Below are 68,883 nucleotides of genomic sequence, written 5' to 3' on the forward strand. Positions count from 1 at the left end.
CATGTGGGATCTTCCCGGACCGGGGCACAAACCCGTGTCCCCTGCATCGGCAGGCGGACTCTCAACCACTGCGCCACCAGGGAAGCCCCTAGTATAGTATTTTTTATAAACTTATTTTTATTTATTATTTTTGGCTGTGTTGGGTCTTTGTTGCTGCACACAGGCTTTCTCTAGTTATAGCGAGCAGGGGCTACTCTTCGTTGCGGTGTGTGAGCTCCTCTTGTTGCTGAGCACAGGCTCTAGAGCGTGCGGGCTTCAGTAGATGTGGCGCATTGGCTAAGTAGTTGTGGCTCATGGGCTCTAGAGCGCAGGCTCAGTAGTTGTGGTGCACAGGCTTAGTTGCTCTGCGGCATGTGGGATCTTCCCAGAGCAGGGCTCGAACCCATGTCTCCTGCATTGGACAGCAGATTCTTAACCACTGCGCCACCAGGGAGGCCCACCAGTGGCATTTTTTATAGAACTAGAACAAAAAATCTTAAAATTTGTATGGAGACACAAAAGACCCCGAATAGCCAAAGCAGTCTTGAGGGAAAAAAACAGAGCTGGAGGAATCAGACTCCCTGACTTCAGACTATACTACAAAACTACAGTAATCAAGACAATATGGTACTGGCACAAAAACAGAAATATAGATCAATGGAACAGGATAGAAGTCCCAGAGATTAAACCCACGCACCTGTGGTCAACTAATCTGTGACAAAGAAGGCAAGGATATACAATGGGGAAAAGACAGTCTCTTCAATAAGTGGTGCTGGGAAAACTTGACAGCTACATGTAAAAGAATGAAATTAGAAAACATATATACAATGGAATATTACTCAGCCATAAAAAGGAACGAAATTGGGTCATTTGTAGAGTGAATGGATCTAGAGACTGTTATACAGAGTGAAATAAGTCAGAAAGAGAAAAATATCATATATTAATGCATGTATGTGGAATCTAGAAAAATGGTACTGATGAACTGGTTTGCAGGGCAGAAATAGAGACACAGATGTAGAGAACAGACGTATGGACACCAAGGGGGGAAATCGGTGGGGGTGGAGGGTGATGGTGTGATGAATTGGGAGATTGGGATTGACATGTATACACTAATATGCATAAAATAGATAACTAATAAGAACCTGCTGTATAAAAACTAAATAAATAAAATTCAAAAATAAATAAAATAAAGAAAGGAGAGGTGTTTGTGGGGGTGGGGGGAGCTTTCAGCTGAAAATCGTTTCTGTTCACACCCCTGCCACTGGCTTGGTGTTTGGCCTCCAACAAGCCTCTTGCCTGCTTGGCCTCGTTTTTCTCCGCTGTGGAGAAATGAGTTGGATGACAGCTTACTGAACTTCCTCTGAGTTTGTGGTGCCTCTGCGAGACCCCAGCCCCACAGGCACCTCCCTCCCACTCAGGCACCTAGTGATTTGGGGTCCTCAGCTTATACAATTTTAATAGGTTTCCATCATTTCTTGAGGGAAAAGTGGGAAGGAGGGTGGTTTGTTGCCGAGACGGATCTCTCAGCACCTGGGAGGGCAGGACGCTCATTTCCCCTTTAGCTCCGCTGATAACCCTCCGCTTTCATCAGCAGGTGAGTGAGCGTGGCTTCTTCTTTCCAAGTATGGTGTAAAATGTAGAATTTCTCCCAAAGAAATTTGACTTTAATGAGAGACTAGATCATAGGAGAGAGTAATTATTTGGATGGTATGCACATGCCAGGTCAATTTTAAATCAGCTTTTAGGTCAGTCTGTCTTAATTATTCCATTAACTGTTTTCAACTAGCAATTTCAATAATTGTATTAGCACAGTGCCTGTGTAGTATAATTGCTTTTTGGATCCTGTTCATTGTGACCTCAGAGTCAGTGCCTGGGCTGTCTCCCTGGGCTGGTGCTAGTATGAGTGTGTGTGTGAATATGAGTGTGTGCACACGCACGCTGGTGGGGGGGAGAGCTTTCTCCTTATTTTATTTCTACTGTAGGACCTTGTGTGTTTATCTATTTTATATATAGTAGTTTGTACCTGCTAATTCCAAACTCCTAATTTATCCCTCCCCACCTTTCCCCTTTGGTAACCGTAAGTTTTTTCTCTATGTCTCTGAGTCTGTTTCTTTTCATGTAGATAAGTTCATTGTATCATATTTTAGATTCCACGTATAAGTTATATCATATGGTATTTGTCTTTCTCTTTCTGACTTCCCTTAGTATGATAATCTCTAGGTTCACCCATGTTGCTGCAAATGGCATTATTTCGTTCTTTTTTTATGGCTGAGTAATATTCCTTAGTAGGTATGTACCACGTCTTCTTTATCCATGCATCTGTCGATGGACATTTAGGTTGCTTCCATGTCTTGGCTGTTGTTACTAGTGCTGCTGTGAACATTGGAGTACATGTGTCTTTTCGAATTAGAGTTTTCTCTGGATATATGCCCAGGAGTGGGATTGCTGGATCCTATGGCAACTCTATTTTTAGTTTTTTGAGGAACCTCCATATTGTTCTCCATAGTCACTGATTGATTTAAAGCCAGCTCCCCTGACTTAAAGGGCAGGGCTGACTGATTTAAAGTAGTGGGATAGTCTAGGGAGGGGTGATTGCCCTGGGAGACTTTGAGAGAGAAATACCCCCTCTGTAGGGCACTTCATTGCACTTAGCGGGAGAGGAGGTACGAAATCAGGCTGCAGGTGCCCAAGTCGCGTGCAGCCCCCATGGCTGGGGAGGGAGGTAGGAGGAAGGGCTGAAAGTTGTCATTAGAGAGGATGGCCACTAGAGGGCGCCAGAGCACCGGCAGAGCCACCCGCAGCTCCCCGACTGGACCTCCAGGCTGGGCAATAGGGTTGGAGATGGGGTTGGCGGAACCCCAAGGACGTGCCCAGAGAGGAGGGGTTGGTTACCGGGAGCTTCTGACTCTCCGGCCCAAATTGCCTCACCTCACAGAGGGAAGAGAGGTCTGCCTTCAGCATCCGATGGGGGCACTTCCAGCCTGGTCAGGTTGCCCAGTGGTTGGACAGCCTGAAAGGCTGTCTGCGGTTTGACTGCCCTTTGTTTCTCCAGAGGTGGAACTCTGGACCCAGAAATACCTGGCTTGACTCTCAGTTTTCAAGCTGCAGGCCTGTGTGGGTGTTGGCATCTGAAAAGCGGGGCTGGTGGTTGTGAACATGGAGCATGTAAAAGCGGCATTTGGGTGGGTGGGCTGTGCTCATCCCTATGCCCTTTCTCTCAAGAGTTCTCCCCAAACTTCCTTCTTCCCTTTCCATCTGAGCCTCTTCCTCCTGTCCCCACACCCCTGCTGGGGAGACCTGACCTAAAGCTGGGTCACGTGACTTAAAGGTGTCTGATTGAGTTAAAGCCAAATCATGTGACTTAAAGGGTGTGACTTTGTTTTCTTCTGATTTGAAAAGAGACTGGACCATTTTCATGGGCCCCTAAAAGTATCAGGGGCCCTGACACTGTGCCTGCTGCGATGAGTCAACCTGGCATTTCAGTTTATGTGGTGCCTCTCCTCCCCAGAGCTCTTTATCCCTCACAGGCCCCCAGCTGTGTAAGGGTGGAAGGAGCTCAGGGCTCATCAGGTCCAGCCTGACAGGTAAGAAAACTGAAGCAGAGGAGGGAAGCAACTGTCCGAGGCCACACCTTGACAGTGACAAGGACTAAGCCAACCTCTGACTACCAGGTCCCAAAACAACACAAGAAAGAAAACTAGTTTTCATGTTAAAAAAAAACAAAGACATGCATTATCACTCCCTCACTCATTCCACCACTGTCCATTGCGTATCAGCCCCGTGCCAGGCACCATGCCACTGCTGGGGACATGGCACAGAGTGAAGCTGGCAGGAGGGAGGGACCCCAGTAACCAATGACTATCTAACGACCATCCTGATCAGCGGCACAGAGGGAAAGTGCACTGTGTTACAAACACAGAAAGCAGAGGAGGAAGGAGAGGCTTCCGCTGTTTATTTGGGGACCTAGGAAAGAATAATAAGAAAAAAGATGTCTGAATTGACCCAAAAATTATTAAAGGGGGAAAAAAAGGAATAGAAGTGACAGTTGGCCTTTGTGATGCTACAAAGCCGCATAATCAAGACCTGACAGTATTAACCTAAGATTGACAAGTATCACTGGAAAAGAGAAGGGACCCCATGTGTGTGCATTTGACATTAATTCAGTGGGAAAGGATAGCTAATTTTTTTTTTTTTTTTTTTTTTTTTTGTGGTACACGGGCCTCTCCCGTTGCGGAGCACAGGCTCCGGACGCGCAGGCTCAGCGGCCGTGGCTCACGGGCCCAGCCGCTCCGCGGCATGTGGGATCCTCCCGGACCGGGGCACGAACCTGCGTCCCCTGCATTGGCAGGCGGACTCCCAACCACTGCGCCACCAAGGAAGCCCCAGGATAGCTAATTTAAGATATGATAAAACCACAACTGGCTCTCTACCTGGGAAAATCTATATTTGGACCCTCACCTCCCACCAGTCACAGAAATCAATTCCAGATAGATTAAGGCCTAATGAGTTGAACAATAGAAACCCAAATAGAAGTGGAAATAAGAAACCATATGACTGAACAAGGGTAGCAGAGACTCAACCATGACAGGAAATGCAGAGACTGTAATAAAAGTGAAGCACACATTTGACTACATTAATTTTTGCATATGTGTCAAAAGATACCATAAACAAAACTAAAAGAGGAGGGATTTCGGGGAGACACTTGCGATGCAGATGATAGATAAAATGCCTGTGATAGCTCAAGAGCATCTCTAAATTGATTTTTTTTAAGACAGAAACACCTTACCAGCAATTCACAGTGCAGCAGAATTTCTCAGCCTCAGCACTATAGACACTTTGGACCTGACAGTCCCCTGCTGTGGGCGCTTTGTAAGATGTTTAACAGCATCCCTGGCGTCTACCCCCTAGATGCCAGCAGCACCCCTCCCCCATTCACGAGTTGTGACGACCAAAAATGTCTGCAGACATTGCCACATGTCCCTGGGGAAGGAGAGAAAAACCGCTCAGTTGAGAAGCTCTGCAGTAGAGCAAATCCACCAATAAACATGTGGCACAATGCCTCAATAGTCAGGGACAGGCACAGAGAAGAATGAGATGTCACTTTCATGATAGTATCTACACCTGGCACTAATGCAAGGAAAAGGGTGCATGGAGGATGGAAATAGGAATTTAGAGCCTCCAAGGGAGATCAGTCTGGTGATACACAAAGCTATATGGTGTAAAACCCGGAGACTGCTTGATGGTGTCATGCAGGTGTCAGGGGCAAGCCTGCACAGCCAGCCAGGACTTCCAGGGACTCTGGAGACCAACTGCCAGTTTCATTTTGTACATGGTTCCCTAATCCATGGTATTTGAGACTATCAGCCTGAAAATTCAAAACTACGATTCCTGAGTCAGAGGGGTCTGTTTTCCTGTGTTTGGCCAGAGGATGACGATGGATTCCACACCCCTCTGGCTGTTCTGCCTCCATGAAAACACAAAAACTACACTGAGAGGGAAAAACCTTGAATTTTGAAGACATGATCAACCACAGATGAGGTCCTGCTCCCAGGTCCAGAGAGATGGGCAGGGGACTTCCCAAGCTGTCTCTGAAGGACCCTGAGGTCACACAACCCACAGTAGCACCTGAAACTTTGAAGCCTGTCATCTTTCTGGAGTGTAATTTGGTTTTTCTTTCATTTCTTCGTGCTCACTCCTGCCCTCACCTTTCATCCCCTTGCAGTCAGCTCCTCCAGTCCAGTGGTAAATAAAAGGGACTTCTTTAGTCTGCAAATAATAAATGCTGGAGGGCATGTGGAGAAAAGGGAACCCTCTTACACTGTTGGTGGAAATGTAAATTGGTGCAGCCACTATGGAAAACAGTATGGAGATTCCTCAAAAAACTAAAAATAGAGTTGCCATATGATTCAGCAATCCCACTCCTGGGCATATACACAGACAAAACTATAATTCAAAAAGGTATATGCACCCCAGTGTTCATAGCAGCACTAGTTACAATAGCAAAGACATGGAAGCAAACTAAATGTCCATTGACAGATGAGTGGATAAAGAAGATGTGATACACACACACACACACACACACACACACACATACACACAATGGAATATTACCCAGACATTAAAAAGAATGAAATTTGCCGAGAGGTTATCATACTAAGTGAAGAAGTAAGTCAGAAAGAGAAAGACAAATACTATATGATATCACTTATATGTGGAATCTAAAATATGACACAAATGAACATATCTATGAAACAGAAACAGACTCACAGACATAGAGAACAGATTTGTGGTTGCAAGGGTTGGGGCTGGGGGAGAAATGGATTGGGAGGGTGGGATGAGCAGATATAAACTATTATATATAGGATGGATAAACAACACTGCCCTACCTCATAGCACAGAGAACTACATTCAATATCCTGTGATAAACCATAATGGAAAAGAATGTGAAAAAGAATAGATACATGTGTATGTATAACTGAATCACTCTGCTGTACACCTGAAACTAATACAACATTGGTAATCAACTATACTTCAATATAAAATAAAAAGTTTAAAAAAATATGAAAAAGAATTTATACATGTACAACTGAGTCACTTTGCTGTACAGCAGAAATTAAACACAACATTGTAAATCAACTATACTTCAATAAAATTTTTTTTTTTAAAAAGAGACTTTTTTTGTTCCTTGCATCTTCAAAGAATATTAAGGTGAAAAGGCTTTTCCCATAGGATTTGAACCCCAGGATGGGCCAGGTTCCAAGCACTGGGTCAGCCACCAAAGTCTCCATCAAACCCAGAAGTGGGTCGAAGCCCATCACACCAAATTGCTGTTCACTGGATCAGCCACCTAGCTCGGGGCCAAATCCCCAAGCTGGGGGTCTGGGTTCCAGCTCAGCCCCTTACCAGCCAAGTCACCTCATTTAAGCCACTCATTCTCTCTGAGCCTCAATTTCCCACTCTGTGAAATGGGATAATAACTCTCCCCCACTGGGCTGTTTGGGGGGCAGTGTGCTGCAGAGGTTAGGCACCCAGGCCACATACTGTACAACCCAGCATTCCCACCCCCAAGTAAAGACCTAAGAGACATGGTGAGTGAGTGCATCCACTGAAAGACATGCATGTGAATGTCCACAGTGACTCTGTTCACAATAGAAAAGAACTGGAAACATCCCAACTCTCCATCAGCCAGAGAATGGACAGTCAAATCGTGATGTTTTCACGCAATGGAATGCTGCCTGGCAATGAACCAGAATGTACAAATGACTTCCACTCATGACACATGAATGAAGCTCAAAGATGCTGCATTGGAGGAAGAAGGCAGATATAGAAATACCATCAAGGGCTTCCCTGGTGGCGCAGTGGTTGAGAGTCCGCCTTCCGATGCAGGGGACACAGGTTCGTGCCCCGGTCCGGGAAGATCCCACATGCCGCGGAGCGGCTGGGCCCGTGAGCCATGGCCGCTGAGCCTGCGTGTCCAGGAACTGTGCTCCGCAACGGGATAGGCCACAACAGTGAGAGGCCCGCATACCGCAAAAAAAAAAAAAAAAAAAAAAAAAGGTGGTCTGCCTTCTCAGCCTGCTTCATGTTAGAATACATTTTTTTTTAAAAAGAAATACCATCAAGAATAGACAGTGCTGGTACTTCCCTGGTGGTCCAGTGGTTAAGACTTCACGCTTCCATTGCAGTGGGGACACGAGTTCAATCCCTGGTCAGGGAACTAAGATCCCGTTAAGCCACGTGGCGCGGCTAAAGGAAAAAAAAATCAGAATAGTGGTGGCCCTTGCAAGCAGAATTGACTGGAAAGAAGCACAAGGGAACTTTCTGGGGTGTTGGAAATGGTCTAAATCTTAATCTACATTATGGCTACATGGGTGTATACATACATAAAAATTAGTGGAGCTGTACACTTAAAATCTGTCCACTTGACTGTATATAAGTTACACGTCAAAAAAAAAAAAGTAAAAGTATAAACATACAACAACAACAAAAACTACCAATGATGGTGCCAGGCCAGCTGTAAACATTGAGACCTAAATGACTCTGTCTCAATTTCCACATCTCCAAAACGAGGACAATGACAAAAATAGTACCAGCCATACAGGACCATCACGAGGACCCTACGAGTTAGTCAGTTTAAAGACCAGCGTCTGGCATGCGGTGTGTGCTTTCTGAGGCAGACTGAGCTCTTGTTGGTTGAGGGGAACGCATATAAAATGCTTGGCACTGCCCAGCACACCAAGGAGCTCAACCAATGCTGGCAAGTGTTATCTAAGACTCCCCCAAGAAGTCTCCCTGACCTACTGACGGACGAGCCTAACCAGGTCTCCCCTCACCAATCAAACCAAACCTCTGGGACCAGCAGAACAGCCCGTGGCTTCTTCTCTTGGCAACAATCCACTGTATTTTCAGTTCCTTCACATCAACCATCTTTGTCTCTCAAGACTCCAGGCAGATACCACCTTACTCTCCCTGCCCCGGGGGCCTGCTCACTGGGGATTTCCAGCTTGGCTGGCTCCCAGCTTCTGGACAGATATAAACAGAGGTCCTGGCTGCTTGCCCAGGACCTGGTGCGGGGCTCGAGTGTCTCCCTGAAGAGTCAGCACTCCATCCCCCTGGCTTCCAAAGCAGGGCTGGCTCCGGGGGCTCCCCCTTCCACCCCCCACCCCCCACCAGCTGGCTCATTGCTTGGCTTCACACTTCCTTCTGTACTCACTGCATCCACCACTAGGAGGGCAGCTAGCTCCACAAGGCACACACTTCGCCAGTCTCGGTCACTGCTGTTTCTCCAGCACCTAGAGCAATGCCTGCCACATAGTGTAATAGATGCTCAGTAAATATAAATTGTCCAAATGAGTGAGATGAGCAAATCAGTGTGGGGCTGGAAAGGCCTCTAGGCATCCTGACCAACCCCCTCTGTGGACCCCCAGATGGCCCTGACCAGGTCTCTCTTCCCACAGCATCCCTTTACTCTCTTGCTCAAGAAACTAACATAACTTCTAACTATCAACTCCATCAAGTCACAACCCCTCTGTCTTGGTTTCAAGACTCCCTCAAGCTGCCCCTCACCCAATCAAAACTACTACTCACTACTCTTCACCACATCTCTGCAGTTTACTAGGTCAAGTGACCTCCAGGAGCAAAAAGAGCTGGACTCATCTTTAGCAACCAAATCAGAACCAACAGCTGGCTTGTACCTACCTATCAGGGTCCCCAGGAGGAATGTGGATGACAATGTAAAGTGCCCGGCTGGCCCCCTAAAAATGGGAGCTGTCATCATCTGATGCTGGAGGCTCTTGCTCCGATTGAGTGAGAGCTGTAGGGTCTGTGGAACATAGGTTCAAATCCCAGCTCCACCGTTTTTACTGGTGGGTGACTATGGACAAGATAATTCACCTCACAGGCCAGTTTTCACATCTGTAAGGTGGGGATAATAATAGAGCCTACATCCCAGACCTATGGAGGAATTTAATTAGACAGTATATACAATATGCCCAGCACGACACCTGGTCAAGAGTAAAAACTCAACCAACGGCCTTTGTTAGGATTATCAGCATCGTCTTTGGGGAGCCTACCTGGAAACAGACTAGCTTGTGTCTCTGCCACGAAGACTGTTGTAGCACTACCGTTGTCCTCAGTTTCTTGCATGTCACTGCCTATTCAGAGTCCCCTCCAATCCGTCACCTCATTGCTTACCCTGGTTGTCTTGGCAGATACTGCTTTTCTTGGTCATCACACTCAGTTTTATGGTCGTCACCAGCAGGGCCAGCACACACAGTTGTGTAGTGACCTGCACAAGGGCACCATCTGTGGGGAGGCCGGGGACAGTGGGGAGGCTTGGCTTGGCTTCTTCCCAAAGGAGAGGTCATTTCCATTTGCACAAAAATGCACACAGTCTAGCCCAGCCCCTGAGTTTAGGGAGGAGGAAGCTCTTTGTCCTCAAATGGTTAGTTTGGGGAATCTTCCTTCTGTTTGTTGCTTGATATGTTCCTTTCATTTTCAGGTGATGACAGCACTGTCAATACAGCGTCCAGAACATTCACTTCTAGTCCCCATTCCTCCCCACTCCACCCCGCCTCTCACCTCGCCTGCATCCATCTAACTTACTACTTCTAACATGCCATGATCTAGGACAGTGATTCTCAAACGTTTCTGACCTCAACCCGCAGTAAAAATTACATTTTGTGTCATGACCCACACAGCTATATATACATAAAGAGCCAAAACAAAGTATTCATGAAATCACTGCTACCTTTACTCTTTATGATGTGCTCTGATATATTCTATTTCTTTTCTTTTCTTTCTTTTTTTTTTTTTTGGCTGTGCCACATGGCTTGTGGGATCTTAGTTCCCCCACCAGGGATTGAACCCAGGCCCTTGGCAGTGAGAGTATGGATTCCTAACCACTGAACCCTCATTTTTTGTTATTATTTTTTAAATGGTATTTTAAAAATTATTTATTCATTTATTTATTTATTTGGCTACATCAGGTCTTAGCTATGGCATGCGAGATCTTCATTGTGGCATGAAGGATTTTTCGTTGCGGCACACGGGCTCTTCATTGCAGCACGCGGGCTTCTCTCTAGTTCTGGCATGCGTGGGCTCTAGAGGACCCATGGGCTCAGTAGTTACGGCACGCAGGCTCTCTAGTTGTGGTGCACGGGCTCCAGAGCATGTGGGCTCAGGAGTTGCGGTGCGCGGGGCTCTCTAGTTATGGAGCTTAGGCTCTAGGCACGCAGGCTTAGTTGCCCTGCAGCATGTGGGATCTTACTTCCCTAACCAGGGATCGAACCCGCGTCCCCTGCATCCCACTGGACCACCTGGGAAGTCCCTCCCTCATTTTTAAAAAATACATATCTTGACCCACCAAACTGATTTCACCTCCACAGAGAGACTGAAAATCGCTGTTGGGACAGCTGTGTAAAGTGAGATCCTCGGATGCGTTTCCAGCAGCCACAGCATCACCCAGGAGTTTATTAGAGATGCAGAATCTCAGGCCCCACCCAGACCTACTGAACCAGAATCTGCATTTCCACATAGCTCCCAGGGGATTCATGTGCACGTGAAAATTTGAGATACCCTGGTCTAAGATAACGGGAAGCCACGCTTGCCAGAATGGTATCTATTAAAATAAGTACCTGGGGACTCTGTTATCTGTGAAGGATGTGAACTTGAGCAGGGGCACAAAAAATCTGCTGGAGCTCTCCAAGGGCCCTTTCCCCTATTGTACACCACCAGGGAGTTGCCGAGAGGTGCTTTCCCCCTGCCTGTGACATCTGAAAGTCAGAGGTGGCTCTGTATGTCTTTTCCTGTGGTTTAGTCACAACTAGGAGCTTCAAAAGCCAATTTCAAGACACAAAGATGTCTCAGTCCCTCTACATCCAACAGTGGGAAGTTCACAGATTTTTCCAGGAATAAGCTCCTGGAGAATGAAGAGACTCAGGACCAAGAATTAAGAGTCCTCTAAGGTTCTCCTCAGCAGCAACACTCAGGGTCTTCAGGTCTGACCCAAAGTCCTGTTTTCCTCATCACCACAGCTTGAGCCAGGAATGGAGCCCAAATCGTACCCTCTGTGTAAGTGTTGCCAGACATCTCCTTAGAGCATTCCTGAGCCCCAAGCTACTGGTCAGTCTTGGCATTTGGACGAAATGAAGCCACAGAGTTTCCTTACAGAGCTCCCTGCCCCTCTCCCCAAATCACACTGCCGCTTCCCTCGGCTGCTCTGAGGTACCGGGGCATCCTCCACGCTCTGGGGTTCTCTCATGTCTGTGAGTCCCCACTTCCCTCTAACCCTGAAAAGATAGGCTCTGTTCCCCATTAAAAGAATGCCAGGCATTTGGGGGCAACAGTGTCATCCCAAGGCCTGTGACGTCACACACCACATTCTGCTCAGTCCTGTCAGCAGCTCAAAAAGCAGGTTGTGTCCAGGAAATCAGAAGGGTGTGAAAATATAAAACAGTGTTCCAGTCCCTGGGGCAACCAAGCAGAAAGTGACTTGGGTGCTTCACAACCCAGGTCAGACGTGCCTGTTCCTAGACCCCCACCCAGATTAAAGACCCAACTGGTGGTCAGCTGGCTGCCTGTCCTATGATTTCCACAGCTTAGGAAGTGCATGTGAAAATCTCTTAGAAGATTATCCGCAGAACCAAGGTTTGACCGTAGCATGGAAACCTGTGTGATCTTGAGCTTGTCATTTAGCTTTTCTGCCTCTCAGCTCTACCACATAAATACATTAATCTACAGCCTGCTCCATAGTTATGAGTTTCCTTGGGCAAGAGCATTACTTAGGAAAATGAAATGAAAGGTTATAGCCAATATGTTTCCTGTGGTTGTCTTTGAGTGTATTTGATTGTTCTATGTATTCTTATGCTTCTCTGTCATTTCCCTCTTCTTGACAATAAGCATGTGCTACTTTTGTAACAACAAAAATTAAATATATTATTTGGGGGCTTCCCTGGTGGCGCAGTGGTTAGGGATCTGCCTGCCAATGCAGGGGACACGAGTTCGTGCCCTGGTCCAGGAAGATCCCACATGCCGCGGAGCAACTAAGCCCGTGCGCCACAACTATTGAGCCTGCGCTCTAGATCCCGCAGGCCACAACTACTGAAGTCCACGTGCCTAGAGCCCGGGCTCCACAGCAAGAGAAGCCACCACAATGAGAAGTCTGCACACCACAAGGAAGAGTAGCCCCCCTCACTGCAACTAGAGAAAGCCCACGTGCAGCAACAAAGACCCAACTCAGCCAAAAATAAATATATTTTAAAAAAAGAATAAATTTATTTTAAAAATAAATAAATATAATCATTTGAAAGAGGGTTCTATGTACATACAACTGTTCACTGGTTAGCCCTGTCTGGCTTCCTCACTGGCAACGTCCTCAACTCTTTGTCCTTAGGCTGGAAAGGACCTAATAGCTCATCCAATCCCAATCCTCCTCTTACCAACCAGGAGACTGCCTGTCCTCAAGCTTGGCCATGTCAGCTGTATTCCCCGCAGGAGAATTCACACTGACCTCCTCTGACTTCCTCACCAAGGAAAGGTTAAAGAAAACCTAGCAAAGGGACTTCCCTGGCTGTCCAGTGGTTAGGATTCTGCACTTTCACTGCCATGGCCCCGGGTTCAATCCCTGGTCGAACTAAGATCCCACAGCTGCCTGGCGCAGCCAGAAAAAAAACAGCAAAGAAATAGCAAATGGGGACTTCCCTGGTGGCGCGGTGGTGAAGGCTCTGTGCTCACAACGCAGGGGGCCCGGGGTTCAATCCCTGGTCAGGGAACTAGATCCCACATGCATGCCACAACTAAGAGTTCGCATGCCACAACTAAGGAGCCCATGTGCCACAACTAAGGAGCTGGCAAGCTGCAACTGAGGAGCCCACCTGCCACAACTAAGACCCGACACAACCAAATAAATAAATATTTTTTTAAAAAAGAAAGAAATAGCAAATGGGGGAAGGCAGTTCCTTGGATAAGAAGTTTATGCATCACATTTACATTCTGTAAAAACATCAGCCTTTCTTCTCCCCTCTCTCACAGTCTTCTCCGCAGCTTGTAGATTTCCCCCCTCACCCAGCAGATTCACTCGAGCGTCCCATCTGGCTTGGGCCTAGGTGTCTGGGGGTGGTGTGACTGCCTCGGGATTCACAGGAGAATCAGCTCCCTCCTAGAGAGAGGGAAAACCAGGGCAGTCAAAGATGAGCATCTTGGTGAAGGCTCAGTCATCCTTAAATATATTACGAATTTTTTTCAAAGAGGAGGAGTGTCCATCTCTGTGTCTACCTTACAGGTAGGAACCACATACGTCTTCAGCTTGGTACCATCAACATCTTGTACACTAGCGGTCCCCAACCTTATCGGCACCAGGGACAGGTTTCATGGAAGACAGTTTTTCCACGGACCAGCAGGGGCGGGGTAGGATGGTTTGGGGATGACTCAAGCACATTACATTTACTGTGCACTTTATTTCTGTTATTAATACCTTGTAATATATAATGAAATAATTATACAACTCACCATCATGTAGAATCAGTGGGAGCCCTGAGCTTGTTTTCACTTGCCACTCACTGATAGGGTTTTGATATGAGTCTGAAAGCAGTTGATTTATTATGGTTTCTGTGCAGTCAACCCCCTCTGCTAATGATAGTCTGTATCTGCAGCCGCTCCCCAGCACGAGCATCACCGCCTCAGCTCCAGCTCAGATCATCAGGCATTAGATTCTCATAAGGAGCGCGCAACCTAGATCCCTCGCATGCGCAGTTCACTGTAGGGTTCGAGCTCCTCTGAGAATCTAACGCTGCCGCTGATCTGACAGGAGGCGGAGCTCAGGCGGTAATGCGAGCGATGGGGAGCGGCTGTAAACACAGATGACGCTTCGCTCACTCGACCGCTGATCACCTCCTGCTGTGCGGCCTGGTTCCTAACAGTCAATGGACTGGTACCAGTCCATGGCCCCGAGGTTGGGGACCCCTGTTTTACCCGGTGGACACTCAGTAAATTTCATCTTTCCAATTCAAGCTTTTCATGCCTCCACCTAATCCTACCAGAAGGCTCCCCTGACAATACTTGTAAGCTGGAAATCTGAGAGCCCAGGAACCTTGGTGAGGACACAGGGAACCTGAGAGACCAGGATAAAAAGACCTTCAACCAGAAACATATAAAAAAGCAAATGCTATTTTTCAAAAGAGAGAAAGAAAGGATGAACTTCTGAATCCCAAGGTCCCACCAAGGGAAGTCTTTATCTTTACAGTGTTACAGTCATCCTGGCCCCTAGAGGTGATTTGGTTCAGCCATCAGAATGAGGGGATGAAAAAGTGACAGAATTTTGTAGAAACAGGGGGCTCCTTGGGGCTCATGCCCTGCCACAGGCTGCCACATCGTGAAAAGTAAAAGTGAAACCAGGGAATTCCCTGGTGGTGCAGTGGTTAAGAAGCCGCCTGCCAAGGCAGGGCATACGGGTTCGAGCCCTGGCCCAGGAAGATCCCACATGCCGTGGAGCAACTAAGCCCATGCGCTACAACTACTGAGCCTGCGAGCCACAACTATTGAAGCCCGCACACCTAGAGCCCGTGCTCCACAACAAGAGAAGCCCCCGCTCGCCGCAACTAGAGAAAGCCCGCGTGCGGCAACGAAGACCCAACGCAGCCAAAAATTAATTAATTAATTAAAAAAAAAAAAAGAAACCAATCCCAGTAGGAGTCATTTTCTCACTCTGGGATCTCCAAGAGCATTATGTTCATCTCTTGGTGTCTGAGGAGGACAATGTGCAGTGAAAGACTGTCATCTGGAGCCAGCAAAGCAAACTCAAGAAGCCGTGGCCACAGCCGAAGAGGATTCGAAACCTTTGGGGATACTCCTCACTGCATTTCTTGTCTGCTTCCACCCCCCCCCGCCAGGCCTCACTTGGTGCTGTACCCAGGTAACCCTGCCTCAGAGGTTGCCACCTAGCAGAGGGGGCTTGCCAAGCTGGAGAAGGGGTTCAAGGCCTAGACTCACCTGGGACTTGCAGGGAGCTCCTTGTCTACTCCTCTGCCCTCTTCCAAGTGTGAGGAATGGGGAATTCCAGGCTGTGACTGCCTGGGAAATGCCATCCAGGGAGCTGCAGAGAGATAGAGCTCAAGGTTCCACACGAAGGTAAGGAAAACGTTTGACTTAAAAAAAAAAAAAAAAAAGTGGATGTGGATATGGATCTTGGAGAGAGAGAAGTGGAGAAGGGCCTTGGAGGTGGGAAGGGGGCCCAGCTCTGGGGGCTTCTGAGGCTCCTAGGGAAATATGTCCAATGGAGAGGGACTGCTAAGGAGAGGAGCCCCTGCGTAGTTGCCTCTGCCAGCTGTGAGGGTGTGGCTTGTGCAGGAACTGCATCTGATTGGTGTAGAGGTGAGAAGGAGGGAGGAGGAGCAGTATATGACACGTAGGGGTTTCGAAGGGATCGAATGAGAGGCTGGAGGTGAGTGAGGTTGGAGGAGAGTGAGAGGCGGTGAGGGATGGGATTGTGCTGGAAAGTGAGATTCCAGCCAGGCAGAAGGTCTGATAAAATGGGTATGGAAATTGAGGTGGTAGAGAAGAGGCAGAGGGCAGGTGGCTCTGTGTGCACACTGCGTGGTTCAGCTGCCAGGCTCTTACCTGCATTACAGGTGGAGGTGAGGGAGCCACCCGGCTGTCCATCGTGAGTGCACCGGTGGCTGCAGCTGCTGGACCCTAGGCCAACGCTCTCAGGCCCTCCTTCCCCAAACCCTTAACTTGGCCCCCAAAACTGGAAGGTCTCATGGGATGGAATCTCAAATAGCACTGGGTGCTGTGTGCTCAGGTTCCCCGGGCGAGCAGGGTGCTCTGGTAGTTGCTGTCCTTCCAGGAAATGAAAACGAAAGAGCGGGATCCAGCTTTCACTTGCACCCTGGTCGGCTCGGGGGAGCACAGGGGCTGGCCCCTGCGGGAGGGCAGACCAGGGTGCCGTGGGCTCGCCCACTGGGAGGCATCGGTCCTGCTCGCATCCTTTCGCAGATGGACAGCCCCTCGGGCATCCTGGCACTGGCTCCCAGGGGGACAGAGGTGGGATTCTGGGGGATCTAGAGAGCTGAGGGAATCCCTGGTCCTGGGCTCGTGACAGCGACAGACCAACTTCATGGCACCAACTTCCTGTTCATCTCTGCAGATGGATAGGAGGGGGCCTCCCATGCTGTCCGCCTGGACCAGGTGCCTCTCCCCTTACGGGTGAGTGACATTCCCAGCTCTGACCCGGCCACGGCCTGCCCTTTGGCCAGGTGGAGGCCCCACCGCCCCATGCCCGAATGCCAGCATCAGTGAGGCTATAATGCTCTTCTGACCTAGACCCAAGTACTCAGTGGATCCCAGCTGCCACCTCTTCCCAGGCCCCTGGCTGCTCCAAGTATAATACCCACCCACCCATCACCCGTGTGTACCTGCCTTAGCTCCCTCTGCCTTGAGGGGAGGCCCAGAAAGGTTGTAAGCACTAAAGCAAACCCATACACGCGGAAGAAAAGGAGGCAAAAAGCCTAATCTGAAGGTGTAGATGCTGTTGGCTTAGCATTGATAAATCATGAGCTCCTAGAAACCAGTAAGAACAAGACCAGAAACCCAATAGAAAAATGAGCAATAGGAATATGTATGTATTTGTACATATCTAAAAGGTACATGGTTATTTATTGCAGCATTGCTTATTATACCGAATGATTAGAAACAACCCAGGCATCCGTTAAGAAGGGGCTGACGAAATAAATGATGCTACATCCATTTAACAGAATTCTGTGCATCCTGTCTGACAGAGTTCTCTATGGACCGTGGCAAGCTCTCCAAGAGGTAGTACAGCACGTGGTTAAGAGCCCAGACTCTGAGAACAGCCTGCCTGGCTTGGTAACCCAGCTGTGTCACTGGCTGTGTGCGCTTGAGCAACTTAGTTACCTTCTGTACTGCCTCTCTCTACTTACTTCTGCCTCAGTTTCCTTAACAGCAAAATAGAGCTAATAATATTGATAATACCTGTATCATGATGTTCTTATGAAGAGTAAATGAGTTAACGTTTGTAAGACAAGTAGAATAGTGCGTGACCACCATGCTAAGCAAAAAAATCAAGGCACATAACAGTGTATATTACATGCTACCTTTTGTGTGTATATATATATTTACTGGTATTTGTACAAAGAAACTCTGGAAGGATATGTAACAAATTTACAAACATAATTGGGATTCAGTATAGAAAATAAGAGCAAGGGTTTTCATTGTAAACCTTTTTATACGGTTTTGATTTTTTTAACCATATGAATAAATAAATGCCTACTCAAAAGAGTTAAAAAAAATAAATAAGAAAGACGTTTTAGGATCTATTCCCTGCCAGGAAGCCAAAACCTAGGTGATGATAGGCATTGCCTGAGACAGACCTAAAAAACGAGGACATTTCCCAATGCTATATGTGATCAAACTACAAAATTATGACCCCATATGAGCAGGAACAAGTGGAATCCCTCCTTCACAAAAGAAATATGCACAGGTGTTTCATGCTCAATAAAATAACATATTTATTTCATGTTTTAAATTATTAATTTTTTAAATAACACTTTTCCTACAAAGAACTCAAAACGCATATACAGAACTTATAATTTATAACAACAAATTTTCTTAACACTTGCCATACTTCTCAAAGGGAGGGAGGAATATGAGGTAGACAGAAAGGTAAAAAGAGGACGGGGCACTGCAGGTCTGGACGTGGGCAACGAGAGTGGGGTCAACAGGCTGCTGGAGGGCCTGGTACCCAGGGGCGGGGCCAGGAGAAAGCACCCATTCCTGTGACCTCTGGTTTGGGGATGAGGTTCAATTTCCCTCATAAGAGGAAATGTTCAAGGTTTCCTTACAAGGAGCACTGGGACTATCCACAGCACTGGTGTTTCCTAAGCAGTAAGGCCTCCTGGGTTCCTAAGTTCCTTGGGCTCTACCGTGGGGCAGTCATAGACATCTCATCGCTGGTTGACCAGTGAACAGACAAATGGCCAGTGAGTCCGCAGTTCTCCAACAACCAGGCACAAAGCAACAATGGTGGGTGAAAACAGAGGAGGTAGAGACGGGTCTTCTTCCCATCTGCCCCGGTGGGATGCATATTTTCTCAGAGGGTAGAAGGAAAGCAGAACCTGACATTTACATTCCTTTTACATCACATGGTTATTCCAGAGAAAGCGCAACAACATGTGAACTCCTCCAAAGAAAACTAAGACAAAATGAGCCAGGATAGCTCTGTCTTCTTGTTGAAAATCCTGTTTAAAAAGAGAGAGAGCAAGAAAGAGGTTAAATTTGTTTTTTAAGTGATAAAATAATCCAAAGTTAGAAATTCGGTATTGATATTAATTCAATCAATGCCACAGACAAGCATCTAGGGCTGCTTCATGAAGTGTATGAGTGGAAGAATATCTTAGTCTGTTCCATAAGGTCCATACCCTCCATAGCACCTTGGGAAGTTTTCCTCTGGACGTTTTCCCATCTTCACCATCAGCAAATAGGGGCACTCTTTTCAGGGTTGATTAACCTCTTTCTCTGGCTTCCCAGAGCACTTTCTTAGTCCTTTCAAAGAAGTAAGGGAGTCTGCTTTGGGGTTGGAAGAACAGACTTAGATGGTGAAGAGGGGTGAATATGAGCAAAGTTGGAAGTGACGACCACAGCAGATTTCTGGAGCTGTAAGTAAATGCCACTGTTTTTATGGGAGTATCAGGAGAAGAAGGCTGGGGGCCAGACAGAAAGGGCTCTCCCTGGCCCTGCCCTCCTCCTGCAGTCTGTTCTCAACCCAGCAGCCTCGGGGACTGTTGCGATGCGGCCCCTCTGCTCAGTGCTCTCCAGTGGTTCGGCCGCACTCAAAAGAGCCCTTACAGTGACCTCACGGCCCTGCCACCCACCTCTCTGACCGTATCTTTACGGCTTTCTGCATTACTCAGCTTCAGCCACCCTGGCCTCCTTACTATTCTTCAAATATGCCAGACATGCCCCTGCCTCAGTCTTTGCTATTCACCTGCCTCCACTGCTCTCTCCCCAGGTCCATGGACACTCCCCTACCTCTGTCAAGGTTTTGCTCAGAAGGCACCTTCAGTGAGGCCTTCCCTTAAAACTGCAAATCCCCCAACACTCCTCATGACTATCTGATAAACTATATTCTTTGTTTGTTTATTGTTTATCTCCACGAGATCAGGGAAGTTTTCTCTTTTGATCACTGCCATATCTCCAGCACTTAAATGGAGCCTGACACATAGTAGGTGCTCAATAAATAATAGTTGACTGAATGAATGAATGCATGATAAACCATTAGCATCAGGCTAAGGAATTTAGACTTTGTCCTATCAATAACTGGAAATCATGAAAGAACTTGTTTCCTCCCTTTTATAGTTGGTATCAGTTACAAGAATTGAATGAATTTCCTTCCAGCAAGGCAGACAAGAAAATGTGTAGAGCACTGAGTCAGATGCTCGTATATTTAAATTCCAGTTTTGCCACTTAGTTGCTGAGTAACCTTGGATAGGATATCTAATCTCTCTGAACCTCAAATACCTCTCCTGAAATACCTATTCCACTAATTCATAGAGTTATTTGGAAAATTAAATGAAACACATAAGAGTATCTCAGAGTACGTGGAAGAAAATGTTTAATAAATGTTCGTTTCCTTCTTGTCTTTCTAACAAACTAAGAAATTCCTTATACGTTACTGTCAGGGTCCCAGAGAAAACAGATGGCATACTCAAATTAGGAATAATTCAGGGAAGGTCAGATAAAGACACTGTCTACAAAAGTTGGGGGAGGAGGCATAAGGGTAGGCCGGCAACAGCAGAGTTGTTGCCACTCCTAGGCCTGTAGGGACAGGGAGGGGGAAGTTTCTAGAACCCAGGAGCGAGTCCTGTGGAGAAAAATTTCAAAGACACATTTAAGATCGTAAAAGCAACAGGAAGACTATATTTTTTATATTATTTATTTGGTTGCACCAGGTCTTAGTTGCGGCTCGCGGGCTCCTTAGTTGCGACACGTGGGCTCCTTAGTCGTGGCATGCGAACTCTTAGTTGAGGCATGCGTGTGGGATCTAGTTCCCTGGCCAGGGATCGAACCCAGCCCCCTGCATTGGGAGCACGGAGTCTTAACCACTGCACCACCAGGGAAGTCCCAAGACTATTTTTAAACACACTTTGGCTTCCCTGGTGGCGCAGTGGTTGAGAGTCCACCTGCCGATGCAGGGGGCACGGGTTCTTGCCCCGGTCCGGGAAGATCCCACATGCCGCGGAGCGTCTGGGCCTGTGAGCCACGGCCGCTGAGCCTGCGCCTCTGGAGCCTGTGCTCCGCAACGGGAGAGGCCACAACAGTGAGAGGCCCGCGTACCAAAACAAAAAACAAAAAAAAACCCAAAAAAGACCAGGTCCTTGAACCAGAACCCCTCAAAACTAGATGGCAAAATAGAAGATGTTATTTTGAGAATCAAGGCCTATTTGAAAACACAGAACACTTGCTAAGTGAAAAGAATAAGAAGTCAAGCTATGTGATAGCTCAAGGACAATCAATTTGGTAGACAAAAATACACCTTGGTGAGCTCCTTGTCGGGGAGTTCCAAGAGCAAGAATAAAAGTTTCTTTAAATACATCAAAAGCAGGAAGATATCTGGAGAATCAATGTGACCACTTGATTAAACACAGTACAAAACGTGAATAAATGACTATATGAAAGAAATATACCATGCCGGATTTGAAATTCTGTTATAGTTGCTTGAGGTAAGCCTTAAAGTAGCAGAGTAAATCATGCATTTGACTGTTCAGCATTTTAGAGGCAAACTTAGGAGGAATTTTTAAAATTATTTTAAAAATACTCTGTGGTCTATTTAAAGTGTTCTAAAATGCAATTTTGCAGTACAAGACAAGATTACTTTAAAAGTCTAGGTCAAAGCTAGCTTTGTAAAATGTTGCAAGAAAAGCTAGGGCAGGCATACAGATAGACATATAGATCAATGGAATAGATTTGAGAGTCCAGAAATAAACCCCAAAATTTACAGTTAGTTGATTTTCAACAAGAGTGCCAAGGCAATTCAGTAGGAAAAAAGTCGTCTTTTCAACAGAGGGTGCTGTGACAACTGAATACCCATGTGCGAAAGAATGAAGGTGAACTTTTAATTCATACCATATACAAAAAAATTAACTCTAAATGGGTCAAAGACCTAAATTTAAGAGCTAAAAGTCAATCTCTTGAAAGAAAACATACGTATAAATCTTCATGACTTTGGATTAGGCAATGGTTTCTTAGATATGACCCCAAAAGCACTAGCAACAAAAGAAAAATAAATTGAAATTCATCAAAATTTAAAGCTTTTGCACTTCCATGAGCATCAAGAAGGTGAAAGACATAAAACGAGGTGAAAGACGAACTTCAGAATGGGAGAAAATACTTGCAAATAATATATCTGATAAGGAACTTACATCTAGAATATATAAAGAACTTCAACAACCCAATTTAAAAATGGGCCAAGAATCTGAATAGACATTTCTCCAAAGAGTTACACAGATGAGCAATACGCACATGAAAAGATGCACATTAACCATCAGGGAAGTGCAAATCAAACCCACAACGAGATTCTACTTCACACCCACCAGGCTGACTATCATCAAAAAGACAGTTAACAATACATTTTGACAAGAATGTGGAGAAACAGGAACCCTTGTACCCTGCTGGTGGGCCACAATGTAAGTAGTGCAGCCACTTTGGAAAATGGTCTGGAAGTTCCTCAAAAAGTTAAATATAAAGTTGTCATATGTATTCCATTATGTATTCCATTCCACTCCTAGGTATGTACTCAAAAGAACTGAAAACATGCCTACACAAAAACTTCTACACAAATGTTCATAGCATCATTATTTATAATAGTCAAAAAGTGGAAACAACCCAAACGTTCATCAAGTGATGAATGGATAAACAAAATGTGATATATACATACAGAAGAATATTATTCAGCAATGAAAAGAGGTGAAGTACTGATTCATGCTACAACATGGATGAACCTTGAAAAAAATATTGTGTTAAGTGAAAGAAGCCAAACATAAAGACAACATATTGTATTAGTTCCCTTATATGAAATTCCAGAATAGGCAAATCCAGAGAGACAGAACATAGATTGGTGGGGCTAGGGGGGAAAATGGGAGGAAACGAGAAGGTACTACTATTGGATTTGAGGTGTCTTTCTGGAGTGATGAAAATGTTCTAAAATTGATTGTGATGACTGGCTGTACAACTCTATGAATATACTACAAACCATTTATTGTACTGTTGAAATGGGTGAATTGTATGTTATGTGAATTTTATTTCTCAAAGTTATTATTTTTTAAAAAAAGAAAAGTGTCAATTTATTAAGTTGCAGAGGTAAATTTAAAACATAAGTAAATTACAACTTAAAAGGTAAGGGGAAAAAATCATTACCAAAAAAAAGGTAAGGGAGAGAAAGAAAAGAAAAATGGAAGAATGGAAGACGTGGTTACATGGAGAAGTGACTTCCTGATGGGGTTGAGGTAAATTTAGAAAATAGGTGGTTGTGATTTGTCCTACTCTGTTCTCCTCTTCAGAGGAAAAATTAGAAGGAACCAGGAGTATTCAGAATGTTAGCTAACAAAGAAGCAGAAAAGTTGAACTAAGGACTTGCCCAGAATTCATAAAGCACGGTCATCAGTGAAAACTATAGAAGAAGCTGGAGCATGGAAGGGAGGTGGAGAGTATCATGAGTGCCCTGTAATAAATGATACACAGCAAAGAAGTGTTCAACTCCAAATAGTGAAAGGGCAAAGGCCAGAAACAAATTAATATTTTGGCTTCAATAACATCTATTGATCATTTTCTGTGGGTCAGTCTCTATTCCAAGTGATTTACATAGATTCTCTCTCTTAATGTTCACAACAGCCTATTCTCTGCACCGTGCAGCCAGGCTTCATTCTAAACGTAAATCAGCACATGGCACTCTCCTGCTCTCCCTCCCCAGAAGCTTCCTTTATACTTGGCGCAAAACCCAAACACCTTACCCCTGTCTCTAGGACGGAGGCCAACTCCTAGACTTCAACACCCCCGACTCCAGCCAATCTGGCCTCCTTGTTGTTCCTATCCCAAGGACTTTGCCCTCCCAGTTTCCTCTGTCTGGAACACTTCCCCCCCCAGGTATTCCCATGGCTCACTCCCTCACTTCCAGTCTCTGCTCAAATATCGCCTCCCCAGAGAGGGCCTTCCCTGATGGCCCATCCAAAGTCACTCTCCATCACTCAGTATCCACTAGAGCCTAGTCATCTGCTTTACTGTTTGTCTCTCCTACATTATGAGTCCTATGACAGCAGGCTCATCTTCCATTCCTGCTCTCTGCCTGGAACTGAGTCTGGAACATAGTAGGCACTCAATAAATATTTGTTGGAGTGAAATTGGTCTATCAGTATTTTATTTGTGTTTGTTTCCTTCTTACTTTCAGTAACATTATTGCTGGGACCTTCCATTCTTGTTTTGTCTCAGGGAATGTTTTATTTGTGGGCATGGCTGAGTACTGCCACATTTGGACCAGAGCATAGAAGAGGGCCTGGCACTCCCTGAAGTCAGCATGATGGCAGCAGCAGTGATAAACAAGAAATCACCACAGGTACCTGTCCTGTGATGCATTTAAGGGGAGGAAGTTGGGCTCTGAGGGGCAGCCACCCCCTTACCACAGAGCCCCACGTGATCATTCTCTAGGTGCTGCCAACTGCAGGTTGTTCTGGAGGAAAACTAAGTGGGCTATGGATTTCATCACCCCTAAGATTTGAAACAGTAATCATTATTCTTTCCTGTTTCCCTTATATCTCTTACAATAATCAGGAAAAACAAAGAAATCAGGGGGAGTTGGGCTTAGATCATAACCTGGTTTGGTTCAAGGAGGATGACCACCATCTAAGGCAAAGGTTCTCCTCCCTGACGGAGTGTTAGATTCACCTGGACTAATCTCTCAAGGTGGAGCCCAGCATCTGTAATTCTTAAAACTTCACAGGTGAATCTAACATGCATCCTAGTTTGAGGGTATGGAGCAGTTTCTCACACTTTAATGTGCACTCAAATCTCCTAGGGTGCGTGTAAAACGGTAAATTCTGATTCTAGACTTGTGGGCTGGGGCCCGAGATTGTGCACATCTGACCAGCTGCCAAATGATGCTGATGCTGCTGGTCCATGGACCACACAGTTTGAGTAGCAAGTGTGAGATCTAATACTGGCTTTAACCCAGGTTCACAGTTTTTGGATCTAATGCTTGGTAATCCAGTCATCATTAATCTGTGTGTTCTGCTAATTCCTGGGCATCCCAGCCACTTGACAGCCATTGTTCTGTTTGTTCTTTCCTCCTCCCTGACAGGCCCTTACTGGGGAAACTGAATTCTCACCTCTTGAACCATTCTATGATCGATGCTGTCCCCGATGTTTCTCAGCTGCCTGGCCAACTTGTGGATTATTTCCTCCTGGTGATGGTTCTGGCCAATACTATTCTCCTTGGGCTGAGAAGGTGGGTTGTGATCTGCATAAGAATTCAAAGAGAAAACTCCATCAACTCTGTAAATCACTTACCACTAGTCACTTAAAACTGTCTTAGACAAGGAGAGGGATGAAATCCCAGCGTCATAATGACTATCGAAAAACAAAGCCTTGCACTGGAATAGATCAACTCTGTCCAGTAGAAATATAATTCAAGCTACATATGAATTTTAAATGTTCTACTGGTAAAATCAAGTAAAAATAATTTTAGTAATATATTTTACTTAGGACAATATATCCAAAGTATTATCACTATAACACAAAATCAATATAAAATTATTAATGATATGTTTTACACTCTTTATTATATTTAAGTTTTCAAAATCCAGTGTTTGTTTTATACTTAGAGCACATCTCAATCCAGATATCAACTAATTTCATTGGAAAACCTTGTATTTTGATTTCATGAAGTTTACAGTTAAAAAGTAAATTTGTATATCCAAGTTGTTCCAAACATACCTAAAACTTCTCCAACAATTAAGTATCAGTTTTTTAAACTTAAATTAATTAAAATTAAATAAAACTTAAAATTCAGTTCCTCAATTGCACTGGCCACATTTCAGGTGCTCTATTATTTTCCAAGTATTGAATTTTTAATATCCAGAAGGAAAAAGTATCTCAATGCTGAAAAGTTGTGTGGATATATACATATCCACACAGAGTTCTGAAAATAAAATTGTAGTCTAAATGACCTAGTGGGGAATTTGGAAAAATCTCATGGTTAATCTTTTTGAAAGAATAATTCCTTCATAAAGCAAATAATAAGCCTCAATGTATTGGAACTCTTAAAAATATTGTTGTATGTTGAGAATCCTTCAGTTGCATTTAGCAAAACTTTTAAGCAAATATGCCTCTAAGGTTTTATAAGTGCTTTTCCACTGCCAGCTATAATGTGAATATTTTATTTTCTCAAATGATGGTCATCCTTTTATAATCTTGATTTTGTTCACTAAAACTAGAGGTCTAGGGCCTTCTGGTTCAAGACTGAGCACAAGCACTGACCTCTCCCATTCTACTAGTCCTAGCCTTCCTCCAAGACCCCACCAAAATGAAAGTATAAAAAAGAGTAAAACCACAACAGTGAAGAGAATGGGAAGCAGGATCAAGAGCAGATGAGAGATCTGTGTACGTTTCTAGAAAGCAGAGAAGACAAGATATGGACAAGTGAGCCAGACAAAGTGCCAAGAACCCACGACAGAAAACCCATTTACTCCACCAAGACCCTGAAGCTGGGAAAGGGAGACATGCCATTGACTGTAATTCTGATGAGGATCAAGTGTACCACTTGGTACCCTTGACAGCCCCAGCCCACTAGACCCGCCAGATTTCAGGTAAAAAATCCAGATCACTCTTCTCTAATAGAGGAGAACAAATCTTGTGGAGAAAGCTAAAACTTCTTTATGAATGTTGGTGCCTTGGGTTAAAGGTCTCCTTGTTCTGGCATTTGAGGGACCTGGGGCCAGAAAGCCAGCTGCCCTAACTCATCACCCTAAAGCTCCCCCAACTCAGAACCCCCATTTGAGTCCCCACTCAGTGAGGAGCCCTGGAGAAGCAGTTAGGCATAGTGGTAAGATTCTGAAGCCAGATCATTTGGGTTCAAATGTAAAATCCATTACAGATAAAACTATGTAACCTGGGAAAGTTATTTAATCTCTCGATGCCTCAGTTTCTTCAACTGTAAAATGGGAATGATAATGTATTATTTTATCAATTCTAAGATTTTTTAATGCCTCCAAAACAGAATGTGTTTTATAGTCTATGGCATGTCATAGTCCAACAGCATTGTTTACCTTCTTAGCAGGAAACAAAATTATAGTACATTTTACAATTGATGGAATATTAAACTTAATGAGATACCACAGTAACTACCTTGTAGAGGTGTTATTGAGATGATTAAATGAATTAATATATTTGACTTGTGCAGGACAGCACCTGGAACATGGTGGCTACTGCTACCACCTGGGGAAACAGTCCTACTCACATAACAACAGAAAAAACCCACACCAGCTAACTGGTCAGTATTTCTTTAAAATAACAGAAGATCACCAGGCAACTGAGAAGAACCACCAAATGAAAGAGAAATGCCAGATAAACAACCAAAACAGTAACACTGAAGAAAACAGATATAATTCAAGGAACAGAAGGGAATGTTTGCAAATTGTAATGTATATGTTTAGAGAGAGTTAAGAAATTATTACATTTAGGAAACAAGAGAGAATGCTATGAAAAAAGAATAAACCTACAACAAAATCTTTCAGATTTAATAATATGATTGCTAAAATTAAAAATACAATTGATGGTCTGAAAAAATAAAGTCAAGGAAATCACTCAGAAAAAAATCAGAAAATTTAAAATATGAGAGAAAATATAGGTGATACAGAGAATTAATATGGAAAGACCAGCATCTGATTAATGAGTCACAGAGGGACTTCCCTGGTGGTCCAGTGGTTAAGAATCCGCCTTCCAATGCAGGGGACATGGGTTCGATCCCTGGTTGGGGAACTAAGATCCCACATGCCATGGGGCAACTAAGCCCACACACCACAACTACTGAGCCCGTGTGCTCTGGAGCCTGCGCACCACAACTAGAGAGAAGCCCGCATGCCACAAAAGAGCCCTCACGCCACAACTAAAGATCCCGTATGCCGCAATGAAGATCCTGTGTGCCACAACTAAGACCAGACGCAGCCACATAAATAAATATTAAAAAATAAAAATGGGAGTCACAGAAAGAGAGAAATAGAGGGGGGAAATTGTCATAAGACAACTTCCCAGAGCTAAAGGACACCAAACTTCAGATTAGAAAGTCCCACCAAAAAACAGAAAACCCCACCAAGTTCTCAGGACAACAAATGGGGAAATAAAATCCTCACCTCTGGAGCATATCGATATTTCAAAATACCAAGCATAAGGAGATGCTAAAATTCTCCAAAGAGAAACATGGATTAGTTTGATGACTGATTTCCCATCAATAATGGGTACTAGAATATAGTAGAACAATTAATGCCCTCAAGGATTTTATAAAAAATTATTTTCAACCTAGAAGTCTCTGCCTATCTAATTCTCAATAATTTGTGAGAGGTGAAGAAAGACATTTGCAGACATGCAAGGACTCAAGAAGTTGTTCTCCCATGCACAATTTCTTAGGAAGCCTCTTGAGAAAGTTTTCCAGTAAAACAGAGTATGACCAAACCAAGAAAAAGAAGATTTAGCAAAAGGTGGATCCAACGGTGTACCATACCTAGAGAGTGATGAGATTAGAGCAAAAGAACGGCTCTAAAAGGGAAGTCCCTGAGGAAAGGGAGATTTGATAGCATGGTTGAAAATTTGGGGAAACTTGAAGATATCATAACTACAAATCATATGAGGAGGGGCAGCGAGGCAATGAGAAAGTCCAGAAAACAATAAAAGGTCATACAGGAAGTTTATGGTCCAAAGTGAAGCCAATTAAAATGTGGCTTAGTTTAAACTGAAGGAATTGTTTTATAGTTTCTTCCAAAAGGGTATTCCTCTGTGTTAAACTTTACAGTACTTTACTTGCATCACTAGTGATGAAATAAAATTCATATGTTATGGCAGACAATAAAAATTTAAACGTAAAACTTTTCTTTGCCTGTTTCGGCCTCCTCCTTCCCTTTTAGTGTGTATTGTGAATCTGCAGTAACCAGACCTCCCTAGGAGATAACCTTCCTTGTTACTCTTATAAGGGGCCACCATAACCCATGACCCACTACATGTAGATCTGGGTTATGTAAATTGTAACAATATGTCATTTAATGTACAGCCTCCTGTCTCAAAAACTTATATAACTGTGCTTTGACCTTTAACAGGCAGAACAGTTCTCAGAGCTTTCTGAGAGGCTGTTCCCGGGTTATAATCCTCAATTTGGCTAGAATAAAATTTTCCATTTCTTTCTTAGATCGACCAATTAATTTTTTTTTCATCACTAGGCATAATTTTAAGCAATCACAGCTTTAATCCCCTATTTCATTACTAGGAGGTGATTATTCTCAGGGAAAGTCATTTCAGTACATATGGACTCTATTGCTGGTAATGACCACTCCTGAATCCCAGAGCGTTAAGAGAGTGTGAAGAGTATTTGCACAACCTTTTTTTTTTCTCTGTTTCTTGAGGTAGGCTTGTATTGCTATAAACTTCCCTCTTAGAACTGCTTTTGCTGCATCTCATAGGTTTTGGATCGTCATGTTTTCATTTTCATTTGTCTTTAGATATTTTTTGACTTCCTCTTTGATTTCTTCAGTGATCTCTTGGTTATTTAGTAGCATATTGTTTAGTCTCCATGTGTTTGTGTTTTTTACGTTTTTTTTTCCCTGTAATTGATTTCTAATTTCATAGCATTGTGGTCAGAAAAGATGCTTGATATGATTTCAATTTTCTTAAATTTACTGAGGCTTGATTTGTGACCCAAGATGTGATCTATCCTGGAGAATGTTCCATGTGCACTTGAGAAGAAAGTGTAATCTGCTGTTTTTGGATGGAATGTCTATCTGGTCTATTGTGTCATTTAAAGCTTGTGTTTCCTTATTAATTTTCTGTTTGGATGATCTGTCCATTGGTGTAAGTGAGGTGTTAAAGTCCCCCACTCTTATTGTGTTACTTTCGATTTCCTCTTTTATAGCTGTTAGCAGTTGCCTTATATATTGAGGTGCTCCTGTGTTAGGTGCATATATATTTATAATTGTTATATCTTCTCCTTGGATTGTTCTCTTGATCATTATGTAGTGTCCTTGTCTCTTGTAACATTCTTTATTTTAAAGTACACAACCTTTTACCTTTGTAAAATAACAAGTGGACAAGAGGGTATTGGAAGTCTTGGCCTCTCCACATGCTGGACCATCTGCTTCCAGATTGGAAAACACATGCCTCCCTTTTTCAGAAACACACCACCTCAATGGAACTCAAGGCTTTTTCTCAAACTCAATGTGACCTCTTCTTCAAGTAAAGGAAAGTGGCTTCTTTTAGGAGAGCATTAAGCCATTAGCTAGTGCTTAAGAGTCAGTCATTTTGAACATTTTAATCTCTCAAGTATAAAATCAACAGTAATTGCCCCATCTCAAAGGACACACCCTCTCAGAATCAATTAAACATATTATAGTTGAATGTCCGATTGTTAACAGTACCTAATCTGAATAATAATTTCCAAAAAATGTGCTTACATTTAGCAAGACTACTAGTCAATCTTAGGAAGACTCAAAGTCTCTTACCAAGGACTGCTGCTCCTTTAAAAAAGGATTACCAGTATCGCCCAGGATTGAAGAACAGCAAAAGGGAATTAGTCACACAATGAGAATGAAAGGAAGTTTGCACAACTGAAGCTGAATTCGAGCTACCAGACTAGACTTGGCATCAGTAAGTGTAGACTACTCTTCCAAGAAGTGCCCTGATGAAGGAATGAGAGAGAATGGACAGTAGTGAGAGGAAGAGGTGTGTTGAAGGAATTCTCTAAGTTGGGAATCTTGAGCAGGTTTGTAGGTTGAGGAGAGGAATTAGCACCGGAGTGATGGAAAATGGAAGGTAGAGTAGGGCAAATTGCTGAGGCGGAGTCCCAGAGGTTTAGGAGAAATAAGAATGAAAACGTGAGGAAGGATAAATTTTGAATGGGGTGGGGGGGTTCTTCCCTTCCTTTGAGATAGGATAGAAAGAGAGAAGATGTGATGCTCATGTAAGGAAGACTGCAATAAGGGCTAAGGAGATTAAGGTGTTTACCGCCAATGACGTCAGTTTTGTCCATGAAGCAGAGAACTCAACCATCTGCTGAGAAAGAGGGGAATCCTGAAGTGGCTAAAATTAGTCACCAACAGAAATGGAAAAAAAGAAAACTGACCAGAGCTAAAGACCACCATTACCCCCCCAAAAAAAGAAAGAAAAAATACGTATATATGATCTTGATGTGCATTCTCTTTCCAGCTGGCAAGAGTCCTAAACTTGGATCTAAAGAAAAGAAAATTGTATCCTATCCTCACATAGGAGAAAGTCTTGACTCAGTTACTTTCTAATTGCCTGTTCTTAGATTCTCTGTGCCTCAGTTTCCTCATTTGTCAAAAGGGACTTTAAGATTATTCTTAATATTAAACAATAATGTTCGTGAAGTACCTGGTATACAATAAGTCCTATGTCATATGTCTTAGCTACTACCACTGGACTTGGTGTTAGACTATATTTACATAGATACAATAAGGTAAACCAAGATTGTTGGTTTTTAAATTTTAGAATCAACTGATGGAAAAAACATGGAAGAGTTGGTTGTGGCTGGAAGACAGAATGTATATGTTAAAACTCCAGCTAATAAAAATTTAAAAGTACAGTTGTGCCTTGGTATCGAGGGGCATTGTTTCCAGAACACTCTCCCCTCCCCTGGCAGATACCAAAATCCGAGGATGCTCAAGTCCTTTATATGAAGTGATGAACCTGGCTGGGTTCAAAAGTAAAGAGCTCCGAGGGCAAGGGTCCCCAGAGCTCCAGGACGCTACACAGAATAGAGTGGGAGGGATGAGATGGGGGCAGGGAGAGCCAGGGTCTCTGTGCATTAATTCACCTCAGCCAAGGGTAAGCTCCTAAGTAGGTGGCTGAAATAGTAGGTGAAATATATGGCCCTTTGATCAAAATTGCAACCATATTTCCTGTCATTTCAGTTTCTACTGTTGTTTCAAGAGTATCTCACCTCAAGCCATTTTGAAATGACACCCTAACAATTAACTGACACCCCAGCAAGTATAATTTGACAATTACCTGAGAAAAGATGAGGGCACCAGTGAGGGCTGAGAGTTCACGCAAGAGGGAAGGTGCCCAGAGAGAAGAAAGGGCAACCGAGTGGGGACACCCTCCAAACGAATATCATCTACTTCAAAATGGGTTTAGGGCCAGCCCTACCTGTGCCAATCAAAAGCATAATGATTTGCAACTATTATTTTACCTGATTAATTGTCACCTGGGGAATACAAAATCTAGTATCTGCAGTGGAAAGATGGAATACACGTTGGATAAGTTTCAGTAATGGACGTTGGGAGAAATGAAGGAGCTGTAAGGATGCCAACAAGCCTTGGGTATCCCAGTTGGGTAGGCAAAGGGGTAGAGAAGGAAGGACCTAGAGATAGGATGCAACAAAAGGTTGTGCCCAAAGCAAGAGGTATGTTTTGCATTCCGGAACTCAACATAATAACTATTTGTATTTTGTGTATGTCTGACCAACTAAGTGGCAAAACCCTTGAGCACATGTATCTATTTCATAACTGGAACCTAGCTCAGTGCCCTATACAGATATTGTTGATTATGATTATAAAGTTGCATAAGGGGGTGGAGAGAATGGGACAGAAAAGGGTTGGAGGAAAAATGTTGGCTACTCTGTAAGTTGATCTAAGGACAGCCCTACCTTTTCCTTTGTCGTGAAGACAGCTCTCCTTTCATTTAAAGTTGCAAAATAGCAATAATAATGCACATTCACATATTTTAAACTCTTGGTATAGAACCTTATCAAAATCCTGGAGACCCTCTCACAATTGGTGGTGGAAGTGTAAATTGGTACAACCTCTGTGGGGGGCAATGTATCTATCAAATTTTACAAATGCAAATGTGCTTGAGGTTATCTATTGCAGCATTGGTTTCAATATTAAGTGTTTGGAAACAACCCAAATGTATATCAGTAGGAAACTACTTAAATAAATGATGGTGTATCCACACTATGGAATATTATGCCACTATAAATAAGAATTAGGAAGCTCTGTAAGTATTAATGCAGAGAGAGCTCCAGATCATAGTGTTAAGTGAGAAAACAAGTAAAAACAGTGTGTTTAATGTGCTACCTTTGTCTAAAAGGGGAGGGGTATATAAATTTATATTCACAATTTTTCATATTCGCAAAAAGAACCTCTGGAAGAATACCCAAGAATCTAAAACAGTGGCTACCTATGATAGGAATTGAGCAGATAGGGGACAAGAATGCAGGAGAGACTTTTCACTATATGCCTTTTCTTATTCTTTAGTTTCCCAACCTTGAAAGTGTATATTTTTTTAAGAAAACACTTATATAGCACTTATAATGTGTCAGCCACTGTTGCAAGCCATTTAAAATAAGTAATGCATTACTATTATTATTAACATAAATACTTATTCACATTTTAATTTTAAAACTATCCCAGAATTGTCATCATTGTACTGAGATTATGCAGAAAAATATCTTTGTTCGTAGGAGACAATATGTGGAATTACCTGGAGATCAAGTTAGTTATGTCTGAAACTTTATCTCAAATGGTTTAGCAAAGCAAAACATCTGTGTATGCATTCATGAGTATGTGCCTTTGTGTGTGTATGTGTGTGTGGAGAGACAGAGAGACAGAAAGCAAATGTGGCCAAAAAAATGGTAAATCCATGTGAAGAGTATATGCATAACCATAGACTTATCTGTGCAACTTTTGCGTAGATTTAAAATTTTCCAAGGTCAACATTGGAGGGGAAAAGTATCTTAGAAAAGTCCTTAAAACTTAAATAAAACATTTCCATTTAGCTTCTACAGAGTCTTTGGACTGGTTTTCAGTGCCCTTAGAATAATCTCAACTTATCTGTCCGTCCTCCTCGCTCTTCTTCTTGAACCTTATGCTCTAACTAAACTATATCTCCATTCGACCAAATCTTACCTGTGAAGCATATCTCAAAAATTACTTTCTCTAAGTTACCTTTTTTGAGTCCTCCAAAATAATGTAATCTGTCACCACTTCGAATATCTATAGCACTTTCAGTTCTATTGGATACATCGTAGTCTAGATTTTGTTACGATCGTTGCATGTTTTCATTACGTAAAATGACAGAGATGACTATGCACATTAGATGTGTATATTAGCATACTTACCTATTGGATACACATTGTCTATAACAATAATTATGGGTTACCATTACTCCCTAAGAACTTGGAATTGAAAGAAAAAATTGTCTTCTGACAACTAAAAGGCAAGATCAATGTGTGTTTAGTGGAAATAGGTGAGATGGACAGTCATTGGAAGGGGAGAGGCTACTAGCTCTCCCTCGAACAAGCCATTCCCTCTGCCTGCAACTTGCACCCTCCTTAACCCCCTCAGGTCTCAGTCTTGGGTTACGTCTCAAGGGAAGCCTTCTCTAACCTCCCTAGTAGGTCAAAGCCCCATTGCAGCATCTGGACCTCTTCTTAGCACCTATCACATTATATTTAACATTGGTGTGCGTAATTGACTGCTATCTGCCTCCTTTACCAGACTGTCTGCTCCAGGAAGGAAGGGGCTGTTACTGTTTTTGTTCACCATTGTCACCCCAGAACCTAGCACAGTGCCTAGAATATAGTAAGCCCTAGTATTTTTTTTTTATGAATAAAAAAAGTAAATGTGTCCATCTAGAGGAGGAAAGGGAGAGGTGGTGAGCCTTAGAAGCACCAAAAAAAGAAAAAAAAGGCAAATTGAGCATCCAGGCACTCTCAAAGGGAGAAAGAAGCTGAATAACTGGACCCTCTACTGACTTCTACAATTAATATATCCCATTTACACTAGCTATACATATGTGTATGCATACATATATATGTGTGTGTTTATATATTTTTATTTTATTTTAATTTTTTGGCCATGCCACGCGGCTTGTGGGATCTTAGTTCTCCGACCAGGGATTGAACCCGGGCCCCTTGCAGTGGCAGCACAGAGCCCTAACCACTGGACCACCAGGGAATTCCCCTATGTGTGTGTAAATATTTTTAATTCTGCCCTTTCCTATCAATACTTATTACATTTTTAGGGGTGGGCAGGGCCTCTTTCCACTTTTAATCATTTTTGTTTTCCCAAGAGTGTCTAATTTATCTTAAATGATGTATCAGGATGGTTGCTCTGGACTTCCCAAAATCCTACCCACCACCTCAACTTTTCTAAGAAGTGTCTTTAATTCCCCATACAAATACTATGGGTTGTTTTTTTCCCCAAAGAGTTATGTTCATACGTGTAGTGTAGATGTCCCCAAAGTAACAGAGATAAATTTGGGCTTCAGTGAGTCAGTTTCCAGCCTCCCCAAAGTAACAGATAAATTTGGGCTTCAGTGAGGACAAAAGCCACTAAGGGGAGAAAGGGACCTTCTCGATCAGCTTCTTCATTAAGAGTTTTACTTTGGGCAGTACTTGCGCTATCTATCTTAAGTAACCTATCTATCTAGTCTATTTCTATCATCTATCTATCTCATCCATCATCCATCCATCCAATCAGGCTCCCAGCAGGAGAACTTCGCAGGGTCGTCTGCGCGACCTCCCACACCTGGGCGGACTCCGCGCCCAGCTGCGCTGCTCAGACCAGTTCTCCGGCTGGCAAAGCGCTTGGGGCGGGGCTGGCGGTAGAAGTCACGTGGGCGGCTGTGACCAATGGGAAGCGCATACGGCTCGCGTTGGCCGTAGGCGGTCTCCCGCGCCAGTGGTGGTGCGTCTGGCTGGTTCCCCGCCTCAGAGTACAATGAGACGGAGGGAGGCGGGGCATCCGGAATATACCGCCCGGCACCTCCGATGACCCTGGCGTTAGCGTTCTCGACGCCGGAATAACAATTCTATGTCCCTCTCACACCGCACCTCTCAGTCTGCACATCCCCCATTCCTTTAGTGATACCGTAAAATACAAGGGGAGAAAAGCACTGCTTCCTCCTGAGCCTGTCAGGGAAGGAAATTGGGCGGGGGTGGGGGGAGGTGGATTGTGTCTGCTACCACCTCTAATCGGGGCTTCCCTTATTCCTGTTCGGCGGTCGTTGAATGCGCACTGGTGATGCACCAGTCGAAAATGCCAGGCGCAATTAAGATTTTACATACATAGTAAAACGAGAGCTCTAAGCGAGAAAACAAACAGGTGCTTCTGCTTTTGAGGTGAAGCTTAATTAGGAATGCTTTTGGGGTAAATGTGGCAACCGCGCACAGTGCACCTCAGTTTCGTGAGGGTTCTGTGAGGCTTAAGTAGTATACTGGGTGTGAAAACATTGGAAAGGTTTACAATAAAATACAAGCTCTAGAAGAGTGCACAACTTTATGAATGTACTAAAAATCACTGAATTGTGTGCTTTAAAAGTTTGAACTTTATGGTGTATGAATTACATCTCAATTTAAAAAAGCAAAATATACGTTCTAGAAGGTATTCATAGATGACACAGTCTCAGGCTTTGAGAAATCATTGTTGACACCTGCCCAGATGAAAATTCGAAATTTTAGTCGATTGAGTTCTTTCTAGAAAATGGATACTATATTTGATATGGTGGCAAGCATCTATCAGGATGCTTGAAATTTCCACTTTCTCAGTGGCATGTAATTCTTTTAAATTGGAGAATAGTTTGAGATTAATCTTAATAATTCCTTTCAGGTGTCTAGCATATTTTTAATCTAAAATCTTTTTTAAAAGTCTAAAACCTCATACATATAACCCTAACACTCTTTAATGCTTTTCAAAGCATAACACTTTAATTTTCCGACATTTTGGGACATTTAGGAATCACACCTTTTTTGTGTGTGTGTGTGGTACGCGGGCCTCTCACTGTTGTGGCCTCTCCCGTTGTGGAGCGCAGGCTCAGCAGCCATGGCTCACGGGCCCAGCCGCTCCGCGGCATGTGGGATCTTCCCGGACAGGAGCACGAACCCGTGTCCCCTGCATCGATCGGCAGGCGGACTCTCAACCACTGCGCCACCAGGGAAGCCCATCACACCTTTTTGAAAAACAAAATTTCACGTTTATCCTTCCCTCATGTTCCTTCCTATACTGACAAAATTAAGAAGGAACCTAAACTGAATTTTCCCTACCTTAACAATGCAGACATTTTCAGGTCAAGTTTAAACATTAATTTTTATTAAAAGATAAATTTGATCTATTTCAGTCAATTTGGGATCATCTTACTTATTTGTCACATCAGTGATTCAGGGCTTATAGAAACTAAGAGATTTATACCATGAAGCAAAGTCAGTTTTAGATTTTTCTATGTAAGAACTTTGATGAATAGATTTATGACTCACTACTTATAGTTAATGTTTAATTTTATATCCTCAATATCAAGAAAAATACAAGCTAAGTAGAATATTTAACTTAGTTTAATACAAATAATATCTTACCTGGGTTCCTTGACATGGCTGAAACTGGCTGGGAGCTGACAAGTCTGGTCATGTAAGCCTTCTGAAAATTGTATTTCAACCACAGTGATTTGCAACAATTTGTTACTTTGGGAGAGAGGTTCAGAAGTTGTTTAGGTTCACAAACAATGGCATCATGTTTTTTCTTCTTCATGTTTTTTCCCTGTTGAAAAAATATATTTTCAGAGGATTTCCCCCATTTCTCAGTGTATATTTGGTATGTTAGATGAATAGTGATGTAACACAGGCAGCCTTTATTCCGTATATGAAAGGGTTTTGGATTTGGGTGGAAAATGGAACAGGGTGATCTCTAAGTTCTTTTTCAACTTAAGTAAACATCTTTCCATGTTGTTTGGTCTTTAGATCTGCTACACCACCCTGCATCCTCATCTCCCAGCAGTTTTTCGTCATCTTTTTTTTTTTTTTTGCGTTCCGCGGCCCCTCACTGTTGTGGCGTCTCCCGTTGCGGAGCACAGGCTCCGGACGCGCAGGCTCAGCGGCCATGGCTCACGGGCCTAGCCGCTCTGCGGCATGTGGGATCTTCCCGGACCGGGGCACAAACCCGTGTCCCCTGCATCGGCAGGTGGACTCTCAACCACTGCGCCACCAGGGAAGCTACCGTCATCTTTTTAATAGCTACATTTAGGAACAGTCTAAATTAGTACACATAGAAGAAAAGAGACAAATTAGAAGCCAAAAGAAAAATAGATTAAAAAAAAAAAAAAAAAAAAACCTAAGGACTTCCCTGGTGGTGCAGTGGTTAAGAATCTGCCTGCCAATGCAGGGGACACGGGTTCGAGCCCTGGTCCAGAAAGATCCCACATGCTGTGGAGCAACTGGGCCCGTGCACCACAGCTACTGAGCCTGCTCTCTAGAGTCCGCAAGCCACAACTACTGAGCCTGTGAGCCACAACTACTGAAGCCTGTGTGCCCTAGGGCCTGCGAGCCACAACTACTGAGCCCGCATGCCACAACTACTGAAGCCTGCGTGCCTAGAGCCTATGCTTCGCAACAAGAGAAGCCACCGCAATGAGAAGCCTGCACACCACAACGAAGAGCAGCCCCCGCTCAACGCAACTAGAGAAAAGCCTGGGTGCAGCAATGAAGATCCAATGCAGCCAATAAATAAATAAATTTATTAAAAAAAAAAAAACCTAGACAGGTGGGGAAGGTTGGAGATGGAATACATTCTTCATCCTATTTTGGTGTGTCTGTGCGTGCATGAGTTTCCTCCCCAGAATGAATCTTGTATTCCCTCTTTAATCCTCCATAAACACACAGTCCATCTCTACAGACACTAATGAAGGCTATTCTCTTGTGCTCAATCCTCCCCCTTTTTTCTAATATTGAAGCACCAATCCAATAATTTGAAGAATTGAAGATTTTCATTGTCTATTAGTGCACTTAATTATCTTTTTCTAAAGGTTGGCCACAGAGTTTCACTTGCTATTTTACCTTGTAAATCTAAGCAGTTACCAGAAGGTAAAGGAATGGATGAGAGGTCAGACCATAAAAAACAACTAAAGAGGTAACAGGGTAGGTCTTCAGGAGCCTCAGATGAGTACTATCCAATAAAAATTTGTGAACCACATACGTAATGTTAAGTTTTCTAGTGGCTACATTAAAAAAGTGAAAAGGAACAGGTAAAATTAATTTTAATAATATACTTTATTTAACCAAACGTATCCCTAAATAAATCCCAATGTTATCATTTCAACAGGTAGTCAATATAATTATTAATGAAATATTTTATATTCTCATTAATGTAAGTCTTCAAAATCTGGTATGTATTTTACACTTGCAGCACATCTCAATTCAGACTAGCCACATTTCTGGTGCTCAGTAGCTACATTTGGCCAGTGGCTACTGTACTGGACAGTAAATGCAACAAAGTGGTATTGCAGCTTTAGAGGAAGAAGCAAGAATTGAAAAGAAATGGCTTTTAGAGAAAAACAATAAGCAGCTATCTCAGCTAGAAAAACCAAGGTAGGGGAAATCATCAAGTAAAATTCTGATTCATCATTTTTCAAATGTACCACATTTTCCAGTGTAGAATGCTATTACAAATTTTGATTATTGTAATTTGGGCCAGATTAGGAGAGAGGGAGTTGTGGGATGAAGGGTAGTGTGTGCCTGGGCATTTTTAGTGCCTTAGGCTGCCTGACATTTTAATTATACTCATCAGGCAATCTTCTAACCTTAATTTGATTTCTCAAGTAAACTTTTCAATGGGAAAAGGATATCCTCTCCAGCAAATGCATCAGAGCCAGATCAGCCCTGGATAAAATTATTAAATTACTAAATGGGCAAAGTTGCCAATCAAGATGTAGTTTCGGGGTGAGAGTCTTACTTGAAAGAGCTTGCTGACAGCCTTACCCATCAGCACATTGTGAAACTGTCATTTTGTACTGGGTGTTCACGTGACATTGCTAGATAACTGAGAATAAAATATCTAACCATGGTCTTTTTTTATTAATTAATTTATTTTTAAATTTTGGCTGTGTTGGGTCTTCGTTGCTGTGCACGGGCTTTCTCTAGTTGCAGCAAGTGAAGGCTACTCTTCGTTGCAGTGCGCGGGCTTCTCATTGCGGTGGCTTCTCTTGTTGCAGAGCACAGGCTCTAGGTGCGAATGCTTCAGTAGTTGTGGCACGCAGGCTCAGTGGTTGTGGCTCGAGGGCTGTAGAGTGCAGGCTCAGTTGTTGTGGCGCACGGGCCTAGTTACTCCATGGCATGTGGGATCTTCCTGGACCAGGGCTCCAACCAGTGTCCCCTGCATTGGCAGGCAGATTCTTTACCACTGCACCACCAGGGAAGTCCCTAACTGTGGTCTTCTTTTTTTTTTAGAAATTGACATTTTTTAAAATAAATTTATTTATTTTATTTATTTATTTTTGCGCTGGGTCTTTGTTGCAGCACTCGGGCTTTTCATTGCGGTGGCTTGTTGCGGAGCACAGGCTCTAGGCGGACGGGGTTCAGTAGTTGTGGCACGTGGGCTCAGTAGTTGTGGCTTGCGGGCTCTAGAGTGCAGGCTCAGTAGTTGTGGCACACGGGCTTAGTTGCTCTGCAGCATGTGGGATCTTCCCAAACTAGGGCTCGAACCTGTGTCCCCTGAATTGGCAGGTGGACTCCCAGCCACTGTGCCACCAGGGAAGTCCCCAACCATGGTCTTTTAATATAAACAATCGAGAATGTTGGACTTTATTTTCCCCAAATAGGTTTGTATTTTAATACAATTATTACCAAACAGTTCTACAGGATGTTATGAGATATTTATTGAAAAATAATCAATGCTAATTATACAGCCATCTTTCAGTATCCATGGAGGATTGATTCCAGGATCCCCCTTGGATATCAAATCCACAGATGCTCAAGTACCTTATATAACATGGCACAGTATTTACATATAACCTATGCACATCCTCCCATATACTTTAAATCATCTCTAGACTACTTATAATACCTAATACAATATAAATGCCATGTAAATAGTTATAAATATAATGTAAATGCTATGTAAATAGTTGACAGTCCACAGCAAATTCAAAGTTTTGCTTGTTGAAACTTTCTGGAATTTTTTTTTCCCGAATATTTTCCATCTACAATTGGTTGAATCCAAGGATGCAGAACCAGTGGATACAGAGAGCCAACTATATTTTTCATATAAAATTTATTTTTAAATATATCTAAGAAAAACACTATGCTCTTTTATATAGTTGTTAGTATAACTGCCTTTAGAAAATGCTGTGCCTACCTGAAAACTTTAGGAAATCCCAGGATTCTTGAAAGCATAATAATGGGAGGCACATGGAAGCCTAAGCAATCATTGAGCTGATATATGTTGTCTATTTAATAATCATTGGTTTATGTTATTAGGTATCTTATTTCAAAATATATTTATGATATTTTTCACTTAATAAAGTTGTTTTATCTACTTTGTTTGGAGGTTGTTCTAAAATAACGTTTTAAATATATGTGAGTGAAGTTTTTATCATTTCTTGCAGCAACTAATTCATCTATGGATTCATATTTTGCTGTCTATGTGTGGTAAGCTGAATAATGGTCCCCCCAAAGATGCCCACATCCTAATTCCCAGAACCTGCGAATATTTTCCTTTACGTGGCAAAATGGACTTAGCATATGTGGTTAAATTAAGGCTGTTGAGAAGCAGAGATTATCCCGGGTTATCTGGGCCTGGCCTAGTCATATAGCTCTTTATAAGAGGGAGGCAAGAGAGTCAGAGTCAGAGAATGAGATGGAAGCAGAGGTCAGAGTAATCTGAGAAAGGGTCTATCATCAATTCTCGGCCTTTTGGCTAAGATCAAGTGTAGAAAGGGTCTATGAGCCAAGGAATGCAGGCAGCCTCTAGAAGCTAAAAAAGGCATGGAAACTGATTCTCTCCTAAAGCCTCCAGAAGGAATGCAGCCCTGCCAACTCATTTTAGACTTTCAACCTCCAGAACCATAAGATAATAAATTTGTGTTGTTTTAGGCCACTCAGTCTATGGTAATTTGAAACAGAAGGAATAGAAAACTTATAAAATATGTTACTTGAGCACAATATTATATTATTGCCAGTACATGATAATTTAAAAAGTGTTCATTATAAAATAAATTTGGGAGATGGACAAGAGCCCATATTATAGTGTTTTCATATCAGTAATTAGACAATTATAATAACTAGGATTGTTGAACTCTAAATAACTACTTATTGGTGGCAGCAATACATTAATTATTAAATTATTTATTTAATTTATTTAACATTAATTTATAAATTAAGCTACAAATCTTTATAGCGAGCAATGTATGTTATCAACAATGAAAAACATATATGGACCCCCTACTGAATACCAGGCATTACCCTAGAAGCTAGCAGTTAACAAGACAGAAATGGTGCCTTCCCTTGTGGAGGTGACAGTCTAGCAGAGGAGATAGGCATATATACTAATTAGAGTCATGGCAGGTATTATGAGAATTTACCATGGGGATGGTACCTAACCTAGTCTGGGTGGTCAGGAAGGATTTATCTATGAATGATGTTTAAACAGGGACCTAAAAGATGACTTGGAATTGGCCAGGAGGGAAGATGAGGGAGGGGAAAAGGTCTCAGAAAGCTGGGACACCAAATGTAAAAGCCCAGCAGCAGTAACGAATTCAAGGCATTTGAAGAACTAAAAATAAAAACAGTGAAGGCTTTTCAATTCAGGGTAGTTGAGATCTTCCCCACACCACTTCCCTCAAAAATAAAAAGGAGGGAAAAAAACCCAGAAACACAAATTTCATCTTTATTGAACTGGTAATCACCCCAAACTACAATGCATGAAAATGGAAAATGGATGGAGGGTGATAAAGGACTTAGCAGACCCAAGCAAGTTCATGTCTAAGTGGTGGGGAAGACAAAACCAAGGAGAAGCAAGGCAGGTCACCAGAAGGGACCCTGGAAAGACTCAGGAATTGGAAGCAGGTAAGACACAGGAGGAAATCAGAGGAGCGGAGATGGAAGGAGTGTAGTGTTGAAAAGAGAGATTTGTTTGAAAATGTGTTTAAGAAGTGGTCAGATCCCCAGGTCCCGACTCCACCTGATATAATCAGGCTACTACTTTTACCTTCATGTGAAACAAGAAACGCCACCTCTGGAGAAAGTAAGTCTGAGGAGTTCTAGATGTGGGGACATCGGCATACATCAGAGTGGGAGTGAGATGTCTTACTGAATAGAGAGGAATTAAGTCTGAATCTGAAAATGAGACACCCAGGCCTCTTCTCTTGCTCACATACAGAACTTCACAGCCAAGTTCTACTCTCAAGCAGAAAATAAAGTGTGCTTCTCAGGAAAAATTAACCATGCCAGAGAAAAGAGCCCTGACATTTAGGGGACCCATAGGAAAAGCCTACAGTGAATCCCTTCAATTGACAAGACTCAAACACAAACTCGGGGCACCCAATCAGCTTTTAGGACTTTACTCTTAAAATATAAGTGAACAAAAATCATCAGATACTTCAACATAAAAAAATTAAAAACCTGCAACATGTGAGAATCAAGGGGGAGAGGAATCACAGGAAATAGAGACAATGCAAGGAGCATAAAAATACTTCAAAGAAAGCATAGTATCAGAAAAATATATCCATGGAACAAGAACAGGATGCTAAAAGAAGAAATAACCTAAGAGCAAGAAAGAGCAATTGGAAATAAAAATACTGTAATAATTAAAATTCAGTAAAAAATTATATACTGAAAGATAAAGACAAAGAAATCCTCAAAGTAGAATGGCCTTGGAAATTGTTACAGGTCTGAAACAATCATGAGAACGTTCTGCAAGCTAACTAATCTCTGTTTTACAATTGGTATTATAGGGAGATAAAATGGTGGGCAGATGGGGAGCACTACCCTAGATTAAAAGAGGCTAAAGAAATAAAACAACCAAATGCGATATATGAACTTTGGATCCTGGTTTAAAAAAAAAAAAAAAGGCTATAAAACAGTGTTCTAAGGTCCTTGCATTGTCCAAGGAGAGGTAAAATATAAATTTAAATTTGTTATACTTAGAGAGTTATACTTTTTATACAATATAAAATTAGATATATGTGATTATTGGCCTCATTTCTTTACCCTGCATCCACATCTCTGCCATGGCTTCATGAGACTGGGGCAGGAGTGACAGTGTGCTGGTTTTAAACCTAGGCCCGAAGAAGCCTGATGTGTTTCTGCTTGCCCTTTTGCACCTCTGCCATCTCCATGGGAAGAGTTTTCCCTGGGTAACTGCTGCCCTTCAGGCTGAGCATCAGAAAGAGTGCAAAACAAAAGACAGCAAAACATCAACAGGCTAGAATTAGATTCTTTTTTTACCCTGCCTTTCTCCCAGAGAAAGAGAATTAGCGCTTCTTTATTCCACTCCCTATTTTCCAAATTTACTAAAGGAGCATAAATTAGTTTCATTCTCAGAAAGAAAAAAAAAAAAAGTTACTAAAGAAATGAAATCATGAATTCTTTTTGCAGAGTAATGCATATTTGTTTCTCCCAAGAAATGAATTTATCAGAGTGCCTTGCACACAGTGGATGGGCAATAAATATTTGTAGAATGAAAAAAGGAACTCCCTTAACTCACCTCTCCTGGCTTCTGCTGCGATTCTCTTTGTTCTTAGCCTTTCTCTCCCTTCTAAGACTAGCTTCCTCCTTCTCCCACTCCCAGTTTCTCTCTCCCTTTCTGATTCTTCCTTCTCCTTCCCTACCTCTTTGTCATTCTCTCTTTTCCTTCTCCCTAATTCTAATTTTCTCCTCCTATACTTCTCTCCTTTCCTTTTTCCTTCCCCCTTTTTTCTTTTTAATTTGATATTGCCTCCCCCTTTCCTTTTTCTCTCCTTTCCCCTTCTCCTTAATTGGGATTTCTCCTTCTTAGCTAGACATAATAAATAGTTATTTATTATGTTTATTGAAAGTGTATTATTTATAGAAATTTATCCTGTTTTTAGCATTTAAATAATTTTAAAATGTAAAAATATATCTGTATGTGTACTTAATTTTTAGGAGCTATTTTAATAACACATTAAAAACTAAATTAAGTTGCTTTTTAATTATGTGTGACTCTCCTTTGACTTTTCAGTGGTTCAGTGGCTCTGGGTAGAAGAGTTTCACCATCTTTATTTTTATTTATTTTTTTAATTCTTGTTTTTTTTTCCTTTTTTGGCTGCATTGGGTCTTCATTGCTGTGCGCCATATTTCTCTAGTTGCGGTGAGCGGGGGCTACTCTTCATTGCGGTATGCGGGCTTCTCACTGCAGTGGCTTCTTTTGTTGCAGAGCACAGGCTCTAGGCAGCGGGCTTCAGTAGTTGCGGCTCGTGGGCTCTAGAGTGCAGGCTCAGTAGTTGTGGCACACGGGCTTAGTTGCTTTGTGGCGCATGGGCTCTTCCCAGACCAGGGCTCGAACCCGTGTCCCCTGCATTGGCAGTTGGATTCTTAACTACTGTGCCACCAGGGAAGCCCCAACCACCCTTATTTCATACCTTTTCAAAAAAGGAAATGTTTGGGATTTCCTTGGCAGTCCAGTGGTTAGGACTCTGCACTCTCACTGCCAAGGGTCTGGGAACAAAAATCCCGCAAGCCACGCAGAGCGGCCCCCCAAAACAAACCTTAAAAAAAAAAAGAAATGTCCTCCAGTGACTTTCAAATCTTCAAAAGTCTCCTTACTTGGACAGACAATATTTTCACATGTAACCAAGGTCATCTTTCGGAACTTTTGGAGCCTAGGCCAAATTCCACTTCCTGACCCACCTTCCCATATATGTTTCTCTCCAAGTAGAATCAGTTTACAATGAGCATTTTGGGCAAACTTGAAAGAAAATAAATCACAATCATGCGTTGGTCACTGATCCTCTTAAGATCAGATTCCTTCTCATCAAGTGAAAAACTTGGCACTGATGATTTCTAAGGCCCCTTTCACATTTGGCATTTCATGACTGAATTCTAAAGAATGGAATTTCTAAAAGGGAAACATGAGGCCCAAAGGGTGGATTTTCTAAGGAATCCTAGAATTTCAAAGCTTGAAATTGCTCTCTTCAACCTCGTTCATATATTACCATCATGTGATTAAAAATCAAAGAGCAGCTAAGGAAGGACTCAGTAATTCCTAATAATTCCTTCCAGATCCAGCCTAGGAGTGTGTGTGTGTGTGTGTGTGTGTGTGTGTGTGTGTGTGTGTGTGTGTGTTTGCAACCTCTTAAGAATTAGAATCTATGAGGGTACTTACTGCACCGTTAAAAAAAAAAAGCGCTAAGAGGGGCTTCCGTGGTGGCACAGTGGTTGAGAGTCCGCCTGCCGATGCAGGGCACACGGGTTCGTGCCCCGTTCCAGTCCGGGAAGATCCCACATGCCGCAGAGTGGCTAGGCCCGTGAGCCATGGCCGCTGAGCCTGCGCGTCCGGAGCCTGTGCTCCGCAACGGGAGAGGCCACAACAGTGAGAGGCCCGCGTACCGCAAAAAAAAAAAAAAAAAAAAAGTCATAAATGCTAAGGAAACCTGTATATATATATTTTTTATTGGAGTATAATTGCTCTACAATGTTGTGTTAGTTTCTGCTGTACAATGAATTGAATCAGCTATATGTATACCTATACCTCCTCCCTCTTGGACCTCCCTCCCACCCCCGCCATCCCACCCATCTAGGTCATCACAGAGCACCAAGCTGAGCTTTCTGTGCCTTATAGCATGTTCCTGCTAGCTATCTATTTTACGCATGGTAGTGTATAAACCAGTATATTTTGATATGCAAACAATTTACAGTTGACATTAAGGAGGTCAATTTTATCTCACAAAAAAGTCTTTCGGTGTTCCTTTTAAAGATAATGTTGGTTTGGATGGAGTGTGTATATAACATTAATACTAATAGAGCCTTAAAATTTTCTAGTGCTTTGAGGTTATAAAATACTTTCGTATACATTTTTATTTATTTATTTTTTTTGCGGTATGTGGGCCTCTCACTGTTGTGGACTCTCCCGTTGTGGAGCACAGGCTCCAGACGCGCAGGCTCAGCGGCCATGGCTCACGGGCCTAGCTGCTCTGCGGCATGTGGGATCTTCCCGGACCGGGGCACGAACCTGTGTCCCCTGCATCGGCAGGCAGATTCTCAACCACTGCGCCACCAGGGAAGCCTCGTATACATTTTGATTATGTTTTCTTCCTTCCACATCCTCATGGCAGAGGTAGGTCAGTTATCTTACAGACTGGGAAACCCAAGCTTATGGGTGACTTGCTCAGTTAGTAACTGGTGGAATGGCCTCAAACTGAGGTCATCTGGCTCTTTTTCCAATGTTTTGTTCTTTGTTTTTTCACCACGTCATACTGCCTTATGAATCTGATACCACTTCATGTTTCTGTACTTCCTTTTCATGTACCTTGTACATTCACAAGCATTGACTTATTTCCAGGTAGGCGTCACAACTCCAAATAAGCAAGGAGAACAGTTTGTTTGGGATCCTTGTCGACAAGCAGAAGAAACATTTCTGAATTTGCCTAGTTCCTATTATTTATCTTATTGTTTATCTGTTTTCATTACAAAGTTTCTCAGAGAGCAAAGGTAAGGGGCCAGCACACATGCTTTGGTAAACAGATTTTGTCTTTTTTTCAGTTATTGAAAGTTTGGCGAAAGGAGGAAGTGTGATTTGAGCAAAGTAAAAGAACCTGGAGGTTTTATGTGTTGGCTCAGTGGGTGACTGGAATCTGTTTTGTGAGCCTAAATGTCACTGGTTCAAATCCTAGTTTGAAGAATGTATATTTTGGGGCTCGTCTTTTTGTTTGCTTTTTCAAGTGCAGTTGTTGGGTTTTTAAATATTTATTTATTTGGTTGTGCTGGGTCTTTTAGTTGTGGCAGGTGGGCTCCTTAGTTGTGGAATGCAAAAACTCTTAGTTGCAGCATGCATGTGGGATCTAGTTCCCCTACCAGGGATCCAACTCAGGCCCCCTGCATTAGGATTGCAGAGTCTTAACCACTGCACCACCAGGAAAGCCCCTCAAATGCAGTTTATTTAAAACACATGTAAGGGTAACAAAAAAAAAAGAAAACTTCCCAGCATTCTCAGTATTGGGCTCAAGAATGAGACTTGTGGGGACTTCCCTGGTGGTCCAGTGGTTAAGAATCCACCTTCCAATGAAGGGGACGTGGGTTTGACCCCTGGTAGGGGAACTAAAATCCCACATGCTGTGGGGCAACTAAGCCCGGGGCCTCAAATACTGAGCCCTCTGAAGCCCACACACTGCAACAAAGAGGCTACGTGCCACAACGAAAGACCCCGCATGTCACAACTAAGACCTGACACAGCCAAATAAATAAATTTAAAAAGAAAAAGAATGAGACTTGTGTGTTCGTAAACAGGGGCACTGTGAGTGGTCAGAGCTGGTGCACCAGATTGGAAGGTCAGAGTCTGTTTGTAAACTGATAACAAGAGTAATGAGAGATGAACGTATCATCAGTTTACACACGGCCTCTGCCGAAGCCCGGGCTAACACGGACATTTTCTGGCTCTCCATTCTGAACCCCACAGGACTTCTATTTACAGAGCTTTATTTGATTCTTGAGTCTCAAGTTGAGCATTCTATTTTAAGTACTTTTAAAAAGTCATAGAGGGACTTCCCTGGTGGCACAGTGGTTAATAATCTGTCTGCCAATGCAGGGGACATGGGTTCAAGCCCTAGTCTGGGAAGGTCCCACATGCCGTGGAGCAACTAAGCCCATGAGCCACAACTACTGAGCCTGTGCTCTACAGCCCGTGTGCCGCAACTACTGAAGCCCACGCGCCTAGAGCCCGTGCTCCGCAACAAGAGAAGCCACTGCAATGAGAAGCCCACACACTGCAACCAAGAGTAGTCCCCACTCTCTGCAACTAGAGAAAGCCCACGCAGCAACGAAGACCCAATGCAGCCAAAAATAAATAAATAATAAAAATTTTTTTAAAAAGTCATAGAATTCTGAGATGAATTGTCTTGGCCTGTGGGTGGGAAAGGGAGGGAGTTCATGCCCCCAACAAAATCTCAATGGGAAATGTTAATAGATTACTCTCCTGACAGTTATTGGAATTTAACAATTAAGCTTCAAGAAATTGTTTTAGTATCCTTACCTTTCATCATTCCATTTTACCCCTTTTCTCTAACACTCAAAATACACTCTACTACCGACATGTCCATTACCTTCTAAAAAAAGGACAATATCTAAATAAAATTCCCCAATTATATTACAATGTGGAATATCTTTCAAAAGTTTTTTAAAGCGTTTATTTTTCTTTTTAAAGTAATTTAACCTTAATATTGATATTTTCCCAGGAAACCAAATGGATACATTTGCAAATAGCTCAGTGTGAAGAAAATATATTTCAGCTCTTGGGTAGGACTGGCCTCTAGCTCCAAACCTTTTCTTTAAAAAATTTTTTTAGCACAAAAAAACCCACAGACACAGAAGACAACACAAAGAAAATGTTTGCCTTAATCACTTATTCTAAGGCAAACACCCTTGTAACTACCACCAGGTCAGAAACAACTTCCCTACCTACCCTTGGAAGCCCCTTCTGTAGTCACTTCCCAGTCACAACTGTTTCACCACCAACAACGGCAGCGAATAAGTAACCATTATCCTAACCTTTACAGTAAACATTTCACTTCCTTTCTCTTACATGGTTTTACCACCCAAATGTTCTCCCATAGACAGAATAGTTTCCTCCCTACACACATATATACACTTTTTAAAAACTTGAGATATCTTTTGTCTTTTTCTTTAACTTTACAATTTTTTGACGCGAGAAAAGAGGACTTTTGACCTGTAGAGTCGCCCGCAGTCAGGACTTTGCAGATTGCGTGATCACGGTGCAGTTCAACATGTCCCTCTGTTCTGTTTCCTACGAATTGGCAGCTGGATCTCAAGCCTAGACCCGATTTAGGTTCGATCCCTGTAGCAGCATTTTAGGTGGTGGTGTGGTCTTCCCTCAGGAGGCACATAATGTCTAGTTCTCTCTCTTTTTATGATCTTAGGAGCTGTTGATGCATAATGCCTATATCTATTAATTCACAGGGGTTTGCAAAAGTGCGATATTCTATCATTTCTTTTTTACTTAATAGTGGAATATTTTGATGTAGATTCACTTCCCCTTATCTCCTATTTGGTTACCCAAATAACCAAACTTAACATTTTTAAGTTCCCTTAGAGGAGAGATCCTGCAATCATCATCTATGTAACTCTCTTGGGGTCCTACACCTTTGGACTGTGGCTATATGTTTGTTGAATTTGCAGATGAAACAATCCCTATAAATGAGACTAAAAGGCATAGTGAAGTTTTATGTAAAGCAGATGTACATTAATAAAGATTTAGTAGAAAATTCCAGCCACTAGAAACTTAAAATTCTTGCTTCTCTGGTTGATTATGTACTCAAGGTCCCGTCTGTTTCCTGCTGGTCATAAAGCTTTGTGACTTTCATGAAGAGATTGTTGATGAAGGTGAACTGATGAAAGTGAAGTGAAAAAGATTCTTGTGAATCTACTTTGGGTCAATATACGGAGTTCTGGCCCCCCTCTAAAAAGTCAAAAATTAAATAATTTACATCTGTATTTATATTTCATCTATATTTGAGCACAATTTTGGACTTCCAAACAAAAGTGATTATTCTTTCAAAAAGTCTCATTTGATATGTCTGCAGTGATCTAGAGATTATACAACCTAAAGCATTTAAAAAATTGTTTTTGCAAATGTAATTATTTTGAAAGAGTTCAAAAATCTTGGGATTTTGGGGTTGTTTTTATATTTACTACATATGTAGTATGCAGAAAGGATAATTCATTTTTTATATGATAATTGATAATAGCTATTACTTTTAAAATATTTTCATTCTAAGTCAACCTGAAATTAGTTGGTTTGTGTTAACAGTTGATGACATTTAAGGTGCCACCTGGAAGTGCTCAGTTCACCTGGAAGCAATTAGGTGGAGCTGGCAAGCAAGAACTTTGGGGTCAGATGGTCTGAGTTCTCAGCCCACCAGCACCACTTAGTAGTTTAATGACCTTAGTTACTTTACTTGTTTATGTCTTGTTTTCCTCATTTGTGAATCTGAGTAGTAAAATCTATCTCCCAGGTGTCAACCAAAAAATAATGCAGGAGGCTGCAGATAAGAAAAGTTTATTTGGGGTCTTAAGAATTGCAGCTGGGGAGACACAGATTTGGGTAACCCTAAAGGAGTGTTCCTGGGAAGAAAAAGAATCAGGGGCTTACAAAGACAAAAAGCCACGAGGTTGTTAAAAGTTGCCTTGCGAGAATTGTGATTGACTCTGACTCGAGTCATACAATATTTGTCCTTAAGGAATCATTAGGGTTTTTTTGGTTTTTTTGGTGTTTTTTTGTTTTTGGCGGTACGCGGACCCCTCACTGTTTTGGCCTTTCCCGTTGCGGAGCACAGGCTCCGGACGCGCAGGCTCAGCGGCCATGGCTCACGGGCCCAGCGGGATCCTCCCGGACCAGGGAACGAACCCGTGTCCCCTGCATTGGCAGGCAGACTCTCAACCACTGCGCCACCAGGGCAAGCCCCCAACTTCATTTTGATTTTCCTTTCACACAGGGCTGTTGAGAAATTTAAGTCACATGAAATATTGGGAAAGTGCTTTGTAACATTTACGGGTAGTAGATGTTATATTTAAGGAACTTAAATAACACAGTTAATCAAATAAACTGAATTGGCCATTATGACAATTGAAAATTTCAGGCCTCCCAATTTGACATTAGAGAGGTTTCAGCTCCAGGGACTTCCCTGGTGTCTGGTGAGTAAGACTCCACACTCCCAATGCAGGGGGCTCAAGTTTGATCCCTGGTTGGGGAATTAGATCCTACATGCATGCTGCAACTAAGAGTTTGCATGCTACAACACGTATGATCATCATCCCACATGCCACAGCTAAGACCTGGCACAGAAAAAATAAATAAATATTTTTAAAAATAATAATAAAGAAAGGTTTCAGCTCCAGATACATCTGAGAGATTCAGATTTTGGAGATGCATTAAATTAGAAATAAAATGGTAAAAATCAGCATACACCTCTGCTTTCTGTGACTCTACATTTTTCATACTCCATCTGCTTGATGTCTACCCAAAAAAAGTACCAGGACTGATATGCTATTCATTATATGAGATTAGAGACAAGAATAGAACCATTTAGTCTTAACGACTGATTAAAAGACACAGTAGTTAGCCTAATTCTCCAACGTTGGGGTCAGATTTTTATATATTACAAATCTGCAGAGAGAAACTCTTCCAGAAGGGAAGAATTTGTTTCAAGAACTGTCTCGCATGAACATCAGAAAAGTTTTTTCTTCCTTTTGACTCAGAGGATGTAACGTTGTACTTTATAGAAATGGAAATAAAGGCATTAGTTTGAATAATTATATTACTTTGGTTGTAAAGTTTGGATCCTATAACACATTCAAATTGGTTTATATTTAGTTTTACTATTGAACACTGTGACAGAGATGATGCTGTGTTCATCAAATCTTTTTTCTTGTTCATTTTCCCTCAGCACACAGGAATTTATACCTCCTAGCCTTCTTAGAGTCAAGTCAGGTTTGGCCGGGTGACTAGTTCAGGCCAATGAAATGTCAGCAGAAGTGAAAGGTCCACATCCGGAAGAGGCAAAGAAAAGCCCTTGCAGGATTCTCCAGTCTAGCTCTTTTGGCATCCCTGATGTGAAACCTCGTGTTGGGTTGGCAGAGCCAGGAATGGAAGCAGCTGGGAATGCTGTGTCACCACGTGAAGGTGAACTGCCCTGTAGAGTCACCTGACCTATTAGTGACGTACAGGTGACTAGTGCAGCACCTAGCCCATCCTGATTCAAACACAGTACTGGATGTTTTAGTCATTGTAAGTGAAGTGAAAGAATAGAAATGGGGACTGATCCTCTACACCTCTAAGATAAAATTACAATGAACAAATTTATAGCTTCAGTTTTTTAAAGTTGTTGCCCTTAATGAGGCAATTTTACTATACAAGTATCTGGCAACCATTTGCAACCTACTGGAATGAGATATTTTCTTATATTCCTTCCATTTCAAACATAATCATTAGCCCCAAATTAGTTTTTAGACTCTTAAGTAATGAAAAAGAAGTTGACTCAAAATTTAAGAAATCGTGCTATTAACTTAATTGGTTTTCAACAATTTTAAAACAAAATAGTTTGCATAACCAGTATAACTTTTTATTTAACTAGTATAACTTTTAAAAGTACAAAAACCAGTAGAAATCATGACAGAAAGGACTGATGCTATTTCTTTTACGCTTTATAGGTCATGGACTATACATAGATACTGTTTTGAGTGTTGAAATATTTTACTAGTAACACAACCAATTTTCCAATAATTTGCTTCAGGTTGATTAAAAATGTGTAATTCCGCTTTGTTTGCTATACTATGTAGTTTCCTTAAACTCAAGGTTTGAGAAAAACGTGGAGTTTTCCTCCCTCCTCTAAGTCAGAATGCATATCCGGGAGAGGGATTTCCAAGCAAAAGGTGTTTAAGGAACTCCATTATTCTCACTACCTCCTCCCTCCAAACGTATGTAAAGATCCGGGCTCCACAATTTTCTAAAAGCATTGGCTGTCCCGGGGCCGCGCGAGCTTGTTTCACAATTCAGATAACTACTAACTTTTCCGTTTCAGACTTTTAATAATTGAAAGAGGGTATCCACAGCTCAGAAATCGATCTACCGCGGCTGTGCAGCGGTGAGAGCGTCCTGCGTGGGACGCGGGGGCGTGTCGGGAGGAAAAGGGACACCCTGTGGCGCGCTGCCCAGGGGGTTGGCCGGAGCCCGGCCTTCCCGGCGTGCCCCGCGCGCCGAAGGGGGACTCTTAACGTGAAGCGCCGGGTGACTCAGCCGTGTGGCCGCGCGGGCCGGGGCGGGGGCTGGGGGGCGCGGGCCGCTAGCGGCGGGGAGCTTCAGATAAGTGGCGGCACGAGACCATTCGCCTCGAAGACCCGGCGGGCCGAGTGCGGCAGCGGGCCTGGCCCCGGAAGGTGCCTTTGTGTCGTGGTTAGGGGGCCGACTCCTCAGGACGCCGCTCGGGCGGCAGCCCGCCGGGTCGGACCCCCAGTTTGAAAACCCGCGGGGCTACAGTCATCTCGAGGCACAACGTTGGCAAATGGGTTCCAGGCGCCAGTTTCCGTGCTGAGGGTAAAGCTTGGTAATCCGGGGAAGAAGGGGGGTCGCCTTGTGTGGAAATCGTCAACACAGTCGTGGGGACAACTAAAGTATAACTTGACTTTCCTGCAGGCCTTTGGTGTTTTTAATCCCAACAGAAGAGGAATGATGAGAGCCCCGGAGTGTTTATTGATAAAACATTTGCAGACGTGTTCTTTCTGGCAGTTAATTGAATCATTAAAAATTAGGTCGTTGGTCGGACTTCTCGCTCTTTGCACCGCTGCTTCAGTCTTCCTTCTCTGCCACCCACAAATTACTAGCTTTCATCAGTGCCTCTGAGTGTAGAAGAGCTGGGGGAGCCTCAATTGGTAATTTTCTTTTAAATAAAACCTTACTTTTTATAGCGTTCAGTGTTTTCGGGTTTAAAAGCCTAGTTCTGCACTATCAAAAAAAAAAAAAACCTATTTTGGAGTTTGTGATTCTTTCTGAAAATTCCTGGATTGATCCGATTTATTTTTAAAGGAGAAACCAGTGACCAAACTAACAGGATAAACAGACTAAGGAACTGTTTAACCAGTTTATGAAAATGAATTTTCCAGGCCCTTTAATTGTGCCCCTGTTAGCTGTTAAACAACTAGCTGCAGCTGTTACCTGAGAAATTAAGGTTCTTTTTTTAATGGTCCTCCAAACAGTGTTGTAGTTATAGCAGTTGAAATTGAAGAATCCGGTTGAAGAACTCCACCCTTAACTCCTCTTCCCCACCCCCCGACCCAAATTCTGGGACAGTAGTTCTCAAACATAAGTTTGCTCCTTAAAAGTACCAATACCCCTCCCAGAATTTTTTAAAAATAATTTTTAAAATTGTTTATACAATTTTTAAAGGTTACTTTCTATTTACAGTTATTACCAAATATTGGCTCTACTCCCTGTGTTGTACAGTACATCTTTGAGCCTTACACCCAATAGTTTGTACCTCCCACTCCCCCAGCCCTATATTATTCCACCCCCACCTGGTAACCACTTGTTTTTTCTCTGTATCTGTGAGTCTGCTTCTTTATTGTTATATTCATTGGTGTGTTGTATTTTTTTTAGATAACACATGTAAGTGATATCATACAGTATTCATCTTTCTCTGACTTTTCACTTAGCATAATGCCCTCCAGGTCCATCCATGTTGCTGCAAATGGCAAAATTTCATTCTTTTTTTATGATTGAGTAGTAGCCCATTGTGTGTGTGTGTGTGTGTGTGTGTGTGTGTGTGTGTGGGTGTGTGTGTGTGTGTGTGTATCCTACATCTTCTTTATCCGTTCATCTGTTGTTGGACACTTAGGTTGCTTCCATATCTTGGTAATTGTAAATAATGCTGCTGTGAACATTAGGGTACATATATCTTTTCCAATTAGTGATTTTGTTTTTTTCAGATATATAGCCAGTAGTGGAATTGCTGGGTCATATGGTAGTTCTGTTTTAGTTTTTTGAGAAACCTCCATACTGTTTTCCACAGTGGCTACACCAATTTACATTCCCACCAACAGTGTACAAGGGTTCCTTTTTCTCCACATCCTTGCCAACATGTTTTATTTGTGTTCTTTTTGATGATAGCTGTTCTGACAGGTGTGAGGTGATATCTCATGTGGTTTTGATTTGTACCTCTCCCAGAAATTTGATTCTGGAGATCAGTGATGGGTTTCCGAGTCTGCATTTTAAGCAAGCACCCCCTCCCTTGGTCTGTTATTGGTGATCCAGGGACCACACTTTGAGAAACACCAAAATAGGGTTGCCCTGAGAATTTTTAGAACTGCCCAATTTCCTTATCCCTTTATTGATTTACTCTCCCCTGCCCCCTAACCAATCATAAGCCAAGAAGATCTGACTCTTTGGAAGGAAACTTTAGAAAAGATAGTGCTTTCTTGGACTCTGACACCAGGGTAGGAAATACTTTCATACATATTATAATATTGCCTTAGAGATGGTCTGTGCCTGGTAATCTGTCCTTTTACCTTCTGGGAGCTGCTTCCAGTAGCATCAGCTCATAAGTTATGCCATTAGGCCAAATCTTCCCCCCTCCCAACTAATTTAGTCTCCTTCCCCTTAGAACCAGGACAGCCAGTGCCTTGTATTTCCCATTGCCTTGAGCTCTCAGATTTCCTGGTATGTAGCAGTACCAGTAGCATTTATGAGGGCTTTCAGGTCATCTGAACATTAATTCAGTCATCAGATACCCCAGTAATGCCTGTTTTGTGCAAAACACTGTAGTAGGCCATTTTAGCAACAACATTGCAAAGATGTCATAGAGTTGCCTTGCTCCCTTGAGGTAGATATGAGGGCTGGATAACCTCTGCTCCCAAAGCTTTTTGTTTTTTAGTTCTTCTTCAAATAGATGTGTAGGGATGAGATTAGAGTTAGACTGTGTGTTTCTGACTTTTTTTCTGTCTTTGGTTTCTTCTTGGCATCTCATTTTTCTTACTAATCTTTTTCTGTTGATTCACAAAATACCATGTCTTTCCTTCTATAGCCCTGGGCTTTCCGATTATTGTGTCTTACTCTGCCCCTGAATCTGAACATGCCTACTCCTCCTTGGCTAACTGGAGTAAAGTTTAGGGAAATTGTTGGCATACTGAATGATTTCTAGTTGGAAGACCCAGAGTCATGGAAATATGAGGCTTAGAGCTATAAGGGAACCTATTACAAATTTATCTATTGCAATCCTCTTGCCTTTTAAGATGAGGAATCTGAGAGATGAGACGGCAGAGTGAGGACTCCTGGCGCCTAGCCCAGTGTTTTTTCCACTAAATCATCTCAAGAAAAATGCTTCAAAAATGGAAAAGGCGGGCTTCCCTGGTGGCGCAGTGGTTGAGAGTCCGCCGCCGATGCAGGGGACACGGGTTCGTGGCCTGGTCTGGGAAGATCCCACATGCCGCGGAGCGGCTGGGCCCGTGAGCCATGGCCGCTGAGCCTGCATCTGGAGCCTGTGCTCCGCAACGGGAGAGGCCATAACAGTGAGAGGCCTGCGTACCGCAAAAAAAAAAAAAAAAAAAAAGGAAAAGGCTTAGAGAAGTTCAGTTATAAGTAGATAAAGAAAACTGAGAGACTTTCACATGAGTACAGAAGCAGTATTTGGAAAAATGGAGATTGAAGGAGAGTATTTTCTAACCACATAAATCAGGAAGATTGGGAACACTAAAATAAGGAACTCTGAAGCTTGGAATAAGTAGTAATAGAACAAATAAGAGCAAATAGTTATCTTGTAATCCCAAGAAATGTTATGAACTCGGTATTTTTTTTAAAATTTGGTAAAGGTTAAAGTAAGTACATTGGTGAATTTTTATTAAATGTTAGATGTTTGAGCAATGTCCAGAATCTTTTGAAGTTACCGCATAACTGTACTGTTGTCCTTACCCAAGTTATTAGGTATCATCTTTGTGGGAGACAGAATATAAGGCTGATCTAACTGCTAATCTGATTCAATATACTTCTTATGAGAAATGAGATTATTGGAATAGTATATGCATTTCTGGAATCATAGGAAGGAAAGAAGTATGGATGAAAGAAGAGAACCCTTTGCTCTTTTTGCTTAGAGTCCCCAAAGTAGACATTGTTTTTTGTTTCTTTAAATACATTTATTTATTTATTTATTTATGGTGGCATTTGGGTCTTTGTTGTTGCGCCCGGGCTTTCTCTAGTTGCGGCGAGCAGGGGCTACTCTTCGTTGTGGTGCATGGCCTTCTCTTTGTTGTGGAGCACAGGCTCTAGGCGTGTGGGCTTCAGTAGTTGTGGCACGCAGCTCTAGACCGCAACCTCAGTAGTTGTGGCGCATGGGCTTAGTTGCTCCGCAGCATGTGGGATCTTCCCAGACCAGGGCTCGAACCTGTGTCGCCTGCATTGGCAGGTGGATTCTTTTTTTTTTAATTTAAAATTATTATTTTATTTATGTTTTTGGCTGTGTTGGGTCTTTGTTGCTATGCGTGGGCTTTCTCTAGTTGCAGTGAGTGGGGGCTATTCTTTGTTGAGGGGTGCGGGCTTCTCATTGTGGTGGCTTCTCTTGTTGTGGAGCACGGGCTCTAGGCGCGTGGGCTTAGTAGGTGTGGCTATAGGGGGCTCAGTAGTTGTGGCTCATGGGCTCTAGAGCGCAGGCTCAGTAGTTGTGGCGCACAGGCTTAGTTGCTCCATGGCATTGGGATCTTCCAGGGCCAGGGTTCGAACCTGTGTCCCCTGCATTGGCAGGCAGATTCTTAACCACTGCGCCACCAGGGAAGTCCATTCCAAAGTAGACATTGTTGGATTGTTCTTGTATATTCGTGAAAGTAGAATTAGAAATAGTAAGGACTTAGTAATTAGTAGACATTGTTATGTTCCAGACACTGTGCTAAATGTTTTTACATCCATTGCCTCATTTAATTATCTCCATTTTATAGCCAAGGAATCTAAGACACAAAGAGCTTAAGTTTGCCCAAGTCATACACCGTGTAAGTAGCAGAGCCAGCATTCAAATTTAAACTGACTCCAAAGCCATTACAGTTTATGCTCAATAGTGCCCTCATTATACTTCATTGGGCAGTGGTTAAGAATGTGGGCTTTGGAGCCAGTTTTAACTGGGTTTAAGTCTTAGTACCTTCATTTACTAGCTTGGATATTCATCAGTTTCTTTGTCTCCGAAAAAGAGGTTGTAATAGTACCTACCTCAGAGGGTTATTAGGATTGGGTTAATTCATGTAAAATGCTTTGATTTGCACCTGACTATTGTGAGTTCCCAGGAGATGCTGGCTGTTAACTGTTTTTTTTTTAATATTTTAATTTAAGAAGATATTTTCTTTAGATTCAGATTGTCCTTTCCAGCATTGAAATATTAAGGCTTTTATGATAAGTATAGATATAAATTAAACTATCTCTGTTCTTACTATAACATGGAGGCGGGGCTTACTAACATTTTGCAAAGTACTGGGGTGTAGTAGAAAGATCTGTGACATGATTTGGTTAAGAAGATTATTAAAGAAAGCTCACCTTCCTTAGAATAAAACAGCTAATGATCTACACTTCTATATGAAGATCACAGTCCATACCTTAACACCATGTAAGACGCCTTCAGTGTGTTTGCTTACCTAAATCTCTTTTTTTGTGGGAGAGGGTAAAATTTAATTTTTGCAGTTGTATCTGTGTATTAGTTTGCTAGGACTGCCCTAACAAAGTACCACAAACTGTGTGACTTAAACAACAGAAATTTATTTTCCCACAATCCTGGAGGCTGGAAGCCCAAGTTCAAGGTGTTGGCAGGGTTGGTTTCTTCTGAGGCCTCTCTCCTTGGCTTGGAGGTGGCTGCCTTCTCCTCCCTGTGTCTTCACATGGTCAGTCTTCCCTCTGTGCCTGTATGTGTCCTCATCTCCTCTACTTAAAAGGACACCATTTGTATTGGATTAGGGCCCACCCTAATGACTTAATTTAATCTTAATCACCTCTTTAAGGCCCTATTTCCAGTCACATTCTGAGGATTTAGGGTAATGGACTTCAACATATGAATTTTGAGGGAAACACAATTTAATTTAGCTCATAACAATCTGTTTAGGAAATTAAATGTCAGGTAATCTGAATGTTCCATTGCCCTAATTGTTGAGCACCCTCTCACTTGGGATTCCAGCATCATCCTTTATCCTGTGCTACCCACCTGTCCTACCTTCTGCCTGTTCCTTAGAACCATGCTTGCTGTTGAGTACCCTAGGAAGCACACCATGCCTCCACATTAAGCCCTTGTGTTGGATTTAAAGCTACCAAGATTATTCTGTCATCCCATTGAATAATCTGCTTGAGAAACTATTTCATGTTTTTAACCTGAATTCCTAATTTGTCTTATATTCCTAATATTTCTTCTTTAATCTAGATGGAAAAATGTCCAAATCTCTTTAGTAATATATCATTTTCTTCTGAAACTTTAAAAAATTTCTTTTAAACTGTTCTAAGCTTTAAAAATACTCCAAAAAAAAAATACTCCAACATTTTCTTGAAGAGTTCCCTGTTTTTACAGATACATTTTCCTTTCTCATTTTAAAAGTAATAACACATTCATTTTAGAGACTTTGGCATACTCAATAAAACAGTTTTTAAAAAGCACATATGATAAGCCTACAATTAAGGGAGAATAGTTGTTTATATTTTTAATCTTTTTTTCTGTGACTATATTTATTGTGTCAACCTGCCCTTTTTAAGTACTGTTTCATGCTATTTTAGTTATTATTCTAAAACTTTGTTAGCCTTTCAGCATATGAATTATATTGATTTTAGAATGTTAAGTCAACCTTTGCCATATGTATTATCCTTTTTGATGTATCTGGGTTTGATTTTTTAATAATTTGTATAGGATTTTGTGCTTATGAGAAAAAGTCATCTGTAATGCTTTTTGGTAATGTTCTTGTCAGGTTTTGGGTCAGCATTATGCTGGCCTCAGAAAATGAATTGGGATATAGGTTCTCTTTTTCTGTTCTCTGGAAGCATTTGTATAAGATTGATGTAATTTCTTCCTTAAAAGCGTGGAAGAATTTGCTAGTCAGGCCACTTGGTCCTGAAGTTTTCTTTGAAGGACGGTTTTAATTATGGAATATGGTTCTGTGTAGTATTTATATATCATCAAAATAATCTATGTCATCTATCTATTTGTATATAAATATACACACGTATATATTAAGCTGCTTATTGAAGGGAGTTGGTGTATACATTGTGGAGACTGGACTAGGCCATCAGGAACGCAGGCTGGGACTCTTGGGCAGGAGTTGAAGCTGCATTCCAGTCAAATTTCTTCTTCCTCAGAGAAACCTCAGTTCTGCCCTTAAAGCCTTTCCATTGTTGGATCAGGCCCACCCACATTATCTAGGATAATCTTCCTTACTTAAACTAAAATGATTAAAGACTTTAATCACATCTACCAAATACCTTCACAGTAACAGGTAGATTAGTGTTTGATTGAATGACTAGGACTGTAACCTCAAGGGTTGCCGTATAAAACTGACCATCACAGCTTCTCTGCAGTCTTGGCTATCTTACTAGTTGTCTAATGTCTTCAAACAAATGGGTTTTTTTTTGGTTTTTGTTTTCTGTTTTACCCATTCCATTCTGATAATTGCATTATTCCAGGGCATAGGACTTGCCAATGCGTGGACGTCACGGTGGGTGTGGGGAGGAAGGCAGACTTCAACTTGGCACAAGGAAAAAAAAAATGTTTTTCCCTTGAGGATTGCTGGCCACCAATAGGGTGAGCTAAGCAAGAGATTCCTTATTTTGGGATTTTTTAGGTAGGATGGACTGAACTAATAGAAGTGTTTTTGTAGTCCTAGATGGAAGGTGATTTGGGACCCAGATTTTTTTTGAGATTTATGATTGGTAAAATTGTGGGGGGAAATTGGGAGCCCATCATCAGGTTGCCAGCCTTTTAGGACATTAAAAAAAAATCTGACTATCATTTTCTGTCACCATTATGTTGTAAAAGAAAAGACATTAATATCAGAAAAGAAGTAAAGATTTAATTTAGGTACCAAGAAAGCATTACACTAATATATACCATAATTTTCAATTCACATTTTAATATTTTTGAAATCAGGCTGTATCTTAAAATCATGTATGTATTTAATAGTGCTTTCCTGAAACGCTGTTATTATATTGATGTCTTAGGCAATGTCACGTGTCTTAGAACTGGGGTAATTGTGTGTGTGTATGCCCGCCCCCATGTGTTACATCATCTCCACTGTCCTCATTTTTGCTAAGAGTCAGTGAAAACTTTTGATGCTAATTGATACTGGTCCTTGAACCATCTTCTGACACAGTGATTTTGGATTGTCTCCAGAATTTTCAATGTTTGTTCTATTGCTACAGTACTGATCCATGGATCTGTCCCCTAAGACCTTCCGATCTTTTCTTACTGTACAAAAACTTAGCTCTTTCTTATAAAATGGCCTACTGTATTGAGTAATACATTAAAAAATTTTTAATTGCACTCCCTTGTACTGTTTAAAGACATTATTGCTAATAGTATAGCTCTTGGATATTTCCTGGAAGTTTGCCATTAAGTAATCTTTAACAGCTTGTGTATCTTTTCCTATAGAGAGTTTTAGATAATAGCAAGCAGAAGAGTGCCCTGGACATTAGGGACCTCATATGTTGACTGGCTTTTTCTTAGGAGTCATGAGCTTTGCCTGGTCTGTTATGTACCTTGGATTGTTCCTAGCTTAAAGGTGTCATTAGAATGACCATAACTAGTTGAATCCATCAAAAGATAGAAGCACCTGTGTGGAAATTACAGAATTTGATCTACCCTGTTTTTAGGTAACAAAGTTGAAAGTTACAGCAGAATTAGGTAAGGTCTTAATTTGAACTTGGGGAACTCAGATTGTAAAATCAGCCCCTATCTGGAGTTAATTGATTTAGAGGTCATCTCAAAGCAACTATTTAAACAGAAAAGGTGCTAGGTGTGCCTGTTACTGGCACAGAAAGGTCATATGTCCTGGCTCCAGACCTTGGGCTTGAAATCATATCTCCAAACCTGTGAAACTTACGTAGAATTCATGAAGTAAATCAGACCTATAAGGAGAGGTAACACAGCTTAAGGGTAACATGCATTTGACTCCAGAGCCAGAAGCCTGGATTTTGAAGCCTGGCTCTACTATTTATTAGCTATGTGACTGTGGGAACTTAACCTCTTTCTTCCTCAGTTTCCTCATCTGTAAATAGGGGTAATAATAGTACCTACTTCATAAAAGTTTTTTCTTTGAGTATTAAGTTAAATAATATAAAGTACTTAGAATAATATGTAGCACATGATATATGTTAAATCAGTGAAGTTTAAGTCCATCTGGACTTAAGACGGAATGTTTGTGGTGATTCGGCATATTGAAGAATCTCAACTGATTGATTTGGTTCCAGTGTAAAATGTGTTCTTGAGTAACTGGGTTTAGATTTGATTATTAGTTTAAGGATATAAGAAAACTTTGCATTTTGAAAGGGTGTTGCAATATTTAAGAACTTCTTGAGATATACTAGATTCAAAAGTTTACTTTTTTAGTATTTACTAAAGGTTTTTTGAGTACTTAAAGATTTGCTTGGGAGGCAATTAAAGTGCTAAAACAAGAAAAGAACATATTAAGATGATAAGTATAGTTTAAAATGTTTGGCAATATCAAACTTAGGATCGTGGTTTTAGGGGATTAAACTATATTTGTCTTATTTTATCTTTTAAACTGAGTAGTGAGTAAAAATGTTATTGTTATTTAAGTCTTTTTTTAATAGGTAATTTGATAAAGTTGTAAAGGAAACTGTTTAAAGGCCTTTAGGCAGTTATAAATTGAATGTAAGGTCTTAAGTCTTAATTTAAATCCAAGTAACTGTAATATAGTCTCTTCTGGCGCAAGAGCTGTTCTTGGGCTTAAGTTATATTGACAAAAAGGTACTAAGGGCGGTAAGTTAGGGATGTCAAGTAGAGAAGAGGAAAATATATCCAAGCGGTTATAATCTTGTCACTATTGTCCTTGTGCCTTTTTTTTTTTTTTTGCGGTACGAGGGCCTCTCACTGCTGTGGCCTCTCCAGTTGTGGAGCACAGTCCCTGGACGCACAGGCTCAGTGGCCATGGCTCACGGGCCCAGCCGCTCCGCGGCATGTGGGATCTTCCCGGACCGGGGCACGAACCCATGTCCCCTGGATCGGCAGGCGGACTCTCAACCACTGCGCCACCAGGGAAGCCCTGTGCTTGTGCTTTTATCTGCCAGCTTGCTAGCCTGGCCTCAGCAATTCATAGAGGAAAATGAAGGAGAAGGGATGTGGAATCAGAGGCGTTCCTGCCTTTCTGTGGAATTGGAATGCCCTCTTCTCTCCTTTATCTCTTCTCTTGTTACGGCTTTCTTCCAAGGTAGAAATGAGGAAGAGAAATGGTTCTGGCAACAGATATATTCAAATGTTATGCCTTGCCCAACTTGTGTAGTTTTTTTGCCTTAAATTCTATTTCCTAGCCTATTAATGTAGTTTCACCAAGTTCTTGGGTATTTCCCTTTTCTGCCCATCCTTTGCGCATTTTTCTGTTGGGTTAGTTTCATGCATTTTCATAAGCCCTTGAATATTGTGATAATAACTCTTTGTAAAAGTCTGTTGCAAATACAGTTTTTCAAGTATTTTTTTTCCTTTATAGGATTCCTTGCCATACAAAAGTTTAAAAAAATGTTTGTAGTTAGATTTGTCTTTCTCTTCTTTTTTAGCTTTTGGGTGTTTTGCTCTTGATTGAAAAGGCCTCCCTACTCTAAGTTTGTGATCTCCTAGGATGTTCTTTAAAAAGAGTGTTGTCGTGATTCAGTCTCTCATTCGTGATGAACGGGTACACCAGATGAGTTGTTCCCAAACATAGCCAGTCCACAGGATCAGCTGAGGAGTTTGTTAAAAATTCACATTCTTGGGACTTCCCCGGCAGTCCAGTGGTTAAGACTCCGCGCTTCCACTGCAGGGGCACGGGTTCGATCCCTGGTCAGGGAACTAAGATCCCACATGAAAAAAAAAAATTCACATTCTCAGATCCACCCTAGACCTACTAAATCAGAATCTCTGGGGAATAGGGCCACAGAATGTTTTTAACAAGTTCTGCTAGGTGATTCTGATTATCAGCTAGACTTGAGAACCACTGGACAAAATAATCACTAAGGTCTCTTCTGATCCTGAAATATCACTTTTCTGTATTTTGTAACTCTTGTGTTTCACATTCTCAACAATAGGATTGTAAGCTCTTTGAAAGTAGGCAGGACTGTGTCTTAGGTACTACCCTTCTTGCTGTCAACCCACAGAGATCCTTTCATGCCTAGACAATTCCAATAACCTCTTACTCTTCTAGTCCATCTGTGGTTGTATTTATCTTAAAGCAACATGTTGAACGTGACACTTCTCTGTGTAAAAACTTTGGCTACAAGACAAAGTCCTAACTCTATTTTACTTTATAACTCAAGGCCTCCGTAAGCTAGCTCCAGCTTGGTTTTCAACCTTATCTTATAGGGCTGTTGTATACAGCCATCTAAGTTGTGCGTTGTACAGCTCCTTAAATGATGGTGTGTATGGGGTTCCCTGAAGTCGTATGGTATGGTGATTCTGATTTCTCCCACCCTTCACTCTAAGCTGGTTGCTCTCCCCACAGCCTGCACTCCTTCATATAGTATAAAGCCTGTTCACGCTTACTCTCCTGCTTATTATATACCATTCACCCTGTCTAAAATGCTCTTTCCTTTTTTCTCTATCAAAGTTCTACCTATTAACATCTAAGAATGGAGTATTAAACAGCCATTAAAAAGAATGAGGAAGACTTCTAATCACTCCTATGGAGTGAATTTGAGATATATTGTTAAGTACAAATAGCAAAGTACAGAACTGGATATGGTATTCCATCTTCTGTATAAGAAAAAGAAGAATTAAGAATTCATATGTGTATACACACATTATGCTTATTTCTATAAATAGAAACATGAAAGATAAACAAATAAAACTAGTTATCTGTAGGGAATAGATAGGAAAATATTGGAGGGAAAGGGGAAGGGAGGGACACTTTTCTGAGCGTTCCTTTTTTGTAACACTTTAACTTTTGAAGAATGTAAATGTTTTACATATTCAAAAATTAAATTTAAAAATAATGAAAAATAAGCTATAATTGTTAAAAAATGAACCTAAATTACAGGACATACAGAGAAAAAATAAAAATAAAATAACTTGAACTGACTGTAGATCGCTAGTGGGGTATACTTTAAGGACAAAAAGAATTGACCCCCAAAAGACTTAAACTCAGTAGGTTTATTGTTAGTAATATTAATGTTATAATTTAAAAACTAGTTTATTAACCAAGATTTTCATTGTGAGAGAAAAGATATAGTACTAATATAAAGTAAGTAAAAAATGTTGAATTTGAGTTGAAAATATCAATATAAACTTTTTTTTTTTTTTTTAATCCCCAACTTTGCTTCTAGACCATTTCAGGAGACGATGACATCTCAATAGCTATGAAGACACCTAGTGCTCAGATCCTGATTTATAAATTCTTTTGTCCACTAAAAGGAACAAAGGCTCCAGGGAGGAATAGCTGATTCTAGGTCTGGGTCAGAGATGGTAAAAGGTGAGCTTAGACAAATCTTGTACAAAATAAAATAGAATAGAATAAAATAAAATGAAATTCCTCTCACGCAAATAAATAAAGCTGCTATGAACTTTCATTAAAAAAAGAAAAATCTTGTACAGGAAGTAGCCTCATCAGCCAGTAGAATTGGGGTTAAATGACACAGATGAAGTCTTGAAGGGAACCATATTAGCCATAACTGGGTCTATTTATTTATTTATTTTATTTGGTTGTGCTGGGTCTATTTGGTTGTGGCAGGCGGGCTCCTTAGTTGTGGCATGTGGGCTCCTTAGTTTTGGCTCACAGGCTCCTTAGTTGTGTCATGTGAGTTAGTTGCGGCATGCATGTGGGATCTAGTTCTCTGACCAGGGATCGAACCCAGGCCCCCTGCATTGGGAGCAAAGAGTATTAACCACTGTGCCACCAGGGAAGTCCCACCTGGGACAATTTGAACCAAAAATTGGACAATTTGAAAAAAAATGATGGTAATGGATTGTTATAATACATTAGATTAAAACAGATCTTTGAGTTCATAATAATACTTAAAAGGAAGATAAAGGGAGAGTGAAGAAGTAGTTCTACTTAACAGAAGAATGCTAGACAATAAATGTAGGAGGAATGATAAAATTAGAAAGTCATCATTTTGTAGTCCCAAATGTAATAATTGATTCAGGCAAGAATCATCAATAGATGCTAAAACCACTGGGTGAAAAGTTATTGGGAGATAGGGTATTAGATCTCTCTTTACAATGGATAGACATATAGTCACCACTTTAACCACATGATCAAACTTATCCCCTGTAGTGGGATAGCCTGGCATTATGTGCCTCTGATGTGATGGCATTTGGAAGGACTCACCTGTCACCTATACATGTACATATTCTTGTTTAAGAAAATTAAATTTGTATCTAATCACGTGGAAACAATCAGATGGATGTTAGAACTGACCTAGACTTTAAATTTTAAAAATATTTTATTTTTATTTTTTTTTTATTGAAATATAGTCTGTTTACAATATTGTGTTAGTTTCAGGTGTACAGCAAAGTGATTCAATTATGTTTTTTCAGATTATTTTCCATTACAGTTATTATAAGATACTGAATATAGTTGTGTGTTATATAGTGAATCCTTGTTGCTTATCTATTTTATGTATAGTAGTTTGTATCTGTTAATCCCATACTCCTAATTTATCCTCCCCCCCTTTCCCCTTTGATAGCCTTAAGTTTGTTTTCCATGTCTGTGAGTCTGTCTCTGTTTTGTATATAGGTTCATTTGTATTATTTTTCAAATTCCACATATAAGTGGTATTATAATATTTGTCTTTGGCTTACTTAGTATGATATTCTCTAGGTCTAACCATGTTGCTGCAAATGGCAATATTTCATTCTTTTTTATGGCTGAATAATATTCCATTGTGTGTGTGTAGATATCTACCAGTCATCTGTTGATGGGCCCTTGGGTAGTTTCCATGTCTTGGCTATTGTAAATAGTGCTGCTATAAACATTTGGGTGCATGTATCTTTTTGAATTAGAGTTTTTGTCTTTTCTGAATATATGCCCAGGAGAGGATCATATGGTAGCTCTATTTTTAGCATGGAACCTCCATACTGCTTTCCATAGTAGCTGCACTAATTTACATCCCTACCAACAGTGTAGGAGGGTTCCCTTTTCGGACCTAGGCTTTTTTAAAAAGTCAATTTCATGTAAAACAAAACAATCCCCCCCCAAATTGCGGGGGGTGGTGGTGGTATGGAATATGCAAGATTAAAAGACTCAGAAAAACCAAATGTAAGGAATGAGCCTTGATTGAATTATGGATCCAAAAAAAAAGGTTCTGAAAGAAAATATGAGGCCAGTTGTGTAAATTTGATTATGGGTTATATATTAGTATTATGGAATTGTTCATTTTCTTAAATGTGAAAACAGTACTGTTGTGTTTTTTAAGAGAATGTTCTCAGAATATGCTTGCTAAAGTAACTGGGTGAAGTGTTGTGATGTCTGTAACTTTAAAGTGATTCAGAAAAACGTGTGTGGTGGGAGAGCACAGGCTCACACACAAATGAGGCAGATAATCATTGGTAAGTCTGGCGGATATATAAGATTTTACTGATTGTAATGATTTTTTCCATTTTCCTGTAGATTTGAAAAGTTTCAAAATAAAAAGTTGAGGAGAAAATCTTATCTTTACTTCAGAGCCCAGCTCAGATTTTGTCTCATATGAAGACTTCCTTTTCCCAACCATACAATCTAGAGGTGATTTTCTCTAACTTTTATGTTTATCTTAAAACCTGAATGCCACATGAGAGCTACCTGAGAAGTTGACTTTTTTAAAAATTATAAATTCCCAGACCCCACTGTAAAGATAGGCCCGAGAATCTGGAACCACTGGTTTGAATCACTTATTCTGTATTTATTACATAAATTTGCTTATCTTTTTCATATATCCCCACCTAACCAGTCGGAGCTTAGGGCTAACCCTTGAAAATGTTGCTCAATCCTTTGTGTCCCCCAGTGCTGGCACAAAGTGCCATGTGCCTTCCACGCAGTAGGTGTTTGGAAAATATATGCTGACTGTATATGTTGACTAATTTGTTGATAATCTGAAGAGACTACCAGAAACTTCTCTATAATTTTGAGAGATTTTAAAAAAAGAAACCTAGCTGATAAAAGTGCTTTTAGTCAGTACAAAAGGTCCATTAGAAAACTGTACAGTTTTTAGTTCTAAAACTACAGGTTTGGTTTACAGAAATAACATGTTTGTTATCAGCAGATGTTTGGAATTAAGAGTTAACAGTGGTGGGCTTCCCTGGTGGCGCAGTGGTTGAGAGTCCGCCTGCCGATGCAGGGGACACGGGTTCGTGCCCCGGTCTGGGAAGATCCCACATGCCGCGGAGCAGCTGGGCCTGTGAGTCATGGCCACTGAGGCTGTGCGTCCGGAGCCTGTGCTCCACAATGGGAGAGCCCACAACAGTGAGGGGCCCGCGTACTGCAAAAAAAAAAAAAAA

At 41.8% G+C, this 68,883-nt stretch overlaps 2 protein-coding genes across 12 annotated transcripts in view; one reads left to right on the forward strand and one right to left on the reverse strand.

The window, feature by feature from the left end:
• Positions 1 to 18,626: 18,626 nt before the first annotated feature.
• On the reverse strand, positions 18,627 to 37,280 carry PXT1 (peroxisomal testis enriched protein 1). The gene is made up of 3 exons (XM_024766056.1): positions 37,109 to 37,280; positions 24,867 to 24,997; positions 18,627 to 18,731 (listed from the first exon to the last, which is right to left on the reverse strand). The coding sequence occupies exons 1-3, from the start codon at positions 37,278 to 37,280 to the stop codon at positions 18,627 to 18,629; spliced, it is 408 nt and encodes a 135-aa protein (XP_024621824.1).
• Positions 37,281 to 53,553: 16,273 nt separating this feature from the next.
• Positions 53,554 to 68,883, forward strand: part of KCTD20 (potassium channel tetramerization domain containing 20) — a 29,642-nt gene continuing 14,312 nt past the window's right edge. Inside the window, exons 1-4 of one of the 11 annotated variants that reach the window (XM_024766019.1) lie at positions 53,577 to 53,801; positions 53,901 to 54,136; positions 65,733 to 65,878; positions 68,018 to 68,131. The gene's annotated coding sequence lies outside the window, so the exon portion shown is untranslated. The other 10 variants (XM_024766020.1, XM_024766025.1, XM_024766018.1 and 7 more) reach the window with 10 other exon arrangements.

Source organism: Neophocaena asiaeorientalis, unplaced genomic scaffold (genome assembly GCF_003031525.2).
Source record: "Neophocaena asiaeorientalis asiaeorientalis breed wild unplaced genomic scaffold, Neophocaena_asiaeorientalis_V1.1 scaffold46, whole genome shotgun sequence".
In the NCBI taxonomy this organism is placed as follows: domain Eukaryota; kingdom Metazoa; phylum Chordata; class Mammalia; order Artiodactyla; family Phocoenidae; genus Neophocaena; species Neophocaena asiaeorientalis.

Excerpts from the sequence above, each read along its gene's own strand:
- PXT1 (XM_024766056.1), bottom strand. The coding sequence starts at position 37,280 with ATGAAGAAGAAAAAACATGATGCCATTGTTTGTGAACCTAAACAACTT. Across the intron at positions 24,998-37,108 it reads AGCCATGTCAAGGAACCCAG|ATCACAACCCACCTTCTCAG; the intron begins GTAAGATATTAT and ends ATTCTTATGCAG. Across the intron at positions 18,732-24,866 it reads ATCATAGAATGGTTCAAGAG|GATTTTCAACAAGAAGACAG; the intron begins GTGAGAATTCAG and ends CTTTTTAAACAG.